Source organism: Manis javanica, chromosome 7, assembly GCF_040802235.1.
Source record: "Manis javanica isolate MJ-LG chromosome 7, MJ_LKY, whole genome shotgun sequence".
In the NCBI taxonomy this organism is placed as follows: domain Eukaryota; kingdom Metazoa; phylum Chordata; class Mammalia; order Pholidota; family Manidae; genus Manis; species Manis javanica.
In genome coordinates, this window is record NC_133162.1 from 46093402 (window position 1) to 46164851 (window position 71450).

At 48.2% G+C, this 71450-nt stretch overlaps 1 protein-coding gene across 3 annotated transcripts; it reads right to left on the reverse strand.

Annotated features, from left to right (window-relative positions):
• Window positions 1-2645: 2645 nt before the first annotated feature.
• On the reverse strand, window positions 2646-54467 carry TSPAN15 (tetraspanin 15). 3 transcript variants are annotated; one of them, XM_017672959.3, is made up of 8 exons: window positions 54251-54465; window positions 25726-25911; window positions 24418-24492; window positions 13774-13869; window positions 11207-11323; window positions 5491-5538; window positions 3916-4032; window positions 2646-3424 (listed from the first exon to the last, which is right to left on the reverse strand). In XM_017672959.3, the coding sequence occupies exons 1-8, from the start codon at window positions 54344-54346 to the stop codon at window positions 3275-3277; spliced, it is 885 nt and encodes a 294-aa protein (XP_017528448.1). In that variant the 5' UTR covers window positions 54347-54465; the 3' UTR covers window positions 2646-3274. The 3 variants fall into 3 exon arrangements, with proteins under 3 accessions (XP_017528448.1, XP_073097023.1, XP_036854771.1); XM_073240922.1 differs by lacking the exon at window positions 24418-24492 and having other exon boundaries at window positions 54251-54466; XM_036998876.2 differs by lacking the exons at window positions 24418-24492; window positions 25726-25911 and having other exon boundaries at window positions 54251-54467.
• Window positions 54468-71450: the final 16983 nt, after the last annotated feature.

A 71450-nucleotide genomic window follows, 5' to 3' on the forward strand; every position in this document is an offset into this window, starting at 1 on the left:
GAACAGTCACACCAAAAAATGTATGTGAATAAGGCCATGGAAAAAAGCTCAACATGATTAATTATTTAAAGAATGCAAAATAAAACCACAATGACATATTACCACACACCCATACCAAATCCTGGCCAGGATGGTAAGAAACAGGTACTCTACTCTGCTGGTGGGGATTAAAAGTCATGTAACCACTTTAGAAAATACTTTGGAAGTTCCTCATAAAGCTAAACATACACTTACCTTTTGTTCTGGCTATTCCACTCCTAGAGATTTACCCAAGATAAATGAAAATATATGTCTAAGACATGCACATGAATGTTCATAACAGGTTTATTTGTAATAACAACAAAAACCTGAAACAACACAAATATCCATCAGTAGGTGAACGGATAATTTGTCCATACAAATATCCATATAATGGACTGCTATTTAGCAATAAAAAGGCATGAGCTATTGATGAATGCTACAAAATGGATGAACCTCAAAATAAGTATATTGCATGAAAGAAGCCAGACAAGAAGAGTACATACTGCATAAATCCACTTATATAAAATTTTAGAAAACACAAAATAATGTATAGAGCAAGAAAACAGATCCTTGGTTCCCTGGACATAGTGCAGGCGACTGGTGAGGAGGGCTGTAAAGAAGGGATTGCCAAGGGGCAAGAGGAAATGTTTTAGTGTGATGGATATGTTCATTATCTTGATTGTGGTGATGGTTTATTAATAATATATTTGTCACTTTAAATACATGAGGTTTACTTTATGTCAAGTACACTTCAATAAACTGTTAAAAAAAAGTTTCGGGAATGTTGTATTTGAAATTTTTATACAAAGCTAGTCTTATTAATGCATTTTATTTTGCTTGCTTTATAAGTATACAACATGTCCAAAATCAAAGCCTGTAAATCTCCTTTAGTTTCCCAAATTTTGTGGGCTGCACTAATGTCATTATTTTCTGTGTGTGCCATGGTGAGGAAAAAGGACTTGTTTTAAGGGTCATTCTTCCATCCTTGTGAGATGTGGGGTCAAGATGGTGCCATTGGCTTTGAAGCACAAATGGGTGCACTAGCAGGGGCTTCCCAACCACAGGACCAAAAAAGTCTCTCCAGTGTTCTGTTTTGCTTTCTGGAGAGGGGAGTGGCTGAGGTTTGAGAGAAAAAGAGCTAAGTGTCTGCTGGTGCTCAGCATCTGTGGGCACCAACCCATGATCCTTCGTCCATATAAGCAGCAATGGGAGGGAGAGTGTCTGTGCTGGGTGGTGCAACGGGGGAGGACAGGGTGGCCACAGGTTTCCAGGTTCCGGGGTAATGTGACTTTAGATAAGCAGACTCTGTGCAGTCCAAACCCCCTCAGTGTCTCTGCTATCTTGCTGCCCTAAAAGCAGCTGCCTCCCCCTCTGAACACAGAGTTCTCAGGGAACAGCCAGAGCTGAGAGCCACAAGGTCCCAGCCAGACAGAGTTTGCCCTGGCCTTGTATGCACAGGTCAGACTGGGGACAAGGCAGAGGCTCCGCAAGTGGCTGCAGTGGTCTCCTCGAGGAGTCAGCTGTAGTAGCAGCCTGGCGCCATGTGTCCACATGAGGGGAAAGAGAACGGAGCAGAGGGCTGAGTACAGGGAGATGCCACCTGGGTTCATGTCACGCACGGCTTTTTCCCTTGCCAGCCATGCGCCTTGGACAAGTTCCTTAACCACTCCATGCCTCAGTTTCTCCACCAATAAAATGGAGATAACAAGAATAGCCACATACAGTTGTGAGGACTAAAGGAGTTAATACCTAGAAGATGTTTAGACAAGCTGACAAAGCATGCTCGCAGATGAGTTTACTATTGTTACATTATTCTATGCTTTTAAAAACCCTTCTCCCTTTCCCACACATCAGACAACTCAGGCCTATTCACAAAGCAGACAGAGCATCCCACTACTTAACTTCTGGGCTAATAGCAGTTAAACTGAGGTCTTCAGGCTCGGGGCACTTGCTGTTTTATCTATGGTCCTGGCTGCTAAGAACCTCCCAGCATATCTAGAACCCAAATCGTGGTGGACAGATCCAAGCAGGTCCTACTGTATCCAGCAGGGGGCAGTCGGCACCAAGGTTTGCCTGGCATTTCACAGCGTTCCGCCGCCGACCACCAGGCCCTAGGAACGCACACTATTTATCGTTGCAGGGAGAGTCGCTCAGGTTCTAAAGCCAAAGGTAGATTTGTGGTCACTGGTCCTTTCTGGAGCCCTCTTTTTCCTGTTTCCTACCTGCCTACTTCCTGGAGGAGAAGCTTCATGACACAGGTGGCTGGGCCTGTTTTCCAGTCTGTAAGATTGATGTCATTGCTGTCTCCTCCCCTGAGGTTTCCCACAGATGAATTTCTAGCAAGAAGAGCAGGACAGGAAGGCTCCAGGCCCAGCCCACAGCACAGCCGGGAAAAGCCGTCTCTTTTAAGTCAATGCAAAGAAAGGGAGAGGCCTTTCTGAACCGGGAGCAGGCAGCCTTGGGCCAGCTGCTGATCCTTTCCAGCCACAGCGTGCCAAATCTTGGCTCCAGGGTAGCCCCCATTCAATCTTTGCATCAACCAAGGGCTTCCAAGTCCATGTTGAGATATTAGTCACCCCTTTCCAACCCAAACAGCACAAATGAAAAACCAAAACAAGACCAAATGAAAAATCATATCTTTATTGTTTAATAAACTTGCTTGGAGGGGCAACAGTGGGCCATGGGGAAACACCCAGCTTTGATTAGTCAGAAACTCCTGATAACTGCATACAAAATGACTATAAAAATCATGTAAAAAACAAGAGTCAGCAAAGCAGCAGCCCTTGGGGAGTTCTCAAGGCAGCTGGGAAGTTGATAAATGGCCTTTGGGGCATGGCTGAGGAACTGGGGGGGGGGGCCCAGGGCTGCACCTCTCCCTGCCTCCATCATAAGGCACACAAACTTTCTTCCCTCCCTGCTTACAAATCACTTCAAAACTGCCCTTAAAGGAGCATGACCACCACAGGTCAAGGCACAGCCAGAAGTGAAATGGGCCCGAGAGGGGCACTGAGCTCCCCACTCCCGGCGGCCCCGCCCTGGAGAAGGGACCCTTGCTCCCGCGCCGGCAGCGTGGGCAGGCACAGGATCCCAGAGCCTCTGGAGCAGCCTGGGCCACGGAGGCCGGTGCAGGTCGCCACAGCTTTGCTAAGTGCGGCGTGGGGAGCGGCGCACAGTCCCGCCCAGGCCCGTGATGCGGCCTGACGGCCTGACGGTCTGTGCGGGCATGACCCCGCGGGAGAGGCCCCAGGTGGCCCTAACTGGGGTAACACATGCAGCACCCTGTGCCCGCTGCCTCCACACTGGGCTTGGCGCCGGGACCCAGGAGCCCGTCAGTCACAGAGTGCTCCGTGATGATGTCCTCCACCCTGGTGATGTACAGGAATGTCAGCAGCACCCCCAGGAACTGAAGAGAAGAGGCAGGGCGGGTGAGCCCCTACCAGGGGCCTGGAGGGCAGGCCCCAGGCCCTCTCCCAAGCAGCCTGAGCCTGGGGCCCCATCCGCCCCTCCCCAGAAACCCCAAAAGCCCTCCATTCTAGGGCTCCCGTCTACCCCCGTTATGCCACTCACTACTGGGGGGCCTTTGGCAAGCCCCTTATGCTTACTGAGTCTTTTCTCCTCTGTAAAATGGGCATAGTAGGGCCTACCTCACAGAACTGAAGGAGGCAGTGCCTGTGAAGCGCTTGGAAGAGCTTTATAAGCAATGCTACTAACATTCCACCTCCTTCCAGCCTCCAGCCCTCATAGGGCCACTCCGGATTGCTGGTACAAGAGTCTTTCCAACCCACTCCTGTACCTTCTATACTCTGTAGTAACAAGCCACACTTTATCTGAACTCACAGCCTGCCCACCACCCCCACCTCTAGCTCCCTTCCCAGGGTGGGGAGACCAGCCCACCTGGGGGAGCAGGATGCCCAGCAGGAGGCCCGCCATGATGGTGTAGTTGTCCGTGAACCAGATGAGCACGGCGTTGGTGCAGCCGCGCACGTAGATGACGTCCTGCACACTGAGACGCTGCCCAGGGAGGAGCCCGCTGAGTCCCCACCTGGCAGAACCCCAGTCCCAACCCTGCCTGCCACTCACTCAAGGTCTGGGCAAGTCCCTCAACTGCTCAGTTTCTCACATGCAATGTGAGAAGGTGGCTCTGACCACGGGTCTCAACAAGCAGCACTGTCCGTAGAGCCCTGAGGTTGTCACAGTGATTGAGGTGGGGGCTAAGGGATTGCGGAGCTCAAGGCCTCCCACTGCACAGCCTACCTGCCTCTCAGATGTCCCCCAGGCACCTGGATGGGGGAAAACCCATCCACAAATTATCTGAACCCAAAGCCTCACTCCAGAGACATAAAAAGCAGTTTTCTATGTGGCTTTACTGTATGCTGAATTTTGCAGAAATACTACTATGTAAATTAAGGAATGATTAGACTTTATTTTGTTTGGAACTTTATCGAGAATTGTTCACCATGTTTAAAAACCCTGTCAGCAGATAGAATAATGCCACATATATGAGATGCTAACATCACACCTCCCTCCCAGGTCTCGGCTGCCTCTGCGGGTGCAAATACCCAACTGCTTCCCCGTGTCTTCCACTGTATCTATCTAATGCCTGAGCATTTACATGTTGAAATACGATGTATAGTTGTAAATTGTTTTATTTTGTTTTGCCTTTTATCTCAGATAATTTGGTTAATTGTTTTGAAATTATGTAGGTATGTTATATTATCTGTGAATTTCATTTGGGGATGATAAATGACATTACCAAGTGTTTATTATAAAAATTGGCCATGGGCCTAAATGGCTTGAGAACCACTGCTGGTCAGTCTATGGGTCTCCAACTTCACTGTGTGTCAGAATCACCTGCTGCCTTCCCCCTCCCCCAAGAATGTGCTGTTTCTAACAAATTCCCAGGGGCTGCTGTTGCCTCAGGTCTGGGGACTTCACTTCGAGAACCACTGTCCCCACACATCTCAAGTCATTATTTTTAGCTTCCTTCTCAGCACCACCCCAGCTTCCCTTCTAGTCCAGGGGAGGTGGTGTTCTGGAAACTGGCCCAGGAGGGGTCCTCCAGCGGGCTCTCTGTCCTGCGGGACTCCTGGGTCCCAGGCTGAGGGAGAAGGCATGAGACGTCTGCAAATTGGCAGCTCCAAGAGCAGAGGGAGAATGGTACTGGGCAAGGTGGGCACACAGGAATGCTGGGGTCCTGGGCAAGTGCATGGTGTCTCATATAGACAAGCCCATGGTAGGTGCTTGGCAAGCCCTGGCAAGCAGCCTCTCCCGGCCTGGGAGGATTCTTGGCTCCCTGAGTTCTTCTGTGTTTGGGTAGTGGGGGAAACTCTGGCAGTCCCCAGATCCTGTGCACAGCCAGGAATGTTGGGAAATCTCAGGGGCCAGCAGCCCCACCCCTAGGAGCCCCACCAACCACCCTGGGGACAGGACAGGAAGAGTAACCTTTCTAAAGGAGATTTCAGACATTACCTCTTTGTCAATAGTTCTGTAGCCACACATGGTGTTGACGACTTCTGTCTGAAAGAGAAATGTATATTAGCAAACACTTATGTAGTGCTTACTGTAGAAGACACTACTATTCTTCCCTATTTTGAGGATGAAAGAACTGAGGCACAGAGTCACACTGTCCCATATGGCTGGACCTAGGCAACTGGCTCAAGTCTGTGTCTTAACCTCCCCCTCCAAGAAATGCCATGGAAGGCTAGTTCCATGGCAGTTGGGTGGGAGGACCTCTTATCCACCAGTGGCATCCTAGGAATGCAGAGAAAAGTACATGCAGCCCTGTGGTCCCAACTCCAGCCATCCCAGAGCCACGGCTTCACGGTTATGCACTGTCTCTGAGATCAGGGCTGGGCTGTTCCTGCTCTGCTGGCTCCTATGAAGGAAAACCTAAGACCTCAGCCAGCTGCAGTTCACCTAAAGGCAAGGCTGTTCACCTCCCTCCCTGCCCCTGCAGACCACCAACCCCACCAGCAGAAGGGCCACCCAACCTCCTTCCTAGGAAGAGAGCTGTTCTCAGGAACTCCCAGCTGTGGATTAACCTAGGTGCAGGGAAAGCTGTGTTCAGCCTGGACCCCATCAAATCCCTTCCCAGCAGATCATCACAAGGCTGGCAGGGGCACATCCCATCACTGCCTGTGCCCCTGAGTAGTCTCCTCCTTCTATAAGGTGAGAGAAAACCAGGGTGGCCTCTGGCCTCACATTGCCTGGTCTAGATCCTGCTCTGCCATCATGAGCTCTGTGGCCAACCTCAGGTGTACTATGAGGGACCAGCACATGGAGGCACTCAATAAATATTTGTTGAATGAATGAATGAGTAGATTCCTTGGTCTCTTCCATATAGCAGTGGTGATCAATGAACCCACCTCATGGACTGTTTTGAACATAAATTGAGATATATGTGTAAAGTGCTTATCCCAAGGCTGGGCACATGGAATAACACAGAAACTCTGGTTAAAGTCACTGTGGACATGATCCCAACCTCTGGAAGGCAAAGAAGGCTGCCTACTCTCCTTCCAGAAGAGTAGGTTGGACTTCAATTGTTTTCCAGATTGGTCTAAATGTCAGGGTCCAGCGTGTGGGAAAAATAACTTCTCTCAGGCTAGGCTGGCCCCAGGTGCCTTCAGACCCAAAACACCCAGCATCCAGTTAGCATTGGCTGGTGTCTGTGGCCCCTCCAGGCCATGAACATGAGCCTCATAGAGAGGGTCACACCTGAGGAGCAGGTGCATGAGGGCATAATGGGAGTGGGCACTTTCTACCTCATTTGTTCATTTGTTCTGTCCTTCACTGAATAAATATTAATTGAGCATTCATTATGTGCCAATCACTGATCTATGGGTTGGAATATAGAACAAAACAAAGTCCTTGCCTTCATGGAACTTGTATTCTAGAAAAGGAGACACATGAACAGCTCAATAAGTGAACTATATGGTATGTAAGAAAGTGACAAAAGTAACTTCATTTTCCCCTGTTCCCAGCCCTAGAGCCCTCGGGGGCAGACATGCAGCTGTCAGGGGCCTCCCTAACACAGAGAGCTGAGAACCCTTTTCTAGGCCCTGGAGACAGACGGGCACTCACCTCTCCTGCCAGGAGAGACCCCTCCATGGAAGGGGAGAAGATGCATTCACGGCCTGTCCAAAGATAAAGCCTGCCTGGGTTTGACCACAGAATCGATATTCTGCACAGAATCAGTTCTGCTGAAGGTCATGGGCCCTGAGACCAGCTGTGTGGCACCTTCTCCTGGCTGGCCCAGGGCCTCCAGACAGGAGGTCAGAAAGAAGACTCCTGAGCAGCCAAAGTAGGAATACAGTGAAGCTCACAGGGGTTATTAATGTGCCACCTCCTCCCCAGCACAGGACTGAGGAGCTGGGTTACTGGGTCAGAGCAGCTAATGGGAAAGGGAAGAGAGCCTTTTAGGGACAGATGCCCCCAAAGGATTGCCAACAATAAGGGAATAGATAGTGATAAAAACTGGACACAAGGGCTCAACAGGAACAGCAGTCTGAGGTCACATAGTGTAGAGGCAAGCAGCCCTCTTCAACAGTAGGTCTCGGGGCATCACTCTTTATTACCAAATTTTACAAGCCTTAGTGAACTCTGGTACTTCAAATCCTCCATAGGAAGCCTGACATAAGACATTTAAAGCTGAGACTAGGGAAAAAAAGGGACTTTCCCTGAAGAACTGGTGTGTTTTCTTCTGTTCAACAGCCACAGCCTAACAGAGTTTATCTCCCCTTTTCCTCTGGCTGCCAGGGAGCTCTAAGCCACCAAACATGAGGCTCATTTCCAGTGAGTCAACAGGCCCTTTAGTCCTATGTATCAGTATTTTATATTTCTCTCCATCATTGGGACCTCCCATTTTAGAAAATATTTTCTATGGTCCTGGTTTTTTTTACTTTAGTTTTTTTAGTCTATGTTTTTCCTGTGTGCTCATTCAGCAAGTTGATTGAATGAAATATTTAATAGATTCTTGCACAAATGACACATTCTACAGAGGAAGGAAACACCTATTTTATATGTAGAGAATTTTAGAGAAAACTGTCCAGATGTGAGAGGCCCAGGGAGAACCCACAGGGGTTTTGTAATCCAGAACCAGAGTGAACCCAGCCAGGGGAAGATCACATCCTCACCTTAGTGTTCCCATCCAAGTACTGGCTTTACATTCCATTTCTCTGCAGATGGCCTCTGTCTTTATAATCCCAGCCTGGACCTCTCCCCAACACTCCCAACTCCTGCATCTCACTGTCTCTTTGACATTCTTCTGGAACATCACACAGGCCCGTGAGCTCCACACGTCCACGCTGAGCTCTTCGTCCCTCCCAAACTGCCTGCCTAGAGTCCTCTTTTCTCAAGCAATGGCCCCATCCTTCTTGTATCTCAGGCCAAAATCTAGGAGTACTCCTTGATTTCTCTTTCATCTACCTCCCACAACTGACCCATCAGCAAATCCTATGGCTAACTCGTGAAATACAGCCAGAATCTGACCATGTCTTCCTACTTCTACCACCACCACCCACTCTCAGGCTCTGTCTTCTCCCACCTAGTGTGACAGATGCTATAAGGAGCTGTCTAAACCCCTGCTGCTGATGGAAGTGCTGCTAGCAGGAGCCCTTAGCTGTCAGCCCTCTGTGGTAACTGTCACATGTGGTTAATTTTATGTGTCTACTTGACTGGGTGTTGGGGTGCCCATATAGTTAGTAAAACGTTATTCTAGGTGCTTCTGTGAGGTATTTTCATTGAGTTTAACTTCTAAATCAGTAGATGTAGTAACACAGATCAGCCTCCCAAACACAGGTGGGCCTCATCCAATCAGTTGAAGAACTGATTAGAACAAAAAGTCTGCCACTCCCTGAGCATGAGAGAGTTCTTCCTGCCTGCCTGACTCCAGATCTCAACTGAAACACTGGCTCTTCCTGGGCCTTCAGACAGGAACTGTATCATCCATTCTCCTGGTTCCCAGGCTTCAGACTGGGACTAGAACAAAACCAATGGTTCTCCTAGAACAAAACCAATGGTTCTCCTAGGCCTTCAGTTGCTGACTCATTCTGCAGATCTTGGGACTTGCCTGCCTCCATAATTCCATGAGTCAACTTCTCATAATGAATCTCTTCTCTTCTCTCTCTCTCTCTCTCCACACACACTCTCTCTCTCTCTCTCTCTCTCTCTCTCTCTCTCTCTCTCTCTCTCTCTCTCTCTCTCTCTCTCTCTCTACTGGTTCTATTTCTCTGCTGAACAAAACCAGGAAGTCCCTTCCAGGGTGGGACACTGTACTCATGCAATGCCTGGTCATTGTGGGGATAGGAATGCCTGCTCCTTTGCCCCAATATGAGACGACTCTGAAGAATCACCCAGATCATCTCCACAGATTCAACTGAGGCCCCCATTGAGACTGTATGGTTACTCAACTTCTCCCTCTGCCCAATTCTGCTTTCTTACAGGTATTGATCCTGAGAGCACTTCCCACTAAGCCTCCTGCCCACCAAACAGCATCAGAGCCCACATCCAGGCGAACCTAACCTGTGACGCCTGGACCACCACACTAGCCCCTAACCAGACTCCCTGTGTCTACCTCTGACCCTACAGCAGCCAGGTGATCCTGGTAAGCCTAAGTCAGCTCTTCCACTCGTCCACTAAAGCCCTGTCACTAGCTCCTTACCACTCAAGGGAACACCAAAGTCTTGACCATGGCCTTCAGGGCACCCATGACACCCCTGACTTCATATGCTACTATCCTCCCCCATGCTCACTCTGTGCCAGCCCCACTGGTCTCTGTGCTGTTTCTCAAACACACCAGGGCAATTCCCACCTCAGGACCTTTGCACTTGCTGTTCTTTCTGCCAGAATGTTCATCCACCAAATATGCATCATTTACTCCCTCACTTCCTTCAGGGTTTTACTGAGAACCTACCTTTTCAACATCTAAAATTGCAACCCTCCATCCCCTGCTGTATTTTACCCCTTAGCACTTTTCACCTTCCAGTATACTGTCTTTTATTTATTTATTTTGTCAGTTTTCCCAACTAGAATGTCAGCTCCATGTGGGCAGAGAGTTCTTTGTGTGTTTTCTGTACTGCTAGAACCTAGAATCACATCTGGCACATAGTAGGTCTTCAATAAACATGCTGAATGAATGAATGCAAGTTGGAATCCCACATCTCAACTTGGACATTCAAGCACCAGCACTCTGGGTGACGAAGTTCAGGATCGCCCCTCACAGGCCTCTCTGAAAACCCTGGGTTCCTCCCTAGCATGCCCCCTGCCTATGGCAACTAAATTTTCCAAACAGACCCCACTCCTGGCCCAGACTTTTTTAGGGCTAGTGTACTTGGCTCAGGAGTGAGGGCCCCACCCTATCTCACTTGGTTTACAGAATCCAGCAGTGGGCACAGATGGTGACATCAGAAAAGAAATTTTCCATGACTATTCAGGGCATGAGTAATTGCAAAGCTCTCTGCCTTGTTCCAATCCAGAAACCAGGCATCTTTTGGACACATTAGTCAAACACAGAGGATTGATGAAGCCTCTCATTCATAAGCAGTGATGGCTCAGGACATCCTCCCAAGTGGCCAAGTCGGTGACTGGGCTGAGAGGGTGCTGCTGGGGAGAGGCAGAGGCTGGCATATACAGCACCAGACCCCCTTCCAAGTGCCGTGTTGCTGATGATCACCAGGACATCAAGTCCAAAGTCTACCGGACATGCCTAGGCTCTACTCTGGCCCTCCAGCTAAGGCTGCAGAGCCAGCCGCCCCTGCTAAGCCCTCTGGCATGGAATCTCTTCTGCTCCCCACCTGGCTTGTAAGTAGTCCAGAGCACAGCTCTGACCATGGCTGCCTGCATTTCATCCCTTGGGCAAGGCAGCTAACCTTTGGTGCCTCAATTTCCTCATCTGTCCAATGGGAAAAGTAACAGTACCTACCTTACAGGGTTGTTGAAAGAACTAAATGAGTTGATACAACCAATGAACCTAGAAGAGGCCTTCACATGGTGGGCACTCAATGGATGTTAATCACCACTACTAACAAAGACAAGCTTCCCTCCCCCCACCCCCAGACTTACCCCTTGAGGCTCAGGGAAGCTTAGCAAGGACCTCCACTCCTGCCTACCCCACCCACCCACCTGCACCACCCTGTCTTGGAAGATGAGAAAAGTGACCAGCTGGGGCAGCCCCAGGAGCAATGGGTACCGTGTTCCGGAAGCAGCAGGTGTAGGGCACCCCGCAGGCCAGCGGGCCAGGGGCGTTGCAGTCATGGTACTGGTTTTTGCTCCAGTCTCGGTAGTCTTCCCCGCCACAGCACTTAAACTGGAAGAGGAAACAGGCAGGCAGGGGGAGCTGCTGTCACCGCTGAGGTACCCGCTGAGGAGGCCCCAGCAGAGAGCAGGAAAGGGCCCACCCGGAGGCCACATGATCTATGCTGTGGGGAGCACCCAGGAGGTAGTGAGCACCCACCACTGGAGAGGCATGCAAGCCAACACTGGACAGCCTTTGGGTGGGATATCAGGGTAATGCCAAACACTGAAGGGAAAGTCCTTCCTTGACAAGTGGACTCCCTTCATGTCCCCAGTACACATTCTTGACCTGAGAAGCTGGCCTTTAAGTTCCCAGAGACTAGAATTCTAGGGAAGGCCCCACAGCCCTGTGGCCCCTGTACCACACTGACCTTTCCTCCTTGCCCGCCAGCTCTGCCTGTCCTGCCCTGGGCTCAGGACAGAAGCGAGGGTGAGGCTGGCATCATTTCCCTTAGCTTAGCTCCTCCCTGCTACACTCGTGCCAGCGCCTGGGGGAGGTAGTTACTTGACTGAGGTGCAGGCACGTGCCAGGCATTGATCTGGGCTTTGGAGAGACAGGTGAGCAAAAGCGACAGGGCCACATAGGACATATTCTGGGAGAGGGAGACAGAAAGCAGCCACTGCCTGCAAAGGTCAGCAACGTGGTGCTGTGTACCAGGGATTTGGGGAAATGGATTGGGGGAGGGGCAGAAGCAGGTTGGGAGGTCAGGAGAGGCCACTCTGATATGACATTTAATGTGAAACACGAACAATAGGAAAAAGCTAGTCAACATGTGCAAAGGCCCCATGTGGAAACGAGCTCACGTGTTACAGCAGCAGGCGTGGAGGCCAGTGTGTCTGGAGCAGAGCGAGCAAGAGTGGAGGGGATGAGGTCAAGAGGGCAGCGTAGGCAGGACTGTGCAAAGCCTGTCAGCCAGAATAAGTAGGGACTGGGGGTTGTATTCTGAGTGATGGGAAGTCACTGAAGCGCTCAACCAGGGGAGTGATGTGGTTGGAGGTTCTTGTAGAAACACAAAACAGACATCCTCCCAGAGTCCCCAAAGAGCCTTTTGGGTTATTACTTCTTGGGACCTGGGATGAGGTGCAAAGAATTTGATTTGCAACCAGATTACAGTTCAAATCCCCATACTACCACTCCTAGCTGTGTGACTTCAGGCAAGTCAACAAGCCTTTCTGGGCCTCAGATCCCTGTGTGTAAAGCAGAAAGAGCAATGCAAGCTTTGCACAGCTGAGTGAGGATTACTAACAGTCGCCATGCACTCAGCACAGGGCCTGGCACCATGCCACTGCCCAGTGAACATGAGACCACCCCATCCCACCCAAGGAGAAACATAGTCCCCAAGCCAGCTGAAGGCTGATTCCAATAAAAACATCTTATGCTGCCCAACAGCCATAGCTGGCAGGCACATCCCTGGCAGAGAAAGGCCTCCCAGAGGCTGCACCTGCTGTGACTACAGTGAAGGCCTGAGCCAAAGGAGTGGCTGCTATGGGTAGCTCTGGGTGTGGTGAGATGCCAGTTCCACTGAGGGCTAGCACAGCGGACCAGGCCAGAGGAAGCCCCCAAGGTCACATCCCAGGAAGCGCGCCAGGGCTGAGTGGGCCCACGGCCCTTGCGTTCTGCTGGTCCCCACCTGGGAGGACATGACAACAATGACCACTGCAGCTGACGCTTTCTGAGGTCTTACCACGTGCCTGGCACTGCTCTAAGTACGTCTCAGTTAAGTCAAGGCAATCTCACCATGACGCCAAGAGGAAGAGGCCATTAATATCCCCCAGTGCAGGTAGGCACCTGAGGCTCGGGACTAAATGAGATTGATGCATAGAAGCCACTGAGGGCCGGCCCTGAAACTGCTGCTATTATTGCTCCAACGGAGTCGGCTGGGCCTAGGGGAGAGGGACAGCATCCCCAAACGACTATCATCACAGTCAAAGAAATGTCATGAAGAAAAGGAGAAGTCAGGTTCTGTTCCCCCCTGCAGAGGGAAATGGACCCAGGGAACAGCTCTCTCCACACTGGGCCTGTCCCTGACTCGGTAGGAACTGTGCTCCCCATCACTGAAAGGACTTGGCAGAAGGGACTTTGAACTTGGTGGCTTGGCAGTCACTCCCACCTCAGGGAAGGAGGATCTTCATCCTTTGGAGAGGGGCAGCCTGGAATCTTGCCAGGTGGCTTGTTCTTTGTTTCAGTGAGGGGTGGAGGGGGCTTGGGGTGGCCCATGTAACTGGAGAGGGGCAGGGAAGGCAAGGACTTTCTGGGCCAGGCACATGGGCAGAGGACTGGTCGAGAAGGTCAGGCCCCATCTTGGTGGCCCATCCACGACCCACCCTTCCCTCCTAACTTGGCCAGCTACCTTCTGTGTGAATGGATAAGTCACCTGACCCCTCACCTTTACACTCTTGCGCAGAGTCCTGAGTGGGGAGCAAAGGGCATGGGAGGCACATCTCTGACCGTGCCAGGCTCACCTCCTTCTGAACAAAGTCCATGATGTTTTTGAAGTCCAGATCATCATAGTAGTTCTTGATTCCTCTTCGAATGTTGTCATTTAGAAAGTCGATGGTCTATTTAGACAGAGAAATCACAAAAGAAGGGGAACACACATCCCCAGAGTCCAACCCAAGATTCCTCAGAAATCCAGACTGGCACAGAGTATCCACACGCCCAGAGATCCCACCCCACCTCCCCCACTCCCCACCCTGAACACCCACAAACTCTCCATACCCCCAGTGACCATCTGATGCCTGAGTCCCTGTGTCATGTCTGAACAGGAGTGATTTACCCCATTTCCTTTAAGGGTCAGGCAAGTCTGGCCCCAAACGGTGGGGCCTGCCTGGGGGCAGCTCTGACGCTGCAGTGCTGGGCTGGTGCTCTTTCTGCTACCACAGACAGGCCTGAGCTGGATCTTCCCTTGGCCCTCCAGTCTTCCTCTCCACTCTTCTCTACTGCCCAACCTCTTGCGTTACGGATAAGGAAACAGGCCCAGAACGGGGGCCTGATTCTCGCAGGGCACAGAGCAGGCTGGCTTGGGGCTCAGTCAGGACTGGAAATCAGGTCCCCCTCTCTTCATCACAGCAGCGCTCTGGCCTGGACGAGAGGCCCCACCAGGAACTGGCACGCCACCCTCTCCCAGTCATGCTGGGCCTTCTGGATCAACAGCCCAGCTGTTGTGCTGAAATCCAGGAGCACAAAAGGCCCCCTAGTGGGAAGGGGTGGGGGTGGGAATGTGGGCAGCCCAGCTCCATGCTCACAGTGACAATTGGGGCTTTCAGAGCAGGGAGGCCACTGTATCATCAGAGATTGTGCAGGCACAAAGGGGGCATTCTCGGCTCTGGAGCCAGACGATCCACGGGGGAGGCACCCTTGGGTACACTGGGAAAACAGGGCACTGGGATGCCCCTACAGACCCATCACAACTACTTCTGCCTTTTGGGCCTCAGTGTCCCACTTGTGAACCAATTTTGCAGCCCTATCTTTAAGATACCTTCCAGTTCTCAAGATCAAACACTAGACTGACAGGGACTGTCAAGCCTCATGAACAAGAACAGTCCCTGCAGCCACCCAGGCCTCCGGCACTTCATTTAACATTGGATCCTCCATTTCTTCACCTGCAAAATGGAAGGACAATCCTCTGCCTCAGAGGGATTTGAGATTTAGATAAACTAATGCTACAGAAGTGCTTAGCAGGACATTGGGCACACTGTAGCTCCTGGTATTATTATTATAGATATTTCTCTATCTTTCCAGAAGACAGATACCCTAACGGTACCACTCCATACCCATCATGTCATCAGTGGAAAATGGCTAATCCCAAGAGAAACTGAGGCCCCAGGTCTCGTCCGAAAGACCTCCTGCAATAGAGACAGACTCCGGGGCAAGAGCCAGACCTGGGAGCCCTCACAGACACCCTGCAACTCAGAGAGGCGGTGGGATTTGTCCCCAAACACCCTGCTGGTCACTGGCAAAGAGATGCTCGAACCCAGGTATCAAACTCCCAGCCTGAGATACTTGAAGAAGCCAAGATAAGAATCCTAGGTGCAGCATGGGGGCCATTTCTCCAAACCATCTCCAGTACTGGCCATCTCCTCATCACCTGCTGCTCAAAGCCATGGTAACAAAGGAGACTGACTCACAGAAATCTGTCTCTGTGGCCAAAAGGCAAGGCCACTCTGGAACTGACCTGGGAGCTGGGGAAGATGGACAGCAGCCTCAGAGGCAGTGGGCCAGGCCCTTGCCCCTGAGAAATACTCTGCATCAACAGTGCCCAGTCCCGCATGGCAGGGACTGGCTGCAACAGCTGCTTTCTGGCCACACAGTCTGGGCAGGGCAGGGGCCCACCTGGCCTCAGCCCACCCTTCCCAGAAGCCCCCGGGTCATGAAGCCTTTCCAACCTTGGGTACCTACTCCTGTGGAGGTGAAGGGACAGGCCAGCCCCGAACCCCCCCCACAACAGATGGGGGATGCCTGGGCATGTCTAAGAAGCAGGATACCACGGTGGGGGCAGTTTGCCACCCAGGGTTGGATTGGGCAAGGGAATGAGCTCATGACACTGACACTGAATGGCATGCTGGAGGGGGCCCTTGGCTGAGCTGAGGTACAAGAGCGAGATGCCAGGATAAGGACATGTCCAAAGCCATGTGTGTAGGGGTGTGGCAATTCATTTCCTTCTACTCTTAAGGCACTTAAGACACAGTCCTGGTCCACCATATCCTTCTGCTCCTACCCCAGCCTACTGGCCACCTCCCAGCCCTCCCACTGGGTCACCTGTTGTCTGGACTCTCCCAGAACTGAAGATGTGGGGTAAGGGAAGAGGGCAGGAGGCCCAGGGCAGGGTTAGCACAGGGGATTCCCAGTGGCCCAAAGTGGGAAGATTTTCCCTCCCTCTTTGGTGAGCAGCTCTGACCTCTCTCCCCAAACCATCTCAGTCTCTGAGCACTTTCCAAGGTGCTGACTCCAAAAAGAGGCCTCTGTGAAAATCAGGCTTCCATCAGGTAAGCTGAGTTGAGTCCCTGCAGGGAAGGGAGGCCCTGCTGAAGGCCTCTCAAAATGGACAAGGACAACAGATGGTCCCGGGCTCCATGGGCAGCATCTGTTCCAGTTCCCATTGGGACCTCTTTGGGTCATGCTGGCTATTGTGTGTGCCCTGCCTTTGGCACCACATGTGCATGTGTGTGTGTGTGTGTGTGTGTGTGTGTGTGTGCGTGTGCCTCACATACACCAGAGAAAGGAGTAGGCCATTTAGGTGGCTCCCATTTAGGTGGGGGATGGGTGAGGAGCTCCAGTGGAGCAAGTGAGTTGTGCAGCTCATTAATTCACTGTAAAGTGTTATACTATGTCCAGCTATGTCGTGGGGGGCTGGGGAGGCCACTCAGAGGATGTGCCTTGTGGAGTGTGGCAGAGAAAAGAGAATTCTGGCTTCCTCTGCTGCTCCCAAAGGCCAAACACATCCAGTATCAACCCTATCCCACTCTAAACCAGGTCACACCAGCAGGGGCAGCAGCAATGAGGACTAGAAACCACCTTTCATGAATGGCTGACATGACCTTGGAGGCCACCTGGCCCAGGCTAAATTAAGCAGAGTAAGCAAACATCAAAGGCCACAGGATTTTCAGAGCACATTGTTTAAGCCTCCAGAATCAAGCTACAAAGAACTGTCATTCCTATTCTTTTCTTTTAAATCAAATTTTAAAGATACCCAAACCTTCTGCAGTAGCCTCTCACAGAGGCACTTAGAGTGGTTTTAAGTGAATGAGAATTTAAGCAGGTGGGGGGGAGCATGGGGAGCAGCTCCCTGAGCAGGAGGAGGAGGGAGGAGTGGTGGAGCTAGCAGCTGGAGCCCCCTCAGGCCTCCAGGGATGGAGCTGTCCTGGTTTCCTAGCTCCCTGCAGGCTGCCACCTTCCATCACTTCCATATCAGTTTCTGAGACCAAGGCTGGGGAGGCCCAGCTGTGTGGCCCAGTTGACACCAATGCTCACCTAGTTCTCACAAGGTGAAGGGGGAGCTCAGCCTAGGACTTCCTCCCCAACCCTCCTCCTTCCTGGGCTGAGCTAGCATAGCTGGACTTTCCCCAGTTCCCCCAGAAGGTGGGAACTCCTCTCCTTGCCTCCCTCCAGACCCCAGCCTCTGGTCCAGCCCTGAGATGTCTTCTACAGATCTTTTGTTTCTGACAAAACCAGGCACCAAAGAGAATCAAGGGAGTAAGAAAAAAGGAGAAAAAGCTGTAAGGTTCTTTAGAATATTTGCCAGACCCTTCCTCAGACCTGGCCATAAGTCACAGTTTCAATCCCCATGGTGGGAGAGATTACACTTCAGCTTCCCAGGCTCCAGCTCTCACTCCCAAATGGCTGTCCACAGTGGGTTTACCGGCTGTGGGAGTCTGGACAGATCAGTGCAGAACTCTACTTTGCTCTGGGTGGAAAGGATATATTTGTTTAGGTGCTCAGCCACGTAGGTCTCGGTGCCATCTCCTTTCTCCCTGCACCTGACCTCAAGGTCATGTCCAGAGACAGTACCATGTGCCAGTGTCCTGATAACATAAACAAGTTGTCTGCCACCCACCATTCCCTGCCTGGTGTCAGGTGTGACCACAGCACACTTTGATCAAGGCCAGTAAAAGGGCTGCTCCTTCCCATGCCCTGGTGGTAGAGGGAAGGAGGCCTGGGTTGGGGGTACAGCTATACCAGCTATAGCTCTGCACCCTCTGGGTGTCCCTGCCAGGCTTTGCCTGACAGGAGCTGCCCTCTTCCAACACCAGCAAGAGAGGCCCCACGAACAGCTGGGGTCACAGAAGGTCAAGAGGAGTGAGACCCAGACAGTGGTGGAGGTCATTCAGGTTCTCCTCCAACTGGCTGAGGTCAGGATGCTGCATTTCTGCTTTGAATGCCAGGGCCCTCAGAGCCACCAGCTCTGTCCCAGCCCGCTAGTGCATGGCCACTAGATCCTGCAGAGAAGCTACTTCAGTATGACTGTTAGGTCATGTCTGACAGAAGAAACCTCATCTAGGGTCAGAGGTTGACAGAGAGTATCTTCCTTAAAGCTGAGAGTGTTTATCTTTCACTGCTTAGCTGTGGCCATGGTCTGTACATCTTCCTGAGAACCCAGCATGAAGCATTAGCCTGATGATTAATCCTCATTTTTCACCACAGTGGATTTTTAGAGTCAACAGGTAGCCTGTGTGGATTGACTGGTCAGTTTGGCTCACAGAAATCTGTCCTCTTCTCTTGATGAGGAAAAAATGGAATTGGGAACTCACCTCCAAGAAGCTGACCTGATTGCTTCTCACCTTTTTCACCACCTCACAGTGTCCCTTCCTGCCTCCATCAATAGCTGAGCTGCTCCTTCCTTATCCTCACTATTGGCCAGTCTCTTATTTTACAAAATCACATTGCATTAGAGTTTGAAGGGAAATTATTTTTCTTTATACGGTATTTTTTCCCTTGATTATAAAAAAGAAAAGAAAATAATATGGGAGCTTCGAAAAAATAAAAAGGAGAAAATAAAAATCACCCTAGTCCCATGTCGTAGATGGAATAGGAGTCAAAATGTTAATATTTCTATTTCCTTTCAGACTTTTCCAGTCCTATTTTTTTTCATTGTGGACATCTTACTGCATCTGTAGTTTTGTATATCATCTTTTAAATTATTGCAAATTATTTATCACAGGCAAATGATAGCATGGTCCACTAAAGAGCTCTGATGATGAAGGTCCTTCCTGACCTGCACACTGAGATCCCCCTCCCCAATAGTCTCCATGAGGGGATACCCCCTCCAAGGACACACTTCACCCCATGTTGCCTTCAGGGTTTGGGGATAACTGGAAACTCTCACCCCTGACCTCAGACCTATGGCATCCTGAGCCATAAAGACTAAAGGGCCCCTGGAGGTTTTGTCTTGGCTCAGCTTACTCACTGGAAAGAAGGACTGGTGTCACAGTCCCTGTTGACCTACAGGGCACTGGAAAATGGCAAATCAGCCTGCCTTTGTGAAAGCACCCTGGAAACTAGACCTGCTATTCATTTTGGGGACTGTTTATTAAAGCCATTCATGCTGCTGACCACAACCTGGACCTGGTCTCCAGCTAGGAAAGCATGAATCTATAACTTCTGGAAAGCCATGGACCAACTGGGAGCCCAACTGGGTACACAGGAAAGTATTCCCGTAGACAAATGGTATAAACATCTTTCATCCCTCAAGACTGCTGAAAAATAAACCAATACTCTGGATCTATCAGTTCAGAGAAGGCCTGAAAAGTAGAAAAGAGGAAAAGGGAGGAGTATGTAGCAAGACTAAATAGGGGCACCTAAGATAATCAATGGGGCAAAAAAGAAAGCAAAAGGGACATAAAAAAAATCTTGAGATAAATGATAATGGAAATGTAACATGCCAAAATCTATGGGATGCAGAAAAAGCAGTTCTATGAGGAAAGTTCATAGTGATAAACATATACATTAAGAAAAAAAAAGATCTCAAATAATCTAACTTTACACCTCAAGAACTATAGAAAGAAGAAAAACTAAGTCCAAAATTAGGAGAAGGAAGGAAATAACAAATATCAGAGCAGAAATAAATGAAATAGAGACTAGAAAGACAATAGAAAAGATCAACAAAACAAAGAGTTGCTTTTTTTGGAAAAGATAAAATTAAAAAAATTTTAGATAGACTAACCAAGATAAAAAAGAGAAGTCAAACGAATAAAATCAGAAATGAAATAGGAGACATTACAACTGATATCACAGAAGTACAAAGGATGATAAGAGACTGCTACGAACAATTTATACACCAAACTGGATAACCTAGAACAAACTGGATAGACTAGAAGAAATGGGTAAATTTCTGGAAACATATAACCTACCATTCCTGAATCATGAAGAAAGAGAAAATCTGAACAGACCAATAACAAATAAGGAAGGAGAGTGAATCAGTAATCAAAAGTCTCCTGATAAGAAAATTCAAGAGCTAGATGGCTTCACTGATGAATTCTACCAACTAACTGGAACTAATACCAATTCTTCTCAAATTCTTCCAAGAAATCAAAGAGGAGGAAACACCCCCTAAAGTCATCTATGAGGGCAGAATTACTCTGATACCAAAGCCAAACAAGGACACTACAAGGAAAGAAAATTACAGGCTAATATCACTAATGAACATAAATGCAAAAATCCTCAACAAAATATTAGCAAACTATATCTAACAGTACATTAAAAGGATCATAAACTATGATCAAGTGGGATTTATCCCTAGTATGAAAGGATGGTTCAATATCCTTTGACATAATACATTTACTAAATGAGGGATAAGAATCATAGGATTATCTCAATAGATGCAGAAAAAGCATTTGACAAAATTGACCACCCTTTCCTTATAAGAACTCAACAAATCAGGTGTAGAATGAATGTACCTCAACATAATAAAGGCCATACCTAACAAGTCCACAGTTAATATACTCAACAGTGAAAAGCTGAAAGTTTTTCCTCTAAGATCAGAAAGAGAAAGTTCTCACTCTCATTACTTCAGTTCAAGATAGTACTGGAAGTCCTAGCCAAAGCAGGAAAATTAGGCAAGAAAAAGAGAAAAAGAAATATAAGTCATCCAAATCAAAAAGGAAGAAGTAAAATTGTCTGTTTGCAGATGATATGATCTTATATATAGAAAATCCTAAAGACTCTGGCAAAAAACTGTTGAAAATTAGTAAATGAATTTAGTAAAGTTGCAATATTCAAAAGTCAACATACAAAAATCAGTTGCACTTTTATACTCTAACAATGAACTGTCCAAAAATGAAATTAAGAAAGTAATCCCATTTAGAATAGCATCAAAAAGAATAAATTACTTAGGGATAAATTTAGCCAAGAAAGTAAAAGATCTATACACTGAAAACCATAAAACATTATTTTTTTAAATGAGGAAGACACAAATAAATGGAAAGACATCCCCTTTTTAAGGATTGAAAGAATTATTATTATTAAAATGTCCATACTACCCAAAGCCATCTATAAATTCAATACAATCCCTATCAAAATTCCAAAGGTATTAAAATAAAATCCTAAAATTTTTTTAGGAACTACAACAGAACCCAAATAACTAAAGCAATTGTGAGCAAAAGGGGAAAGCTGGAGGCATCATACTTCCTGGTTTGAAACTATATTACAAAGCTATAGTTAATAAAACAGTATGGTATTGGCATAAAAACAGACACATAGATCAATGGAGCAAGATACAGAAATAAATCCATGCATATAGGGTCAACTAATTTTTGACAAAGGCACCAAGAATCCATAACTGGGAAAGGATATCCTCTTCAATAAATGGTGCTGGAAAAATTGGATATTCACATGCAGAATAATGAAATTGGACCCTTAGCTTACACCATATAAAAATCAACTCAAAATGAATAAAAGGCTTAAAACACAAGACCTGAAGTCATAAAACTCCTAGGAAAAGACATAGGGGAAAAATTCCTTGACACTGATTGTGGCAATGATTTTTTGGATCTGACACCAAATGCAAAGTCAACAAGAGCAAAAATAAACAAATGGGGCAACATCAAACTAAAAAGCTTTTGCACAGCAAAGGAAATAACCAACAAAGGGCAGCCTGTAGAATGGGAGAGAATATTTGTAAATCATATACCTGATAAAGGGTTAATATCCAAAACCCATAAAGAACTCTTACATCTCAATAGCAAAAAACAAAAAACAAATAATCTGACTAAAACATGGGCAGAAGACCTAAACAGATATTTTTCCAAAGAGGACAGTCAAATGGCCAACAGGTACATATGAAAAGATGTTCAACATTTCTAATCATCAGAGAAATGTGAGTCAAAATCAAAATAAGATATCACCTCACACCTGTTAAAATGGTTAGTATTAAAAAGAAAGACAAGAGATAACAAATATTGGTTAAGAGAAAAGGGAATCTTTGTGCACCGTCAGTGGAAATGTAAATTGGTACAGCTATTATGGAAAACAGTACGAAGTTCTCTCAAAAATTCAAAAGTATAACCACCATATGATCCAGCAATCCCACTTCTGGGGATATAGCCACAGGCAATGAAATCACTATATAAAAGAACTATGTCATGGAAAGAAGTCCCATGTTCACTGCAGCATTATTCACAATAGCTAAGATATGGAAACAACCTTAATGTCCATCAACAGATGAAGGTGTAAAGAAAATGTGATTGATCTACATAATTTTTTCATATTGATATATTTATATTGTACATATATAGCCATTGCACATATACACACATAAAATAATATATAGATATATATATCATATATTGGATATATATATGTGTGTGTATATATATATAGGATAAACATTCTTATCCTAAAAACCAAAAAGAAAGTTAACTATGTGAGGTGAGGATATGTTAATTAACTTGATAGTGGTAATCATTTCACAATGTATACATATATCAAATCATCAAATTGTACAGTTTAAATATATTACAATTTTATTTGCCAGTCATACTTCAATAAAGCTGGAAAAAAAAAAAAAAAAGAACTGAAAGAAAAGACTGAGCTGCCTTTGTCTTGCTGTGTGCTCGTAAGAGGGCTTCCTAACCTCTCTGTGCCTCAATGACTTCATCGATATGATGGGAACCTCCCCTCCCCTCTCCTGGGGCTCATAAAACAGTAGGAAGATTCCTCGATTCCATGGGTATAAACAGGCCTGTGGCCTGCTCCCACCTGGGCTAGAATACCAGCTGTACCCACAAAGAGTTTGGACGGAGTCAGACACTGACTGGGTCATTTGAGGGCTTGGCACAACCCAGTCTCTGGGATAGTGACTGCTGCCTTGGGCTGAACTTTTGACACAAAAGACAACTGGCTGCAGCCCTGTTGTACCCCCACCCAGCAGCAATGACCAGGAGCAACAGGAACCAAGCTGTCTGGGTGGGGAGGGGTGGAGGCAGGGGAGTGGACAGAGAAAACTGAGCTTCTGCAAAAATGTCCTGCTCCCTAAGGCCCACCTCCTGCACCAAAGGAATAAGACTATGGGAGAAATGATGGAGCCCTGGGTTGGAAGTCAGCCCTCCTCAGCCACGAGCTTTCTGCAGGACCTTGGGCAAGGCCTTTCTCTTCTCCAGGCTCTGGGCAGAGGAGCTGCTGTGCGATGAACGTCTGCTATGGGCCAGACCAGGCCAGGTTCCTGCCATGCCTTCTCTCAGCAAATCCTCACCCAAAACTCCATGAGCGAGGGACTGGGATCTCCTAAGGAACCTGTGGGTCCAAGAGGCTAGGGGACTTGCCAAGGTTGCACAGCTAGCATGAGGCACATGTAGCCTACAATGGAAAGTGGGAGACCAAGACAGCCTTTCCCGTTCAAAGGGTCCCTGGTTCCTGCACATGCTTCCAGGGCCAAAATGCCAGGTACCACCCTCTCAGCCTTCTCTCAGCCCACCCCTATATCCAGCACAATGGAGTCCTGTTGGTACCACATCCAAAATGTACACCAAAGCCTGCCATTTCTGCCCAGGCTCATCAACTCATCGGGGGTCAAACCCATTATCCCCTCTTTCCTGAACGACCACTACAGCCTCCTGGCTGGTCTCCCACACTCTCTCTTGCCTCCCTACTGTCTGTTCTCTACCCAGCAGCAAGCAGAATGTAAATCAGATCATATCACTTCCCCAGTCAAAACTCTCCAAAGGCTTCCTACTGCTTTTAGAAAACATTCTGAGCTCCTAAACCTTGGACCTACATGATCTGGCCTGGCCCATCCATCTAACTTGGCCTTCCATCTCCTCCCCATCACTCACCTGCTTCAGCCAAGCAGCTGGCATACTGGTCCACAAATCTGCCTAGCTCTTTTCTGCCTCAGGGGGTTCCCCTGCCTGGACCTCTGTGGCCTCTGGGCCTTTCCTGGTCAGCAACTTCTCATGATTTAATGATTGCCCTCCTTTGCCCCAGGCATCCTCCTATCACCCTGTTTTGTTTCTTATTCTCTGGGTTACTTGTTCAGTGCCTGTCACCCCAGCAGAATGGATGCTCCAGGAAGAATGATCTACTCTGCCATCTGCACAGTCCCAGTTTACGGCCCAGGGCACCCACACAGTGGGTGCTCAGCATACATGTGACTGATAAATGCACCACAGGCCCACCTGGTTCCGGAAGATCAAGGCCAACACTCCACCAATGAGCTCGATTATGAGGCAAAGCCCAAGGATGTACATAAACTGAAAAACAAAATTCCGAGATTTACCTAGAGGTAAATGGTGAGGATGTGCCATTTGCTCCAAGGTCAAGCCCAATAATGAGAAGCATCTCTGTTGGAGTTCTAATTGGCTCCTGGGCCTCTTGGCCTTTCCTCCCATGAGAACACAGGATGTGGACAGACATTCCTGGGAAAGTCCACCTCTGGAGTCAGAGGTCAGGGAGAGGGAGTCAGCTGTTCCTGCCAAATGGTCATCGAGGTTTGTTCCAGGGGTCCTCACAGGACTCTAGGTGGAAAAACACAGCCTCTCCCCATTCCCCCCACCACAGGGAGAGCCAGTCCTCTCTCCCACTGACCCAGAGGGACAGGCCTGGCTTCATGGCCAGGCTGGGACAGAATTTCCAGCTCTGCCTGCAGAGCTCCTCAGAAGTGGCTTCCCAGACCCCAAAGGGGTGTCTAGAGCTTAGAGGACATGTACCGCACCTCTGCCCTTTATTGCAAAACAGGCATTGTCCAAATTGATGCTAGAAACTTCCAGCCTCAGGCACCACCAATATCCTGCTTTTAGGGGCTTTTAGGTGCTTCCCATGTGAGGGGAAACAATGAGGTCAGACATACACGTGGGTGCAGAGTGGGTGGATCTGCCTACCCAGCACCCCCAGCTTTGGGGAGCCATCCCTCAACTCATGGTAAGGGGGGCAGGAGGGCTGGCCCCACCCCCTAGGGCAGGGACTTGGCCCAAGCAGGCCCATCAGAGTCCTGGAACTTCAGCCAAAGTTACCAGGAAAGATTCATTGGAATCAAGAGCTGTGAAAACTCGACTGTCCTGGGAGCCCAAGGACAACACCAGGCATCCAGATGGCAAAGGAGAGCCCAAGGGCACTGTCGAAACCCTAGGCCCAGTGTGCGTCTGCTGGTTACATAAGCTTACCAACAACAACTTTTTGGTTTTACAAGCTCTCATTTGAGTGTGATTTCTCCCACTTCCAGCTGACAGTCTAGACCACACATGTTTTAAGTAAGAAGAATAGTATTAAAATCAGCCTTTTTACACAGAAGTGGAGGTGGTCTGGGTTCTCCTGGGCCAATATGGACAGGTAGGCTGATCCAGGAAACACTCTAGAAGAGCTGCTTTGAGGCATGGACTGAAAAAACTGGGCCACCTGAGGACATAGGGGCAGTGTCCCCAGCTCTCCTAGGGATTTCAAAGTCAGCCCCCAACCCACCAGCTGAGGGGCAAGTGGGACCGACTCACCGCTTGGAGAAGGCTCAGGTTGTCTCGGAGGGAAGCCAGCACTCCAATGAAGGAGACGATGAACATGATTACCCCCAAAAGGATTAGGATGATGGCTGGGGCCAGGAAGGCACTTTCGAGGGTTTTGTATTTCTGCCGCTCAACCTCTGCATAGATCCCCACGGACAGGACCACAGCCCCAATCAGCTGTAGCAAGAAAGGAGGGAGTGAGAAAAGAGGACTGGTTGTCACTTGATTGTCGTACAAGGGAAAATTGTCTGGGTACTATGGTGCCTGCCACTGAGGGATTGGGTTTGTGGGAGGGGCTCCCCCCAGATACCCGTACATGAAGGAACTAGTTATGGGCTGAATTGCATCCCCCTCAAATTCATACACTGAAGTCCTAACCCTTGGCATCCCAGAATGTGACTGAATTTGGAAATACAGCCTTCAAGGAGGTAGTTAAATTAAAATGAGTCATATGAATCGACCTTAATTCAATATGACCTTGTTCTTAAACAAGAGATTAGGTCACAGACATACACAGAGGAAAGACCATGTGAGGACACAGGGAGAGGACAGTCATTTAGAAACCAAGGAGAGAGGCTTCAGAAGAAACCAATTCTGCCAACACCTTCCTCTTGGACTCCCAGCCTCCAGAATTGTGAGATAATACATTTCCGTTGTTAAAGCCACCCAGTCTCTGCTACTGTGTTATGGCCACCCTAGCAGACTGATACAGGCCCTATTTGGAAATACCACTGTGGGTAAAATTGCAATATTTCCAGAATCTTTCACCTGGCTTTGGCATCTTAATATCAATAGATGTTTCCAAGGGGTGGAGAGAAGTAGTCCATCTCCATATCAATAGGTGATTACAAGGGTTGGGGGAGTGAGGATATATCTGAATTGGAGAGGTCTGTTCTTGCAGCTGGGTAGTGAGAGACACAAGCAAGCAGAAGTGGACAACTGTGTGTAAGCAATAAACAGGTTTCTCCCACTTTATTTCTCACTTTGACTGGTTTTGGTTTCAAAGGTAATTTGCCCCAGGCTGGGAAAATATTTTCCCCCAAGAGTTACAGCCACTTTGGAAGAAAGTACTATTGAGTCCAGGGAAATGGCACTGGTTAGGGGGTCAGAGAACCCAGTTCTGCCACTTGTTAACCTGGGGCTTTGGACATGCAATCTGACCCCACGAGTCTGTGTTCTCTTCTGAAAAATGGGTATAAGATACTTGTTTGTGCCTGCTCACCCACAGGTCTTTGTAAAGCTTTAGTGAGATGAGGCAAGCGGCAGCACTATCAACCTGTGCACGTGGGGCCACCATGTTGTGTGTTACGCAGGCAGGTCACCCAAAGGAAGTTTCAGAACTGTTCAGGGCGACAACAATTTCCAGATTAACATGGAGGTGCTGATTTTCAGGATGAACATTGGAAAGGCCAAAGGTCAGAACAGGAGGAATTTTGAGGGGATTTTCACATCGAGTTCCTCATTATCAACTTTCCTAACAGTGGGAAGATGACCACCGCAACACCTCACCAGGGAAAAAACGGGCGACATAGCCCTGGGAGAACCCCTTTTTCTCTTAGCCTGAAAAGCTGCTCATAATAAATTTTTTGGGATATTTATCAGCTGACACCACCTCTACCCCTCAGACAAATCTGGGGCTACACTGACACATTACCCTGGGATCCTGCAGTACTGTCCTACCTGGGCCCCTTCAGCCTATTCTCCACACTAGGGTGACCGAGGAAAACCTAGCCAGAGTGGAGACTGGTTCTCTCTGCATGCAGAGTAAAAACCACAACCCTAACCACAGCCTACAGGCCTACATGACCTGTCTGACCTCATCTCTTACTCACTCCCCTCATCTCTTACTCTGCTTTAGCTGCTCTGGGCTGCTCACTGCTGGTTGAATGCATTAAGTGTGCCCCCAGGGCCTTTGCACAGGCTGTTCTTACTGCCTGGAATGCTCTTTCCTGAATTCACATGGTTCACTCCCTCACCTCCTTCCTTGCTGCTCAGTTGACACCTGCTTGGTGAGGCCTTTCTTATTTATTTATTTATTTATTTATTTATTTATTTAATTTATTTATTTATTTATTTATTTATTGAGAGGGCATCTCTCATATTTATTGATCAAATGGTTGTTAACAACAATAAAATTCTGTATAGGGGACTCAATGCACAATCATTAATCAACCCCAAGCCTAATTCTCAACAGTCTCCAATCTTCTGAAGCACAATGAACAAGTTCTTACATGGTGAACAAGTTCTTACATAGTGAATAAGTTCTTACATGGTGAACAGTGTAAGGGCAGTCATCACAGAAACTTTCGGTTTTGATCACGCATCATGAACTATAAACAATCAGGTCAAATATGATTATTCGTTTGATTTTTATACTTGATTTATATGTGAATCCCACATTTCTCCCTTATTATTATTATTATTTAAAATAAAATGCTGAAGTGGTAGATAGATGCAAGATAAAGGTAGAAAACATAGTTTAGTGCTGTAAGAGGGCAAATGTAGATAATCAGGTGTGTGCCTATGGACTAAGTATTAATCCAAGCTACACAACGGCAACAAAACATCCACGGATGCAGAAGTGAGGCCTTTCTTATTTAAAAGTAGAAAGTCCCTCCCTGTGAAACTCCCAATTCCATTTCCCCATTTTATTTTTCTCCTTTGCACTTACCAGTATTTAATAGAGTATGTTTTTTCTTTTATTTCTTAATTGTTTATCTTCCCCACAAGAATATGAACTCCATTCCAGGAGAGAATTTTCAGCTGTTGCAAGCAACCCCAGCACCCAGAATAGTACTGACATTCAGGAATAACATCCTGTGTTTTACCACCAGTGTCTGTTGATGGATGGAACAGGGCATCCCAAGAGACCCCCCGTGGGTTTGAGCCTGATGCTCCACCCAGTCTCCTGCCTGTCCAAGGATTCTGACTTTTCAGGCCATACATTCCCGAGGGCAGGGACAAATCAGTAGTTACACTGGACACTGCTGAGCAGAAGGTAGTGTGGGAGAATAAACAGAAGCTGTGGCGCTATAAGCTAAGGTCCACGTTAAGGAAGTGAGGGATAATACAGACAAGATGTTGGCAAGATATGCCATGAACATAGCTACCCTGGAGTCAACATCCGGAACACGGAGAAGGTGGCCGTCCCTCCAGTTACTCATTGGTCTATCCCAGCCTTAAATTGGCTATAATGTGCCTCAGAGGAGATCCCCTTGGCTGTCCCGAAGAAAGGCAAGCACCTGCCCCCTCCAAGCTTTGACAGGTAGCAGGGGTGCCAGAGGTCCAGCAGACAAAGCTTACTTAGAAACAACAGACAACAGAGGGTTGCCAGGAAGCCACTTCCTTCAGGTCAAGTACTCTGCTGTATTTCACAGCTAAATGCCATTCCCCTTGGTTTGAAAAAATAATCTAGGATTACTGAGACCCACTCCCCCTGGTCTAAAAGGCATGCCTTTCCAATACAGGCAGACGGGGGTGCTAAAGGCATTGACAAACTTGGAGGTGAGCTACTTACTAACAAGTTGGTCATATCAGGAAAACTGAGTGAAGTGATGTCATCAAAATTACCCACTCCGGTAAAATTTTACATTTATAAGGCAGGACATCCACCCACACAGCCCTCCATAGGAAGGTGGTGATCACAGGAAATAAAATCCACCTTTGGTAGAGAAAGATTAAGCAGAAGCCGACTGATCAGTCACACTCCAAACCCCAGACCATGGTAAAACCCGGAACACTATTCTAGACTGGCCTAAACCCCGGGGATCCTCTGAGAACAAGGGCAAGCAGCTTTAAAAAAACCAAATGCCCTCCCTATTTCTGGAACACTAAACTTATAAGGAAATTGCACTCAACCCCAGCCCTGAGCCAGACAGAGCCCAGAGATTCCTCCACCCTGAAGCTGAGAATTAGAGTTAAAGATGAACCCCACAGAGAAGTGAAGTCTTGAGGGCCCAGGCTAAATATGCAAGGACAAGATGTACTTGAGGGTGACAGAGGTGAGAGCTTATCTCCTCTCACGATGAAAAGTATGATTCTTATACTGTCACAGAACTAACAAGATAACATCTTAATATTTTCAGAATTGATTCTATATGCTTTCGAGAGTTCTGTTTGCTGTTACTAAAAAAGAAGTTTAGGCAGGATGGACACGGACTCTGATAACTTCCCACCACCCAGGTCTGTCCCCCTCCCTCATTCCCACCTGACTATACTTCTGGGTTAAAGTACCCTGCTTTGAAAACCATCTCCAAACACCAGAGCTGTCCTTGGCCCCAATTCCAAGCAAAACTGACCCCAGCCCTCTCCACAAAGGTGGTTAGAGGCTTCTTCTATTTTTACAAGCTCCCCAGAGCCCTGGGACCCTCTCCAGAACAGTTTTGCCGGCAGGAAACATAACTTCCGTTGGTCTGATCTCCCTCCTGTTGCAAAGCATTGCATTTTCCTTGCTAGTTGGCCTTGCGACATTCCCAGATCACTAAAGCCATAGGAAAAGCTTCTGCAGCAAATGTAAATCCTAGCCTCCCAACCCCCTACCACTGTGGACAGAGCTGTGGGACTGGTCCTCCTAGTCCACCCTCTGGGCTGCCTGGTCGATAACCCCCGAGAGGGTTCCCCACACAGCTCGGGCTGATCTGGGCTCCTCATTCAAGACTTAAAGGGGCAGTGGGCATGGAGAGAGGCAGGCACATCCCTTCCCGGGAACTTCAAGGTTTCCGAGTAATATTTACATCTCCGATGACATCAGTTTATGTTTCCATCTGAGTATAAAATGAACTGTCAGTGCCAGCGGGCAATCCTATCCACTCTTCTCTGCTAATTATAGCCTTTCACCAGGCAGCCAGCCACTCTAGCTCCAGTGCAGGAAGCAAACGACCCATTTTTCAAGCAGAACAGTTTCAGCTAAACAGGGCTGGGGGCGGGGGGCACACGACCATGCCCATTTGGGGCCAAAGAGGGAAAGTGCATGTGGCAGGCAGCCCACAGGCCCAAAGACCCAGGCTTTGCAAGCCACATGGCATCTTCAACAGGGTGCACAGGAGCCCTGGCGCCAAGTGTAAACTGGACCCGAAGGTCCCCTCTGAGCCCAACAGCTGGGAACCAGCTTCGTCCTCCACAGGGAGAGGCCCAGGGAGTGGCCCAGCTTCACCCAGCTGCTAGGAAGCGGGGGCTGTGTGATGCATTCCAGCACCTGTGTCTCCTCCTGCAGGAAGCATCTAGTCACCATCCGGGCTGGCTCACCCCCAGCTGGAGCAAGTCTGCATTTGAGGGGGCCAGAAAAGCCCATTTTTACCTCAAAAGTCACATACCAGACAGCTATTGTGTTCTAGGCCCTGGGGTCACAAGAGTAGACATGGACTGGGACAGTCTGGGAGAGGGGTTAAGAGAGGCTGGGAATGATCTCTAGGGTCCGACGGATAGGCTTCAGGGGGTCTTTCACTCGGAATGGAGGAAAAAGTCACACTTTTACTTTCATTAACCTCTAACTGAAATGTTCCTGGCACAGAAAATGTGAAGTAGCCCTGGTCTGTGGAAAGCAAACTACAATTCCTACCATGGAGAGGTGCAGAGAGCTCTGGGGATTTGAATAAACGTGGGGAAGCGGGAGGGAATGTCAGGAAATCAGGATGGCTTCCTGGAGAAGCCAGTGCTTCCAGGGAGGTCCCAAGAACTGATTCATTCTGGAATTACCTTGGGGCACTGGAGGATGCAGGGCTCTCTGCTGGGCCCAAAAAAAGCACTTTTCTAAGTTTCTACTTTGAGAGGATATGGGGAATAGGTGAACTCCAAGGCCTGAGAGAGATTTTAAATAAAATGGGGTTAGCAGGACCCCTGAATGCAGCCAAGAAACCCTGGGCTTTGCGTCCACCAGCCCTCTGCCCCAGGTCAATCCTGCCTGGTCCTGGGCTGAGCCCACCCTGCGAAGAGCCACCTTCTACTCTGCATGCCCTGAACCAGCTTCTCTCCTGTACAGATTAGGGTGCTGGAAGGAGCAGTAGAAGCAAGACAAGAAGTGCGGTGGCATTCTGGGCCTTCATTTATTAGGTCAGTGCCCTTGGCCATGTCACCTCTCCTCTTCACAACTCATTTTTCACCTGTAAAATAGTGAAGCCCACTGCCACTTAGAGAGGAATTTTGCCACACCAGCACTATTCCCACAGTATGCCCGCCCACTGCATGCCCCCACACAGCCAAAAACAGCTGGCCTCGGCCTCGGCTTACACACCAGGCTCAGCGAAGCCAAGTGACACAGAGCACATGAGAGACAGGTCATGGTTCACAACCAAAACCTGCCTGTCTGACCTGCCCTGAGGCCTCCAGATGGGCCTTTTGCAAAGACCTGGGAGAGAACTGATCTGAAATGTCTTTGCAAACTGCAAAGGTGCCAATGGCAGAGCATTGCTGTGAAGAGAATATTCTGTGGTGATGCACATGTCTACATAGTAGCCACTAGCCATATGTGGCTAGCAAGTCCTTGAAACGTGGCTTGTAAGCCTGAGGAACTGAATTTTTTGTTTTCTTTCATTTTCATTAATTTAAATTTGAACACATGTAGCTAGTGGCCATTGCCTTGGACAGCACAGCCCTAAAGCATCTCTCATTGGGTGCTGTCCCTTCCTACTCTCATTGCTCCTTTCTGAAGGTAGAGACTGTCCTTATTTTAAAAATCACGTGCCCTAATCGTCCTGCCCCTGGCTAGAGAAGGTTCAGTTAATATCCACTGACTTCATTCATCAGGAAACAATCTCTTCTCCCACTTGGCCTGGGAAAACTCAGCTCATGTTGTCTCACTCCTCTTGCCCCTAAGGAAAGCAGGACAGGCCAGATCCTGAAGGCCTTGGCAGCACCCCCAACCTGAACTGCCTCCCCCAGAGAGCACCAGCCCTGCCTCCAGGGCCATGTGGCAGTAGTTACTCTAAGCTCTGGGGCTCTGGACCCGAGTGCCACTGAGCTGGCCCCAGCCCTGCTCCCAGGCAGCCTGTGCTTGAGTAATGGGATTCCTTCCCACCCCAAATCAAAGCCAGCCCTTGGGCAGCAGAAGCTCCCTCTTACTGCTAGCAAAGGAGTCAGTCCCTGGGCTTTGTCACTGCAACTTTGCTACCAACTCTGCCTTGACCCTGGACACAATTTCTTTCTTTCTAAATAACTGGGTATCAAGTGCAGAGAACTAAGTTAATTGCAATCCTTGGTCCATGACATTCTCTGACATAGCCTACTTTGGTTTATAACATAATAAGCACTATTTATTAACCAGTTGTCCTGCACGTACTGGTCTGCTATGATCCCACTGTCATACACTAAGGTTCCACATATGCCTACATCTGTTTCTGGCTCCCTGTCGCTTCCACTGGACAATCTGTCTATTCCTAAAGAAACCTCCAGATCACAGTGACCGTAGCTTTATAACATTTTGGCATGTGGTGAGCCAAGTCCCTCTTTCCTGTCTTCTTCAGAAGTGTCCTGGATATTCTTGGACCTTGAGTCTTCCATACACATTTTAGAATCATCTTATCAAGTTCCATGAAAAAACCTGCTGAGTGAGGTGTGACTGGAACTGCAGTGAATCTATAGGTCCCTTTGAGGGAAACGGACTCTATCTTTACTCTACCAGGCCTACTGCCCATGAGCATGGTCTCTCCCTTCTTTACATCACCTTTATTATGCCTTCTCTAATAACAGTGCTCCCCACCTCCCTCGAGCTTTTCCAGGGCTTTCTGGGCAGAGTTGAAGAAAGGCTTCCAGAAGTACTTCCCAGCCCTGCCCGGGAAAGTGCCCCACTAGGTCCAAGGGTGGAAAACACAGCCTCCAGGGAGCAAAGTGGGCATGCTGGTCGATTTTGCTGCCCCTTGTGTCACCAACAGGGTCAGAAATCTTACTTAAAAGACTCCCACATGCACACAGCACATTCCAAGCTATAAAAGAGCTAAGCTGGGAGGTTCGCAAGTGCCAGCTATTCATCCCAGCCAGGGCAGACAGTAGAATTTTGAATCAAGAACCACCACAACCGTGCAAAGCACTGGTGATAAGAGACGACCCAGCCAGGACCTCCTTAGGAAGGAGTTAGGGGCAGGCAGGGGCAAAGTGGTAAGAAATAATTGTTAAGGACATTCTGAGACAAGAGGCAGAACAGTTACGTCCTCCTGGGAAACCAGAGAAGGCCCCCTGGAGCTGAACCTTGAAGGATACACAGGAATCTGACTTCATACCACTAGATCCTCTGTGAGCACAGGGACTACTGGCCCAATACCTCTATCAGAAGAATGAATCTGAGAAATGATACAGCTTCAGATGCCTATAAACCCAAAGAAAAACTGGCGATCTCATTCCTGAACAGAGCCTTACAAGGCTTAAGGATAAGACTGAGCTGCGCTAACCTGAAAATCAGGGAAACAGCTATGGGACAAATGAAAAGCAGATCACCTCCATCCAACACACTCCTCTCTCTGGTTTTCTTTTCTCCTCCCTTTCCAGACCTCTGGCTTTCTCTCATCACCTTCAGTGTCTGAACCAAGAGAGTGGGAACCTGCCTCTCAGGGCTATGTTCCCATGCTCTGAGTGATTATCTTCCCCAAACTCAGCCTGAGGTAGGCCCCAAGCCAGCCCCCAGGCCAAGCTGGCTCATTAGCCAGTGGCTAATCAGAACAGAAACCAGTGCTCCCAGAAAGACACACGGGCCCCGCACTGGGGACAGGCAGTCCCTCAGCTCAGGCTACTGCAGACAGCACCCTAGGCCCAGGGTTGGAACTCTAGCTGAGAGGCTAGGGGTGGGGGATGGAGGCTGGGATTCTGGGATATGGGCTTGGGGATCCTAGAGATGAAGAGCTATGCAGGGTGCAGGTGGGGAGCATTTCCTGTTGGGGTAATTGCTCAGGTACATCCTGGGACAAACTACCACTTGTTCCCCTCCTCCCTTCTTCCTCCGGCCCAGAAGTGCCTTCCCCTACAGCGTACAGCAAAGGCTCCACAGCTCAGGCCCCACCACTCATGGCTGTCAGCTGCTATCAGGAGCAGGTAAAATGACCCCGGGCTTCTTTCAAATGCTTTTAAAAGGGGACATGGGCTCACAGAGGTGACAAGGGGGCTTTGTTCTAGGCAGCGGCCTCCAGTTCAGGCCTCAGAGCACCCACGTGTCCACAGGTGAGAAGTGGTAAAAGAAAGAACTAATAAGGATATTCTGAGAACAGAGGCAGAGCAGTTACTTCCTCCTGGGAAATCAGAGAAGATGGACGGGGCATCCAGCCACCTTCCCCTGGCCTGGGGCCTCTCCCAGAGACAGCCTGGGGGTCTTCCCTGCAGGGCCCAAGGGAAGGCAAGCAGGGGCTTCCCTGTGATCTCACCTCTCTCTGACCCTCTAGGCTGCCAGAGGAGAAGCCACAACAAAGGAGGGAGCCCCCCAAAAGGGAGCTGGTAGTGGAAGGAGGGAAGGATAAGATGAAGAAAATTCTAGCAGCAGGCGGAGGGCAGTGAGGCTGCACAGCCAGGACTACTGCTTCCCAGGGGACACCTGGCTGAGTCGGGCATTCATAAATCAAGGGCTGTCCCTACACCATTCTGGCAGTAACAGGGCTTACTAAGTGTTTCATGACGTTTCTTGTTTTTAATGTTAGATTAGTTTTATACCTAAGAAAAAATGAAACCAATTCTTATATATGTGTCACTCGGCCTTGAACAAGGCTGGGGTGGGCAGGGCATCTCTGTCTCCTGTAGGGACTTTCTCATGCAAAAGTGTGGGATCTCCTTTGATCATATATTTAACCTTTGGTTCATTCTACCCCCCTTTGCACAAAATCCCACATTGGAACTGACCCTGTGCCCCTGAACTAGAGTTGGAAGGCAAAGGAGGCAATCAGACCACAAGTGTCAGTGCCTGGCATGTGTAGGGCCTTAAAGAAATATAAACTACCCCCACTCCAAGGGCTCATGACTCCAAAGAGGTCAAAGGGCAAAGTGAAAAAGGAGGCATCACACATTGGAAGGAGCATTGTGGGTTGGGGGAACCCTGGACTTTAATCCCAGCCCTGTCACTAACTCCCATGTGACTTTGGGCATGTCTCTTCCCCCCTTTGGGCCTCAGTTTCCCTGCTCTAAAAGGAGTTTGGGAGTTGCTTCCCAACCCCCAAAATCCCTTTATTGCTCCAGGAGTCCATGGAAACTTATGCCCAGAGAGTCCCTCCTAGAACTTTGGCCATCAGCAGACTGAGGGTGACCCAAAGTCTCCTCTCCTGAGTCCTCCACCATGGGTCTGCACCTGCTTTCCCACCTGGTCCACATGTGCATGAGAAAGGCCTTATAGGGGACAGAGATGCCCTGCCCACCCAGCCTCGATGAAGGCACAGGCCTCCATCACTGCCTCCCACAGCAGCCATGGAGAGAAGACCAAATGTTTTTGGAAATAATAAAACTAAAAAGGGCTAATACCCATCCTTCCAAGCTCAGTTCAAATCCCTCCTCCCTTGGGAAGACTTCTTGGTTCACCCCAGCTACAGGGATCGCTCTCTACTTCTGATCACCTGTGCAACAACTGGGAAGCCCTCAGTTGTACTGATATTCATAGTACTAACTATGCCTATTGAACAGATAGTTTCAGACATTTATTACCTACTGCATGCAGAGCACAGTGGCAGGACCCAGCAGCATGCATGCCATGTTTGACCTTGACGACTTCACAGTCTGCACGTTCCAGCAAATGCGTTAGTCCCAGACATTCACAGGAAGTTTAGTGGCTTAGTTCCCAGAACACACTTCCCCACAGAAGCCATATAGAAAATGGTTAGGGCCCAAGCCAGTTCACAGCAGACTATGAACCACAGTGCCCTTGAAGCAAGACACCATGCAAAAGTTCCTGCCCCCCAGCAGGTATTCAGTAAGTGCTGCTCTCCTTCCCCAGTAAAGCTGCGATACTGTTATAACATTGACATTTTAGGTTTCAAATCAGATGCCAGAAATCATTTCCCCATTAGAGGCACTTTGGTCCAAGGATAATTCAGGGGAAAGGGAGTCCCTATTCTGATTTCCAAGGCAACACTCATTGGTTCAATATACATTTATTAAATGCCTCTTACGTACCAGGCATTGGGAATAAAAAGATGAGACCTAGTTCCTGCCTTCAAGGAGCTCAGTCTGGTAAGACATACCTGCCCACCAGCGAACGCAGCGGACCTGGGTAAACACAGGGTTAGAGGTAATTTAGTGGGCAGAGAGGCAAGAGAAGAGGAGATGCTAACTCATGGGCAAGACCAGTGAGATCAAGGAAGGCTTCCTGGAGAAGGTGATATTTGAACTGAGTCCACTTAATGCATGTAATGGACAAGAAAGAATTTCTGAAGTGGACAAGGGGTTTCAAAACACCCTTGAAGGTGCCACAGGTTCAGCAGGTCAGCATAGCTGGAGCCAAGGACTAGAAGACAGGGAAGGGGAGGTGGGCAAGGAAGCTCACAGAAATCAGACTACCAAGGCCAGGTCTGTCAAGTTAAACCAAAAAGTTCATTCATTCATTCATCATTCAGTATCTCTTTACTGAGGGTTGTTTAAGCCAGTGGTTCTCAGAGGTTTTGGTCTTAAGACTCATTTTCATTCTTAAAACATTTTGAGGACCCCAGAGCTTTTGTTTTTATTGGTTATATCTACCAATTGTTTAAAGGAAATTAAAGTAGACATAGTTTAAGTAATTATATAATGTTCAGAAATAACAAGATTTACACATTAACATAAATAGCATGTATTTTATAAAATATTTTTTAAAAACTGAGAAGAGTGGCATGGGCTTACATTTTTGCAAATGCTTGCTAATAAGAAGACAGCTGGATTCTTATAGCTGCTCCTCATCCAGTCCTTGGCCCATCACCAGCATAGGCCCCTGAAATTCTCTACTGTACCCTCCTGAGGGAATGAGAATGGAAGAGGCAAACAGCATCTTCTGTATTATTACGGAAGTGAGTTTGACTTCCCAGACCCCTTGAAAGTTCCCCCACGGATCCATGGAGCACACTTTGAGAGCAGTGGATTCAGGAAAGAGGTGGGGAGAGCAGCTATAATAGCGGAACGTCTTAGCTTTGCGGGAGCTCACATTTTGGTTGGGGAGAGACAAACAAGAAAAACACAGTGCATGTCATGCTTATAAGTGTTATGGAGAAAAAAAAACAGGAAAGGAGGTCAGAGGATGGGGGAAGGGCTGTCATCTTAAATAGCCCACCCAGGGAAAGCTGAGCAGACTTGAAACAGGGGAGGGCTCTCTACCATCAATAAATGTCCAAGCAGCTATCAAGACCTGGGAATGTGCCCCTGTGTTCAAGAAATAGCTGCTACAGCAGGACAGAGGGGAAAGTGTAGATGAAGCCAGAGGGTAGGGGTGGGGTGAGGCAGATCAGGGGGAGACTTTAAAGCCACTGAGAGGACTCTGACTTTTGCTCTGAGTGGGAGGCATTACAAGTTTGCAGAGGAGTGATCTGACCTGACTCTGATTTTTAAATGAGTTACTCCAACTGCTGTGCCTAGAACAGCTTGGGGATGGAGGCACGAAGGGACAGCAGTCAGGGATCCACTGCAGTAGCCCAGATGCAGGCAGCAGTGGCCTGGACCAGCAGGGGCACATAAGGTGGCAAGAAGTAGGAAGACTCAATATATTTTGAAGTTGGAATAGGGAAACCACTGAAATAATTTAAACAGGGAAGTAGCACACTCAGATTTGCTTTCAAAAGTTCTTTCTCCAAACAGAATATGCACACAGCCCCAAGTGTTGCCCCCCCAACTTATGCATCTGTCATCATGGGAAATGCACATGTACCACAGAGTGGGCTGGTGGTCAGCTTGCATGGTGAGCAGTGGGGTGGCTGGACATCAGGCACCTCCTAACGTGGTATCCCGCACCTCCCACTGAATCGCCAGGGCAGCGCTCCTGCAGGAAATGGGTGGCCCGAAACTAAATTACCAGGAAACCATAGCAAACCCAGAAGGCTGGTGTTCTGCAGATCAACTGGCCTGGAGGCTTCAAAGGACCCAAAAGCAGGGAGGATAGTCTTTATTAGGGAGATTAAAAAGATGTGGCCGTTCACATCTTTTTAATCTCCCTAATATAGACTGTCCTCTGAGTGCATCCTGGATTAAGTGAAAGAGCCCCCACAGAGGCCGTTTGGGGAACAGCTGGGTACATTTGGATATGGACTGCATTTCAGATGTTTTATTTAATGGTGATTTTTTTTTTTCAGATAGACAGTGACAGCGTGTGCGAGAATGCCCTTTTTGAAAAGCTGAATGCTGGAGTATCTAAGGGTGAGGTCACAAAGGCTGCAGCTTCCTTTCAGCTGGGTTGGCGAACAAGTTGTATTGAGAGAGAGTGAGAGAGGCAGAAAGATGAGTGAGAGAGTTAAGACAAGATGGTAACCACTGGTCAGTCAAAAAGACACGCAGGTGTTCTTCAACTCTTCCCTCAATTTGTCTGTGGGTTTAAACTTTTTTTGGAAGTTCATTTCCCCTGTCACAGCTTGATTTGGGAACTGCTGACTGGGGGCTTCTCCGGCAGCTAGTGCTCTCCACCTTGCAAGACAGAGGCTCCTCTCCTGGCCCCACCCCAGCCAGACCCCAAGCCTTAACACCAAGAAACCCAGAGACTCTGTGCCACGTATCCGGGACACACTGACTTCCCCAAAACCTGCTCGTGCACACTGGTTGTTTGCAGAATGTCTATGATCTGGGCTTGTTGGGTCTGTCCCCCCCAGCACACTGGGGGCAGCAAGCTCTGGATCGTGCAGCTCTTTAGAACATCTCCCCCAAGTGCCTGGCACAGGGCCAGTGTGTCCAGCTGCTGATCAAAGTTGGGCACCCAGGGAGTCTCGGGTCTGGCCTCCAGCCACTGAGCAGCTCCCCTTCCAATAGGAAGAGGGCTCGTGAGGAGGCCCCCGCAGCTCCACATCCATATCAAGGCCCAGCAAGCCTTTCCCTGTCCACTTTTTGAATTTCCCTTAACAGAGACAGCAAGGTCCCAGTAGGTCTTGGTGGATCAGGCAAATGCATGCAAGTAACACATGATCGATTGTCTTCCATGGACTCCAGGACATAAAACATTGAGGGCCTCAGAGGTAACCCCTCATGTTTCAGATGCAATGGACCATTTTTTGTCAAAATGAGATCCAGTGCAATGTATAAACTGGGATGCTGGATCTTGACTTTATTTTAATACACCATAAGAAACATTTTAAGGACAGTCCGAGGAGTTTTAATATGGACTTCGTAATTTCTTAGGCATGATAATGGTGCTATGGTTATATGCAAGAATGTTCTTTTTTTTTTTTTTAAGGAAATGCATCCTGGGATATTTGGAGTGAACTGTCATGATGTCTGCAACTGACTCTGACATTGCCAAATGTTAAAATTATTGATTCCGGTTGGTAGTATATGAGTGTTCTTTGTGTCATTCTTTCACCTTCTCTGTTTTAATTTTTTACACTAAAAAGCTGAGAAAGCAAGCAAGATCCAAGTTCCATTTTTTCCAAGAGGAGGTCTGTTTACAGATCTTCATCTCTCTTTGGCCTGGGAAATCTCAATGGCCACAGCCAGGGGACAGCTCACCAGAGGCCTGGCACAGGCAGCCTCCTCTAGCCTGGAATTAACGCCCTAACCAGATGGTTCACTAACTGCTAACTGGGGCTAACTTCAGGGCTTCCAGGAAACCTACCTATTACACATCCAAGAGAGTCTTGGAGAAAACAGGACCTGAGGACTTTGGGACACGCCCCTCACTGCACCTGCAGAGAGGCCTGGAGGAAGGGAGAGAGGGTGTCAATCCCCTCCTCCTCCGTTTTCAGAAAATTAGGACAAGAGGAGATACACACAGCAAACAAACATCATGATGAAACCCCAGGCGCACGGAGGTAAGGGCCACGTGACTGCCTGCTCCCCAAGGTGGGGCTGGTGTGACTCAGAGAAGAGCCAACCCCGGCTGGAGATGAGAAGCTGTGTGACCGCGGAGGCACCACATCCCTCTCTGAGCATCAGTCACCTCTGCCATTAAATAGGAATGATAATACATGCCCAGTGGTCAGAGGAGCCTGTGAGATGGAGAAACTCCTTTGTAAACTGACACATAGAGAGAATCCCCGTTCTTTCCTCAAAAGTCCACAGATACAAATACTGTTAAGTGCCTACTCTGTGCAGGAGGTGCTATTTTTCTTTAAATAGATAGGCTTTTCTTACTAAAATAAATATGTTCCTGACCTGTCAGCATCTATGAAATCACAGATATGAGGAACTTTAATACACATTATGCTTATGCACACATATTAAATTTTATAGTGTTCCCCTAGGAACCACCTACACCTGTCCTGTGGAATGAGCGGAGAGACACTGTTCTGGCCTTATTTTGCAGATGGAAATTTGAGGCCCAGAGAGAGGCTGTCACTCCCACAAAGCCACACAGAATATTAGCTGTCAGGCAGCAGCTGTGACCCAGGTCTCCAGACTCCTGGGCCAGTGTTCCACCGCAAGCTGCTCTCCCACATGGGGACCAAGAGCCCTCATGCCCCAGCAGGTCCTCTCCTAAAGTAAAAATAAAACGGACAGTGATAGACACAGAAGGACAGTGATGCCAGCTCTGTGTCGGTGCTCCTGCTGCTCCAGAGAGCCTGACGGGGACCTGGGCACAGGTGCCTTGTGCCATTCGAGGGTGCTCCCTCTGTTCCCAATAGGGTGGCAGTCAATGCACTTCCTGCCCAGGACGCTGGTCCCCACTCCACGGCTCTTGCTCATCTTGCAGTGCCTTAGAGAGAATCATCTAGGGAACATTAGATAAGTGACTAAATGACCAAACCAATGAGGAAACAACCCCTCCTCAAACAACCCAGCTCCCTGAGAGAGACTTCTCCTGAGGAAGACCCCCTGGCGCAGGAAGGAACTGACAGTGAGGCTTTGCATTCACTTGTGAGTCCCCAACCTGAGTCCCTCTTTACCTCCATGTAGTGGGGCAGTAACAGCGCTGCCTCTCAGGGTTGCTGGATGATTAAATGAGAGAATGTCTAGAAAAGAACTCAGTCCAATGCCAGCAAGGACGGAGGGCTCAGTGTTAGCTTTACAAAGGTAAAAGAGGAGGAAGCGGAAGGTACAACCAGACTAGATGGAGGGGCAGCAGGCGGGGATTTCCCGACTGCAAAGGGCAAAGCTTGATTCTAAGAGAGGCCATACCTCTCCCAGTGGGGAAGGAAGATAGATAGAAACAGTCACCACTCCTGTCTTGGGAACTGTGGGCCCCTGAACAACTCCTGTCCTCATCTTATTTCTGCTCTGATTATGAGTCCAGCCCCCTTGGGGATAGAAAGGGTCAAACTGCCACCCCTACGGGAGCCCAGAGCCCAGCCATCCACTGCTGACTAAATGTCCCCACCAGAGAGCCTCTGGGAGCTGTGGTCTGGCCCTGAGCATGAAGCTACCTTGAGCACACTGCTAGGACTCAGTGAGTGCCAGCTTTGCAAGGGACAGGGACTGGGCTGGCTCATCCATCCCCCAAGCCCAGCCAGGGCCAGGCAAACAGCAGTAGTGGGTCAGACGCTGAGCAGAACCAAACCAGAAGCCTGAGTTCCAAGGCACTGCCTGAGCTCTCGCTGGCCCTGCAGGGAACACCCTTCCCCTCCTGCACAGAAGGCCAGTCTGCGGGAAGTCACAAATCAGGCCTCTGCCTGGAACAGAGCAGCAACCCCCTTTACAATGTAGTCCCCAAACCCCAGCTGGAGAGGATGATCCTAAGGCAGTCACTGAGGAGGGCCCACCATCCCCTCTGAATGATGTGGGTTGTCCCACTGGGCACAGTTTTAGAACAAGAGGCCTGTGCTATACGGTCTGATCTGTTTCCTCCTCTCTGAAAGGAAAAGGTTACACCAGTGCCCTCCTCGGCCCTTCAAGGTTCAGCCTAACTGGGAGCCCAAGTCACAGCCTAACTGCCCCATGTGTCAGCTGACACTCTTGTTCTGAAAAACTCTAAGGGAATCCCAGATGTTTTGCAGCCCCACTTGGCAAGCAGTTTTAATTGAACTACATTCAGAACTAGAAGTCCTTCCCGAGAGCTAACTTACATTCCCCTCCCCTGTTTTAAACTGCATCAAGCTGTCCTTGTAGAGGGGAAGCCCCTAAGAAAGCAGGTGTGTGAGCACAGCCATTGACCTGTGTGGGTACACAGGCTGGGATGGGGCGGGGCCACCAGCCTCACCTCCCGCCCCCACCCCCACCCCTACCCCCGCCGCCCCTCCCAGTCTCCACCTCAACCTTCTGCGGGTCCTCAGGAAGGGAAAGAGATTTGCAGAGCCCTGCTCAGCTGGGTCCCTCCCTAGTCAGGCAACCTGGTGAAGCAGAAAGGGCTTGCATAGTTTCCCGGGCTGCTGTAACAAATTACAAGTTTCCTGGGTGGCTGTAACGAACGGGGTGGCTTAAAACCACAAAGGTAGTCTCACAATTCGGGAGCCCATAGGTCCACAGCCAAGGTGTCACAATGCCCCACTCCATCCAGAGGCTCTAGGAGGAAATATTTCCTTGCCACTGGTGGCTCCAGGTGATCTGTGGCTTGCCAGCCTCTGCTATCAATGGTCTGTCCCCTGTGTCTGTGTCTTTTTTCTTCTGTCCGTCTCAAAGCTCCCTCAGCGTTTCTAAGGATACTTGTCATTCAGTTTAGGCACACCCAGGTGATTCAGGATGATTTCACCTCAGGATTCTGAACCTAATTTTATCTGCAAAGAGCACTTTTCCAAATAAGGGTCACATTCACAGACATGAACATATCTCTTTTGCGGGGGAGACGGGGAGGCACCATTCAACCCATGACCAAGCTCAGTGGTCAGGCAAAAATCAAGCCCTCATCCTTCCACTAACTGACCACTATCCCATCACCATGACCTCAAGCAAGTTCACCTGCCCTATCTGGACCTGTTTCGGCATCTATAAAAGGGGGGATAGACCACCACCTGCCATGCATCTCCCATGGGGGACAGAACTGCATGTCGGCAACATCACAACCAACTTTCCAACACGAGGCCCATGCATCAGTAGTTCTCAAACTAGAGACATAATTTAAGGGGGTAAATTATCACAGCTCAACCCAAGTGTGTGTGTGACTCCCTGATCCAAAAAACTCAAATCTGGCTCTGTAGGAACTTCTTCAAGTTACAAAGTTAACTACAGAGAAGTGTTGCCTTTTAGAGCAGACAAAGGAATGTTGTAAAGATAATCAAAAGGAAAACAAAATTCTAGAACTCAAGGACCCTTCACTCCACACTGCCCCCTCCATTCATCCCAGTCCCCTGCAGGAGAAGCCCAGAATCCCAAACCATCTCCCATATCTGCAGGGTGGGGTCTCCACACACCTCCACCATCCCTTCCTGACCCTAACTGGGCCTGCCAATGCCCCACACCTCCTCCTCCACCCCCAGCTAGCACCTTCGCTTCCTTTCTGGGACCACTCCTTCAATGGTGGGTCTCTCCCAAAGGTGTCCACTGGCTTCCCCAGCCCACAGAGACTATCCAGATTGTCCCCGAGGCTGGGAACTGGTTCAGCAGATCACTCAGTATTCGCTGGAGACAAAGGCAGCTTGGAAACCAGGCCAGTCCTGTCAGAATTCCCTCACAGACACTGCCATGAGCTGGGGTTTCCATTCCAACCTGCGTGTTGGAATCACCTGGGGAAGTTTAAAAATTATAGGTGCCTGGGCTCCCACCACCACAGACTCACTAAAGCAGCTCTGAAGATGGGGACTGGACTTGCGTGCTTGTAAAATACTCCACAGCTGGGAGCCTCAAGCCATAGTCAAGGCCCATTGATCTAGAAGTCCCATCTTTTGACCTCAGGAAGTGACCCAGACTCAGGATTCTGCGCCAGCCTCAGAAGCCAACACCCCATCCACTCCAGCTGGGGGACTTGGCCCCAGTGTGCAATGAGGTCACCCAGGGTCCCGCCTCCGCCCATCTCTGGGCCCTCAGCACCCAGCAAGTAATGTGTGCACAGGAACTGACTCCCTGACCCCAAGTGCTTCTGTGGTTCTCCCACACTGCACCCAACACAGCCAGTCCTCTGGTAAAGGAAGGAAACAGCACAGAGAGCCTGTGCAACTTGTCCAAGGCCATATTCTGCATCCTGGGAGGGGCTTCCAGCAGCCCTGGTTGCTACTGGTTCCCACTCTCCCAGCAGGAAAGGGGAGGCTCTGAGCCCTGACCAGGCCAAGGCTGTTTTCCTTCCACCCTCCTGGCAAATATTTATTCTCCACAGGTCAGGGTGCAAATGCCTCCCTTGGTGAGGAAGTTCTCTTTGGAAGACATTAAATAAAACACAGCAGGCACCCTTCCCACTGTGAAACAGCTCTTGTCCCAGGGATGGATGCAAATGGTTCTGTGGCAGTTACTTCCCCTTCTTGAGTCCTCAGTCTCTTCAGCTGTAAAATGGGACAAGTGTCCTGTCTGCCCAGATCACAGGATCGTTCTGAGGATCCAAAGGAGTGAGGTGAGGCAAGCGCAAGACAGCATCTCTCCTGTGCCCTCCAGACCTCTCTCTCACCAACACTCAGCAAGCGCAGGGCCCTTGCCCAGTGGTGCCATTCCTGGGCAGCTGCATTAACATTAATGCCTGTAGAGTAAGACACTCCACTAAGAGCCCTGGAGGCACTGCCCCATCCAAGCCTGGCACTTGTGGGGGGGCCCCTTACAACAGTTATCCCCTTTCCACAGACAAGGAAACTGAGGCACAGACAGCCAATCAGACCTGCTCCTTACCCATCAACCCAGAAATGCTCACTCTCCTAACCTGCTGCCGGCCAGACCTGGCCTCAGCCACCAGGCCCCCGCCTTCCCAGAGAGCATTGCTGGCCTTACCATCCAGCTCCAAACTTCCCTTTCCACAGTGTCTCTGTTTCTTTGTCTCTCTTTTGCACATGCATCCTCTCCACTCCTCTCGAGTCCCCTACCCCTCCTCAAAGTCCTCCCAGAGGGCTCCTCTGCAGTCATGGCCACGCAGTCCAGCAGGAAACCCCACCCCACCTCTGCTGCCCAAGCCCAGCTTCCATCTCCCTGAGGGACAGAGGACCCTCTAATGGGAAAGATGACACCTCAGTCTTCTCAGACCCTCCTCCTGGCCCAGGGCCTAACCTGGAGCTGAATAGATACGCCCTTCTGCTGCCACCTGTCTGCCATTCCCCAGGAGGCAGACCCTGCTCCTGGGCCCACTTCCCCAGGTGGCAGGACCAGCTCTCAAGACTTTGCAGGTCACATCTAGAACTGCCTGCCTTGGCCCATGCGCCTGTCGTGTGATGCACAGCCTCTGTTGGGGCGCCACTAAAGCCCAGGAACTAAGGAGTGGGAGAAACCCAGTCCCCAAGAAAGCATGCATGCACCCCCTAGGGGTCAGATTTATCAGCCCAAGGGCATGGCCATAGCAATCTACTCTAGGCAACCTGAGCATTTCCAGCAGAAAGTACCCTCCTCAGACAAAACAGACTGCAGAAGTTTGCATCACATCTTCAGTCCCAGCTCCCCCTGAGCTCTGTCAGGCTCTGTGGACATAAGGCCCTATAGTGTGGTTGGTGTTTTTGCATCTTATCCTGCAGGAGCCTCCACACAGGCCATAGGGTAATAGGTGGTGAGTCTAGGAGGCACAGAGAATTGGTCCTTCACCCAGTCACACAGCAGAACCAACACTTGGTATGTCTCCAGATGGCAACTGCCATCCAGTCCTGATAATCAAACCTCCCCTCAGTTACTCAGAGCCTAAACTCCTCATATGACCAGGCCCCTGGCACTCTCTCCACCCACAGCTTGGTACTTTCTAGGATTCCTCATCTGCTCCAGCCTTACTTGCCCACCTCAGAGCCTTTGCACTTATTGCCCTGAGATGCTCTCTGCAGGCCTTTTTTTTTAACAACTGGCTCCTTCTCACTCTCTGAGCCTCACCTGTAATGTCAGCTCCTCAGAAAGGCTCTCCTTGACCACACCGTCTAAAGTAGGAACTCCAATCTCTTCCAGTTCCCTAAGTCCCTCTTTAGCACCTATCACAAACTATGTCTATTACCTGTTTGTCTTCCAAGGCCTGGACTAAGCTTGTCTTGTTCATAGTCATTTCCCTGTAAATATCACAGTGCCTAGGATACACAGTAGGCATCAAATAATTCCCTGTTGAGTGAATAAACAAACAGTCCCCACCCTGGAGAGAAGGGCATATCAAGACTTGACTCTCTAGCCTTCCACTAAAATGTTTATTCAAACCCACTCACATCCAAAGGTGCTCTCTGGAAAAGGTTAATCTTTTCAGTCTCCTGTGTCCTGGGCTTACCCAGAAGACATCCTCCCCTGTTTGTGGAGCCAACTGGTACAGAAATTTCATTATCAGTCCCTTATCTGGTTTACTCCAAGCCCCACCCTAGGTTGACACTGTGAGTGGCCCAGAGAGAAGAGGCTCAGTGCAGGGGAAGGCAAGAGGGCAGGCTGTCACTCCTGGTCTCAGGAACAGACAAAGACAGCAAGGCCCCCCACAGCTTGGACTAGTCCCTCTCCTACAGGCAAGGTTTGCTCATCTGTCAAATGAATGCATGGGAAGGTTCTCCAAACCCCTTCCTGGGATGGCTTTCCTAATACTTGGGCTGGGGGAGGGGAGGGCCTCTCTGGCCTGAGGCCCCAGCCAAGTCCCACTGCTTCCAGACCTTCTCTGACAGCTCATGAGGCTCTGCAACCACTTCTCCGATATGAAGGCTGCCTTGCTTTCTGCTTGATTTTCACTATTTTCTCTTTGAAATGCTTGCCTAGAACAAAAAGAAATGGACCTGCCTGCCTGATGATTCAAGCACTTTTTTTTAATTTTGGAAATAAAATGCATATGTATATATACAAGGAGATGTCCAGAGGGTGTCCCCTAACGTGTTACAGGCGTTCCCTCCCAGTGACTTTTATCAAAGGTGACTTATATTGTCTCCAGTGTACTTACCTAAATTGCTTGAAGTTTTTTAAAAACTATGTGCACATATTATTTTCAAAAAAACAATAAAGCTCTTTTCAAAAGTTGGAAATTCCTGGTGAAACTGAACCTACTTTCTTTCCTGTCTAGTTTCACCTGGTGCTTAACTAGGAGGCCAAGTATCTGGATCCTGGCAGAAATGCTGGTTCCCTTCTACAGACACTGGGCAGAGACCATGGGGGATGGGGACAAGAGGGAAGGTTGGTAAGGGTCCTGGTGACCCAGTGAAGAAACTAGGATCAGGCAATCCGGGGCCTGGTGGTGGTCCGTCACTGATTTGCTGTGGGGTCTCAAGCAATTTACTTCCTCTCTCCAGGCCTGTTTTCTCCTTGGTAAAAGCAAAAGGTCACACTAGATGACCCTTTAAGGGCCCTTCTAATTTTCAGTGTATGGCTCTTGAGCACCTAGAAAAAGAGAGAGGAAGGTAGGGAAAGAATGGCTTAAATAAAGATCCTTAAAGTTAAGAAAAATCCTTAAGTAGCCAATGTATTGTTTATCATGTGCCAGGCATTGCCCTAAACCCTTCCTACATATTAATCCATTTAGCGGTCTTAGCAACTCTCAGATAGGTTCTAATATATCATCCATCTTACAGATAAGGCAACCAAGTCACATGGAGATTAGGACCTAAATTACTCAACTTAAGAGTGCCAGAGTCAGGATTTGAAGCCAGATAGCCTGGTACGGAGTCCACACTCTTAACCATTAAACTACAGGGAAACAGAAAGAATCACGCGCCAAGCTATAGTAAGAGAGTCCATGCTTGGAGAAAGCAGGAAGAGTTAATACTGCCTCTAGCACTGACTACCTCCACCACCTACCCATGCCCACTTCCTTCCCACTCACCACCCTAAGTCCTTTTTCTTCTGATTAGTCAACTCCACTCAACCCTGACACCCTTACCCAACTGGCACTAGGCTGGTGCTTTCCAGAGAGCCAGCATCTCCATGTTCGGCCCAGCTCACTTTGCAAATTCAAGGCCTCAGCAAACCTGACCACCAAGCTCAGCCTCTAATCCTGAAGCTCCCATATCAGATCCCTGCTTACAAGACTCAGGCTGGGACTTGACCATCCCATGGCAACAAGCCTTCCCTGAGCAACTACTGTGTTCCCAGCCCAAGACCAGCATTTAGAAGAGGATATGAATGAGCTACAGCCCTGACCTCCAGGAGCCCACAGTCCAGCTGGGAAAAACAGTCATGTAAACGGATCTCTAGGACACCCTGTAGTCAGTGCTAAAATTAGAGGTGTGTCCCCAAAGGGCTGAGGACACATGTGTTCAAATGATTCACTCTGTGCAGTGGGAAGAGGAATCACCAAGTGCCTCTGGGTGAGCTCATTTCTCATGGAGACACCCCAGTGGCCTCCTGGAAGAAGCACTGAATTGGGGAGACATGGGGGCTCATGCCAGCTCTGCCAAGTGACCCTGAAACACATCCCCTCTTATCCCCGAGGTCCCCCTCTGAGAATGAGAGGGCACCCAAGTTGAGACAGGAGAGTGTTGTAAGTGGTTCGAAATCATATTCATGTTGACTTGAAGACCGCAAAAAGTTTTCAGTGCTCAAATTTCCTTCTGAGCCTTCTGATCACATCAAGTTTTGGTGCCAGTTTGTCTTTAAGCCTCTCAAGCACTTACTGACCTGCCTTTTGAACACAGAGGGCAGGCCTCAGGTCTCAGGTTCACAGCCCACCGCACCCATAATATCTAGCCAGGATTTAATAACAGCACTTTGTTTCTCCCATACTATATTTACCATAACTATTAGCTGCTATTTTTGATGAGGAATACTGGTTTCCCATTGGCAGTAGTGATTAAAAAGCCTCCTCTAAAAAAAAAATGTTAAGTTTAAAAAGTGAGTCAGTTTAAAGTAATATAGTAAATACTATTATAATTGGTATAAACTCTATGTATGGCAATTCAAGAACATCAAAAGTTTAAATACAGGTACAAAAGCAGGCAGAGCTACTCTCTGCCATTAGACATTCCAGGAGTGACTGCCACTGGAGGAAGGTGGGAGTGACTGGAAGAGGGCACGAAGGGGGCTTCTGGCTTCTGCTGTCCATTCTGTTGGTTGACTTGGGGACTGACTACACAGGTGTGTTCACCAGGTAAAAATTCATCAGGCTATGTACACTTATTAATGGTGCCTATTCTGTATGTGTATTATACATTCACATGCCCTTTAACCCAGGAATTCCACTTCTAGAAATTACACAACAGACAAACACACACATATGCAAAATTCCACATTCAAAGATGCTCACTGCACTGCTGCTTTCAGTAACCAAAGATTGGAAACAACCTGAGTTCCCCAGTTGGGGACTCATTTAAATAAGTGTTGGCATTGCCTCCACAGTGAATTCCACTCAGCCATCACACAGAATGAGGCAGTCCCTAGCAGAACTCCGAAATGTATGTGGATTGAAACTGAAGTGAAAATTAAGGGCAGAACGGTGTATGGTGTGCTATGTTATGTGGGGGAAAAAAATAATACATGGTACACACACATTTGTGCTTAGGGCATCCTATGACTAGGATATTATCTCAGAAAAGAATCACAAGACACTGATCAGAGATGACTCCCTTCTGGACAGGGCAGGGGGGAGAAGAGAGGTGGAAGGGAGGCCTTTCAACTGATGAAATGTTAAAATTTTAAATTTACTTTTAACTTTCATACACTGTCCTCACATTTCCTATTTGATAATAAATTGTAAAGCAGTAAATCTTAAGGAAGGTATATGGCAGTGGTAAAACTTACAACCCCTTCCAGATGAAAACTTCAAAGGTGAAGTGTTAGCACTTGGAGCTTATAAAGCAAATAACCCTTGGCCCACACCTCTGCCCGAGAGATGGTACCAGAGATAGTGAGCTTTCCTGCATGATTTCCAGTGAACAGCAAACCTGGTCTAGGACAAACCACTTCCTCACACTGGGCCTCTGCCCTGCAGACAAACTCTGGCACCTGGAGCTACGGTGGCAGAGTTGACAGGTGGCTGAGTTCTTGGCATGAGTGAGGAGCCTTTCAAACAGAAGTAATTCCAGGAATGGTAAGTCAAGGATTTGGTAAGGCATCTCAGCTGGCTGGAGAGGAAGGATTCCAAGTTCCGAGTCCCAATCGGCCCCAAGAGAAGCAAAACGTGGGCCACAGGGTAGGTAGTCTTCTCTCAGCGCTGCAGGTGACAGCAATGGGACAAGGCCTTGAAGATTTGAGTTCAGTTTTAAGTGTATGACTTTCTTTTTTTTTTTGCTTTTTCTAAGGAAAAGTTTATTGAGAAAAATACTTCTTTCTTTTCCTCACCCACAATTGTTTTTGGTTTTTTTAGTTTATTTTTTATTTTTCAAGATAAAGTTCTATTCATCCCCTTATTTTTTATTTACTTCAAAATACTAGCTTATGTTTTTTTTTTTTTGAGAGGGCATCTCTCATATTTATTGATCAAATGGTTGTTAACAACAATAAAATTCTGTATAGGGGACTCAATGCACAATCATTAATCAACCCCAATCCTAATTCTCAACAGTCTCCAATCTTCTGAAGCATAACGAACAAGTTCTTACATGGTGAACAAGTTCTTACATAGTGAATAAGTTCTTACATGGTGAACAGTGCAAGGACAGTCATATCACAGAAACTTTCGGTTTTGATCATGCATCATGAACTATAAACAATCAAGTCAGATATGATTATTCGTTTGATTTTTATACTTGGTTTATATGTGAGTCCCACAATTCTCCCTTATTTATTTATTTTTTAATAAAATGCTGAAGTGGTAGGTAGATGCAAGATAAAGGTAGAAACATAATTTAGTGCTGTAAGAGGGCAAATGCAGATGATCAGGTCCGTGCCTATATACTAAGTATTAATCCAAGCTAGACAAGGGCAACAAAACATCCATGGATGCAAAAGATTTCTCTCAAAACATGGGGGGTGAGGTTCTAAGCCTCACCTCTGTTGATCCCCAATTTCTCACCTGATGGCCCCCCTGCGACTGTGCCTGTCTTTGGTTGTTCGTCCCTTGAGGAATCTTACCCGTCTCTGGCTAACCAGTCATCTTCCGGGGTCATACAGGGAGATGTAAAGTTGGTAAGTGAGAGAGAAGCAATATTCTTTGAAAAGGTTACCTTTTTACTTCTTTGCGGATTTATGCCTTATGGCTTCTATGCCCAGCATTTGTCTTGAGGTACCTTTACCACTTGGAAGAATTATGATACTCGGTAATTTTCAATATGAGGTATGAATTCTACTAAAGGGCTGTAATTAGGAAGGAAGAAGAAAAGCTATAGAAGTAGCGGACGGAAGAAAACATGGGAAGATTGATTATTTCTTTGACATAACTTCTTGTAGAGTAACATAAGCATGTATAGGTTTTAACAAACTACTAATTAAATTGTGTACACACATTAACAGAATAGGAATACAGATACATAACAAAAGCAGACCTACAATTACCAGCCATATCCAGTGAAACCAAGAAAACCAGTTAGGTACCCTAGGCATTTGTGAAAACTTATCAATAATATGATGGATATTGAAGTGTATGACTTTCTTTTGTACAGCACTTGGCTTGCCCACATGTCACTATCTCCCCATAGTCCTAAACCCCAAAACAATCCAATGAGGTGGGGCAGGGCATTAGTTATCCATTGCAGAGACAGGGAAATGGAGGTGCAAGGAGGTTAAGAAACTCGTCAGTATCTTTGGAGAGAAGGGGTGAAGTCAGAAACATAACCCCCATCCTGCTCCTGTTCTTCCCTTACTTTCCTACCCCTCTAGCCATTCAACTCTGACCTACAAAGAAAAAGGCCCTAGAGGCCAGACAAGCCAGGGGCAAGCAAAGAATCCCAGAATCAGAATTGAGGGAACTATGAGACCAACAAGCCCAGTATTTTTCAATCCTGACTATGTACTAGAATTACCTGGGAGCTTAAGTAAATTTAAATAAATACCTATGCCAGGGCCCAAGTATCTGCAGTGCTTTTACAGCTTACTCTAGTGGATTCTGATGCAACTTTGGGAGAGAACCACTGAATGACAGCTCAGAGCACCCCACCCTAATTCCACACACAACCTTCTGACTCCCTAGGGCTTCTACCAATGCATCCATGCTCCATCCTCTGACCCCCAAACATGCTGCTCATCTCTCTTCCACATTAAGAGTCAGAGAACTCGATTGCTGGGTTCAGCCTAGTTTTCTAGATAGGCAAGTCATTTAACAGTTCCAAGCCCCAAACAGGGAAGTGACTTGCCTGAGATCTCCCAGTGAGTCAATAACAGAACAAAACTAGAATCTGGATCTCCCAACCACCAGGCAAGGTCACATCCCCAGAGGGGTGAAACGGAAAATGGGGCCTGATGGCAGACCCTGCTAGCAGAACAGACCCACCGAGGGGCCGAGGGGACCACGGTGGGCATGTGTTTGGGTGGGGCAGGTGTCAGCGACCTCTCCTCGGGTCCCTGGGCTGGTCTGCCTTGTGGCATACTGGGGGTCAGCAGACTGTTAGAGAGTGGCAGAGCTGAAGATGGCCTGTAGAAAGAGGTCCTCACTTCTAGGTGGGGGCTCAGCCTAGGCTGGAATCTCAATAAAGAACTCAAACTTTTGGGACAGAGTACCAGGAGGGCTCAGCTTTCCTGCCCACAATAATAATGGCGGCTCACACTTCCTCAGCTCGTCACCGTCTCTGTACTGAGACTGTATGTGGCCTATTGCATTTCATCTCCACAACCATCCTAAAAGTTAAATGTAATTGCTGTCTCCATTTACAGAGGAGGAAACTAAGGAAACTATGGCCAAGAGCATTTCAGTAGTTTCCCTACACTCACTCAGCTAGAAAGTGGTAGTACAAGATTTGAAGCCTGGTTCGTGTCCAGCCACTACCATCCTACCTCCCAACAAGATGCAAGACCAGGTAGAGCCCAGTGGCACAGAGATAGTTACTAAGCACCCCGGAGGGGCCAAAAACCTCCCCAGATATCCTCCGGTGGAATCCCCCCAACCACCCGGCGGAAAGGCATGCACATCCTCCTTCCTCCAAAGAGGAAACCAAGGCACAGTGGGGAAACATCTTGTTCGGGGCCATCAGCGAGTTAGTAGTGGATATAGGAGCTGGAACCAAGGTCTCCCGACAGGGACTACAAAGCTTTACCACTTCTCAGGCTGATGGGGAGGCAAACTCAGAAATACCCGGCAGGCGGGGAGGGTGCAGCCAACGCGGTAACAAACGCCCACAATGCCCGCAGCACCAAGGGATGCGCAGCCCCCGCGGCACCAAACCGCTGGTCAGGTGCCTACAGGTGAGCCAGATCGCTATCCTTCCTCTTAGCCAACCAGCTCTAACACTCCCGACCTGGCAGCTGGCATTCAGGCTGAGCTCGCGCCGCTGGAATTTCCCGGTTCCCAGGGAGAGTGGGACCGGGAGTCAGGCGTGTGCTCCCAGCGCTCTCCTCGGAGCAGCCAAGTCTGGACCCAGCCCCAGGCTTGGGGTGAGGGCGATCAAGGGAGTGTATGCACCCCCGCCCATCCCGGGGCCCTAATGGGGTCACTCACCCAGAACACCGTGGAGTAGAAAACCAGCAAGAACTTGAGCCAGAGGTAGGAGAGGCGCGCGCAGTAGCGCACCTGCTCCGAGTCCCCACGGGGCATCCTGGGCGCTCCCCTCGGGGCTCCAGGGCTTCTGGGTTAGGTCCCTCGCTGTGAGCGGCCCCACCTGCGGCTGCCAGCCTCGCCACCGCTCTCGCACTGGGACTGACACCCACTAGCGGCAATCACAGCCCCGGCCCGGGACCAGCCAGCCCCAGCGGCCAATGGGCGCGAGGCAGCGGCCCAGCCTCTGGGAGGGGACGGGCAAGGGGCGGGGCAGCGGCCCAGAACCCTGAGGAGGCAAAGGGGAGGGGGCGAGGGTTTTGCAAACAAAGTCGCGCGCGTGCAACTCTGGAAATGTCTGCGCTAATGGCGCAGAGGGATGGCCTGGGAGCGTGTACAGAGGAGCCGTAGGGGGAGAGTCAGCATGCCTAATCCAGGGTACATAGAAACGACGCTTTAAACTGATGTCAAGAGGGAAGACTATGGGAAAGGGGTAGGAATTAACCACTAACATGTAAGTGTGCATGTGCAAGACATGAATGGAATAAGGAAGTGGAGTGGCTGAGCTTGAGGGTGGCTGGAGGCTGCATCTAGGAAGGTGCAGCAGACCAGGCTGGGGGACCCACAGTTTCTTTTGGTAACAGATCCTCAGTTGGAGGCCTTTCCCCAACAAGTCTCCTGAAATCCGCTTCTCTGTAGCCAGGCCAAAGTCCAACCCTGCGTCCTGCCCCACACCTAACCTCAGGCCAGGTTAGTGGCCCCTCTGTAAACACACTCAGCCCAGGTCTGACCTGGTCTCTTCCTGCCTGGCCTTTCCTTTGCCTGGGGTCAGACACTGTCTTCCTGACTGTAAGTCTGTCTCCCGCTATCCCAGCCTGACTCACCACCATTTCCTTGCCAGCCAGGCCCAGCTCAGTTTGGGGCTTGGGAGCTCAGCAGTCCTGTTTGTGACTTTTGGTAATTAAATATGTGGCCCAGAGGTCAAGAGCTCAAGGCAGTGCTGGGGTCCCTGGTGGTGACTGCAGGAATGGCACCCTTGTCCAAGTCCTCTACTCTGGGCTCCCGAACTTCCTGTACACACATACTCCTCCAGAGAGACAGACACACAGAGAGAGAGACCAGGCCAGCCTCAGCCCCCAGGGCGCTGGCCTAGAGGAAAGAAAGTAAATCTGGGGGTGGGGAGGGAGGCGATGCCCAGAGGGGTAAAGGGAAGCCATTGTCCTGGTACAAAAGGAACAAGCCCTACAAGGGTGTTTGTGTTGGGTCCAGACATGGTGCCAGGGACTGCTGCGGGGTACCTTCAAATAAATAACCAAGGGCTAAGATGACATCTTCCCACAGTTAAAAGTTATCTTTTCTGTCCTTTGAGGAGGAGGAAACTAACTCTTTACCCCTCTTTGGAGGACTAGCTTCCCTCACCCAGCCCTACAGAGCTAGCATTACACCTACTCTTTGAGGTGCTGGGGAGGGGTGAGGAATGGACCCTGTTACCAATTTCCATAGCATAAATATTTCCAACATGTCCGGTTTCAAGTTACAAACTTGAACTCAATGAACCTGGGAGCTAAGAAACAACATACACAATCACACATAGTTTAGCCTGCCCCTGTAGCTCTGCTATCTCAATCCACCCCTGCAACTTTACTGATCAGCATAGAGAATGAAGAAATGTATGCATCAGTGAAATTCATGGCTTGTCAATTAGCATAACAGGTATTAGAAATGAGCTCTCCTTGGGGGTCGTAGTATTCAAGATATATGGGTTGGCTTAAATAGTTTAGGGACACCACCCATTCCATGTCCAGAGTAAAAGCATCTCACCTGGGATGAAGCACTAGGCTAAATCTTTGAGGGTCCCACATCCCAAGGTGTTCTGGTTGCCTGATGTGACCAGTCTAACTGAATCCTGCCTGTAGAATACTCTATCTTCCTTAGACTCTTCATGCAAGGTGATAAACCACCTAAAATGACAGACAACTGAGGCTTCACTGACTTTACAGAACACATTGTATGAACTGGTTTTGTGGCTCCTTGCTAGTAAATGTTTGTTTTAGTAGGTATTTGTATGGGCAGCAGGATTTGTCCTGAGATCTGCTTTTATGATAACCTGGCAGGGGGACTGGGGGGAGGGGCGTAACTAACCCTTACCTGTAGTGGCTACTACCATTTACGAAAAAGCATGTAAGGCTTGTGCATGACCAACTTGGCTTGCATAAGTGTGCATCTGTGCCACTGGGCAAGTGACTCTGAATGTGTTTCTGATTCCCAATCTGTGAAACCATGAGGCTAGTCTGTTTCTCTTCTAGCTCTAACAATTTTAGCTATAGTCCTCACAGTCAAATCAGTCAGCAAATGTATGAGCTTCTCCTATGAGTCAGGTCCTGTCCTGGGCTCTGGGGATACAGCTGCAAATAAAATAGACAAAAGATTCCATTCTTTTCTATGGGGGAGTGGGGGTTTGTGGGGAGATGCAACATGCATGAAAACACATACACAAAAATGGTAATTTCACATGCTGATATTTGCTGAAGATCTGGGAGAAGAGCTTCTGAGTAGAGGAAACAGCAAGTGCAAAGGCCATGAAAAGGAGAAAATGTTGGAGAGGTCCATGGGGCTCATGCAAGGGACTGTGGGAGAGTAGCAGGGGGCCAGGTCAGAGACATAGGAGGAAGCCCCATAGCTTGGGTAAACTGGTAGGATTTAAGCAGGGATGTGATACAGAATCTACTTTATGCTTTTTAAAAGGCTGCTGCATGGAGGATGGACAGGAAGGGCTGGGGCTAGGGAAGGAAGGCTGGCTGGGAAGCATTGTCAGCCTCTGAGCTAGAAGGATGTGGCTTGGACTAGGGTACATCCCTGGAAATGGTGGTTGCATATAGTGGTGGAGGATATATCTTGGAGATAGAGACATAGAGCTTACCGACAAATCAGGTGTGGAATGTGAGGAAAAGAGAAATCCAGGATGATCCCATGTGTTTTTGCCTAGAATGTTGCTGTCATTTACAAAGGTGAGAAGATTAGAAGGAGTGGGAGTGGGGAGAGTTGGGTTGAAATCAATTACTTTGTTTGGCCATTTATTTTTGAAATATCTTTTCAAAATCCAGGTGGAGTTGTCCAGGAAACCCCAAAGTGAGGTTTGGGTTAGATGACATAAATTGGAGAGTCACCAGATCACTTTGAACCATGGGCCTATGTGAGATCATCTAGGAAGAAAATATAGCAAGAGAAGAAAAGATGAAAAAAGACCATGGGGCCCTCCAACACTGATCGGAAGGGGGCTGGCCAAGAACACAGAGAAAGTACAGCAGGCGAAGTAGAAAGGATGAGGCCAGTAAGGTGACAGGGATGCCTGGAGGAGAAAAGGGATTCAAGAAATTAAAAAGAGACGTACAACATTTAGTGTCCAGGAAACTCCCCCAAATACTGGGAGGCTTTAGCTATGTTCTGTGAGGTCAAGTGGGGACAGAACAGAGATCTGACCATCAGCTTTGGAAGATGTGGGTCACTGGTGGCTTTCATAAGAGCTCTTTTCATGCAACAATGGGGACCAGCCTGACTGGAGTGGATGGAGGAGAGAGGGGAAGGGGAAGAAATGAAGGAGGCAAGTTGAGACTACATGGGGAAGGGTCCATTCCCAGGCAGGTGGATGAAATCATTCGCATGGGAGGGCACACGTGGAATTCTTCCCGGCCTGCCAAACAGCCTCCCTGGCCAAATATACAAGAGCTAGCCTCTATGGGGCAGAGTTTAAATGGCCATGAAGTTTTTGCATCTTCTCCATCAGGAGGTAGAATCTATTTCCCCGCCTCCTGAATCTATGTGGGCCTTCTGATTTGTCTTCACCAATAGACTGTGACAGAAGTGAGGTTGTGAATTGTAACCTAGGAATTGAGAAGCCCTGCAGCTCCTGCTTTCGCCCCTCCTGGGACTCTGCAGCCATGAAAACAAGTCTGAGCCACCCCACGAGATTGGAGAGACCCACAAGGTAGAACTGAGGTTCCTGGCTCGTAGCAGCCAGTCACCAGCCCTGTGAAGGAAGCCATCTTATGCCATCGCCCCCACAGCTCACTATGTCTACGTCCAGGCACAACTAGCTGAGCCCAGCCCAAACATCCCAACCTAGAGAATCATAAACTAATACATGGTTGTCATTTTAAGGTACTAAATTCTGGGTGGTTTTCTATACAGCAAAAGCTGACTGTTATGTTCTTAGGACCGAAAATTTTTAAAAACACTAATTCCAATACCCATCCCTTTCTTTGTCCCTCTTCCTCCCCCTCTTACCCCAACGTACTTCACTTCTGAGTGTATATGCTTATTCTCGAGAAGAGACCCAGCTGTCCTCCAGGGTCTCCTTGGCTGCTTTCAGGGCTGCCCCCAACTCAGATGTTATTTAGCCCATTTCTCCTGCCCGTCCCATTTTAACTGAGGGAGTCAAAATCCCATTTATTCTCTACCAGTTGTTTCTTCAGCAGCAGGCACTGAGCTGTGGGCTTTCACATAACTACCTCTTAATTCCTCACAACCCACTGAATTTGATGTGATGAATCCCACTTTCCAAAGGGAGAAACTCAAGTTCAGAGATGTAAACTGACTTTTCCCCATTAGGAAGTTCAAGCACTCTGTGACCCAGCAACGCACCTTCTGCTCTAATGCAGTTGTGGTCCCAGCTACACTAGGGTGAAAGGAGTGAACTGTGTGGCTTAAAAAGCAACTAGGAGAAATACACTGAGCTCAAATATTAAGATTTCAATACTGGTTAGAGCTGAAACTTTACACAGTTATTGTAGGTTGCTGCAATGTGGTAGTTCCATGAGATTTTAAGTGTTCTGTAACAAGGGATCTATCAAATAAGTCTGGAAATGCTGCAGAATTTTATAGCCTTTAACATGAGAACAGAAATGATATGTTTCTAGGAGGAAAGATGGGTATGCAGCCCTTCTCAGCTATATTTGACTGTACAACTTTCCCCAGACACCAGCTATTATCATCTCAGAGAACTGGTATCCCTCAGGATGTATTTTGGGAAATGGTGCTCTGTGGGACTGGTTCCTAATTCTTTTAAAGCTGACAGTGACCTCCTCAAAGTTATTTGCTCTATAATAAAAGGAAAATAAAAAACAACGGAGATTATTTCTGTTTTGTACTTGACTTTGCAAAATCATACAACTTCCTCTTACATGATCACCAGACAACCAGATCCATCTATGATCACACCTCTTCATGCCCTGCATAGAGTGAGGGACACACATTCAGGCCCTGCATGGGGTGGGGACCAAGAGGATTCTTGACATGAGCCCCCAAGGAAAGCCAAATGCTCGTTGCTCAGAGGCAGTTGGGTCACTCCAGTAGTTTCTCATGTTTTGCAAATCCCCTGAAGAGCTGCCTTGAAAAGACTTGCTCCTTCTGGGTCCCCCTCCCCACCCCTCATTGCTGTCCCCATGGAAGGCTGGCTGCCCCAGACTGCCCCATCCTTGCAGCGCAGGGCCTCTCTCCTACCCTTGGCTGCTGGGACACCCCTCCTTGCAGCCCCTAGCCCTGGGACTGTTTCTGGGGCCCTCAAAGCCTCTGGGGACTTCCTGCCTTCCTCTAGGCAAATAGGACCAAATCACCTGTCCCAGAGGCCCACTCTGGTCCTAGACAGCCAGTGTGCTCTGTCCCCCTAAGCCCTCCTTCTTGAGACATGATCCTGCAGCAGTGCACAAACATTCCCTCCCACAGAGGTTGGCCCAGGCCCTCCTTCCTACTGTCCCCTGCTGTCCCTGTGGCAGGGCTGCTCCTGACCAGCCAGAGCAGACGTCCTCAGGAGCAGCTGGGGGTGGGGGTGGGGGTGGAGATAGGTTCAGGGGACCATTATTGAATGATGGCACAGCCATGCCACGGAACCCTGTGCCATTGTTGAAAGTGATGCAGGAAAGTGCGGGGGTCACAGGAACTGCTCTTCATACACATCATACACGTGGGGCTCAAGTGAAATTGTTCTAGATCTGAGATTCCAGCACGGCTTTCTGGGCCTCTGACCCGAGTGACATGGTAAGGCACCCAGAGAAACTGTGTCAGCCTCCAGAAGGGCACGCCAGCTGACTCCTAGAGAGTGTGGCCTCAGCCAGAGCCCAGAGAACCAAGCTGGAGGGTCCTGGATCTGCCAAGTGGGTGGGTCCTGCAGGGCATGGTCAGTCCAGGCTAGAGTCCCGGACTGAGAGTGAGGTCGGGAGCTGGCAGAGCCCTCTGGCATCTGTCTACTCTGCCTTCTGGGAAGGGGACAGGCTGTGAATGGGCACTCTCTCTGGGTAATGGACAGATGCTTGAGGTAGGGGCAGCTCAGCGATCATTTAGAATTGGGGTGCAAGGCTCTGGTGAAGAGGGGCTATGTGAACCAGAAGGCCTATTTCATGATATGACTGGGGTGCTGTGGAATAGGATTTCCCAAACGTACTGCCCCTCAATGTGTAGGATGTGAGATCTCACCTCCATGAAAGGGGGGCTTTGTGCTGAGAAGGTGGTGGGAGGGGGTCCTTCTGAGATGGAAGTAGCAGATGTCCAGTCCTTCCCTTCACAACTTGGTTTCCCAGCCTGGGCTCCCAGCATGTCTGTGCCTTTGGGACTTTTTCACTCCTCAGCAAGTGACAGGGTCCCGAGGCTATATGTTCCTGTAGATGGCATGAGGCTTGGCCCATTTAACACGTCACCTGCAGCTCCCTAGAAGCCCTGACTGACCGCAGATGTGAGCCTCTGCTCCAGACACACAGATACCAGCTGGTCCCCTGCTGCACACTTGGCTTCCTGGGCAACTGGGAGAGAATCCTCACACCAGTCCTGCCCTGGGGCACTGATGGTGCATGGGCTTTCTGCCTTCCTCTTCTCACCCTCTGGATCCTTTAGGGGAAAATTGGATGCCCTGATAAGATGTTTCCTTTCTCTTGTCCCTTCCTAGGATGACCAACCATTCTGGACTGCCCACTACCGAGGATAGTTCGTGGTGTGTAATACATGCAGTTCTAAAACTAAGACAGTCCCTCTGAGGGGTTTCTGGGATGCAGGACTTTTGGTGCTAAAACCAGCCAAATCGGTCACTCTATTTCCCAGCCTGCCCACCATCTCATACATGTTCAGAGGGGAGTGGCCAGGGGTGAGAGGGACTCAGATCCATGCCCTCTGAGGAAGAGTTGGCAGAATGGGAAGGGAAGACAATGGGACGTGTTGAGGGTGAGTGGAACTCTGGGAAGCAGCACAGGGTTGTGAAAAACATTTGATTCGGAGTCAGAATATGGGGGTGGGTCACATGCCGGCCCTACCATGTGCAGGCCGATTTTGAACAATGCCACTGGGAATGGTCGTTACCTTCTCAGGACCCTTCAAGGTAATCAAGTAACGTTAGCAAGCACTGAACCTGGAACAAAGCAGGTACTAAGTAACTGGGATTCAGACCTGCCCACAGCCAACATGCCTCTGTCCAGTCCCATGGAAACAAGAACCACTGGACATGGAGATGGGGGCCAAGACCTCAGAGACCACCAGACCACTGCTCTCCTCACAGCCCAGGTGCTGGCCTGTGCTTGGCATCCAGCCTCCTCTGGCTGGTTTTCTCCTTCAAAACTCTTTTGAGCTGCCCATCAGTGCTGCAAGGCAGGTGGGGTAGGTGGGTATAAGCCCAATAATGAATGAGGAGAGAGGTTAGGATATTTTCCCCAGGCCACCACAGGAATTAGCAGTAAACCAAGACAGATAGTGGTCATTCAAGAATACCACAGATGGAGGGTCATTATGTTCAACCCCTCATGAATGGACAGAGAAACTCCAGCTACAAGAGGGCTTCTTGCCTCCAGTTGTAGATTTCTGTGTTGTGCCCCTTTTTATACATTATATATTGTACAAGTTTTTAAAAGAAAAATGTTCTTATTTTAATTTGCATCTCCCTGATGATTCATGAGGTTGAGTGTATTTTTGCATGTTGATTAGTTATTTGCAGTTCTACAGATTTCCTGGTTTTATTCTTTTGCATTTTCCAATTAGGTAATTGATTCTTTAAACTGGGCAATGCCCAGGGCTGACAGGCCGAGAAAATGCCTTTCCCACCTCTTTTCTGGGAGAAGGGAGGGGCCCTTCTAGTTAAGCAGATGCCAGGCTGGCCTCAAAGAGCTTTGCCAGAGGAAGGGTCTTGGAGCTGGCTGCCAGCCAGGGTTGGCCTTGGTGGGGCTCAGCTAGGCAGTCTGGGAAAGTAGCCTGGGAACAGCAGCTGGTGGGGTATTGGGCCAGGCCTGTGTGACTCAGCGGGAGTGGCAGGGCGCCCAGGCGTCACGGCTATGGCAGTAGCTCCACCTGTTGCTCAGAAGGGCAGGGCAGCTGCTTCCGGAAGGCTGGGTGCTGCTGGGAGAGGGGTGCCTCAGAAGAGCAGGCAAGGCCCCCAGGGCAATCTGAGGGTGCCAAAATGGGGTCTAGGGGACAGAAGTAGGGTCTGGACAGGATCTTATAGCTATTAAAGAAGGGATAGAAGGCTTGTATACTCAGAAAACATTCATGGGTCTGCTGATGTACACCCAGGAAAGTTAAAAAGCCAGCATCCTACTATGTGCTGGTTGCTATGGGACCCCCAGCAGCCCTTAAGGGTGGGCTTTAATGTTTACAAGGAACTTTCATACACTTATTAGGGCACTCACCACTCCAAGATTTACGTGGATATTGTTCCCTCCCCTATGGATCGTGGGCACCATAAGGCAAGAACCGTCTTCCCCCCAGGGTGTATCGTGGTATCTGAGGGGGGGTGCTGGGCACTATCATATTGCTGCTCATTAAACATGGAAGTCCAAGTCAGCTGTCCCCTTGGGCACGTGGGCTGACTGCTTGCAGCTCCATTTCAGAATGCAGGGTTCTGTTCTTCACAGGCTTCCACCAGAAATGCAGTCACCCAGGTATTTGATGAAAACCTTGGGTCACTGGGAGGGGTCACTTCTGCCAGACTTTGACTCCTTTCCCCTACTTTCGATATTTTCCCTCAGGCCATTTCAACTTCCTCTTTCCTGTTTGCTGAGCAATTCAGCTCAGCTGCAGCACCTACATGTCTCATACCCAAAAACCTCATACCCAAACCTTCCATTTTCAAAATACCCTTTTCCTGTTACAAACGTGTGTTGACTGAATTGTTTTCTTCTCTTCCAAGGGTCCCAGGAAAGCTTTGTGTGGGAAACAAGACAGGAAGGGTTCTTCTGGGTGGACTCATGAGGTGGCTTAGTCTCAGGGGGAGCCCAGGTCACACCGCCAGTGAACGTCCGCAGATGAGAACCTGGGGCTAGTTTCCACCTCCTCCTCTGGCCCTGCCACCACAAGCTTCCCCTCAAACACTGGAGCAATGTCTTCTTGCTCTCTGTGCAAACTGCCCTGAGCATTTCACAGTGACTGCAGAGAAAGCAGGCTGGTCTGGACCCCAGAAGGGTTGAGGAGGCGGCTGGGGAAAGCCCACGGTGAATTAAGGCTACTGTTCAGTAGTTAACTGTAGTCCATCATAAATGTTGTGGAGGTGCAGAACCTAATCCACCTCTAATTTTATTCTCTCATGAAGTCTAATCAGCTGCCAAATAAAGTCCTCTAATTCAGCACTGCTCATACATATTCTAATATTACCCAGCAATGTATTTTGCATTACAGCCCAATGCATATAAAACACATGAATGAGCAAAAGTTGCATGAAACAGGGGTGCGGGGATGGGTGAAATAGGTGAAGTGGACAAAGAGGCACAGACTTTCAATTATAACCTAAATAAGTCACACGGATGAAAAGTACAGCATAGAAGAACATAGCCAATAATGTCATATCTTTGGATGGTAATGGATGGTGACTACACTTACCATGGTGAGCATTTCATAATGTATATAATTGCAAACCACTAAGCTGCACACCTAAAAGTAATATTGTATGTCAACTATTATTCAATAAAAAAGTTGCATGAAACAAACTCACCCTTGCCACACAATGCATTCTTATATTTTCTGTACTATCCCTTTTGCTTTAAGACTAGTCTTAACCCAGTTTGAAATCACTAATTCAAACTACTGACAGAATTCTTCCAGAGAAGCCCTGCTAGACCTGTTTTAGCAAACAGGTCTAGTCACACCTGGATTTCCAACATTTGTTATTCAGAAAATAGGCAGGTATTAAGCAAAAGCAAAACCTTCATAAACTTGGCTCAAGTGACTCCTGAAACTCCCTCGACTGAGCATTGATTGCATATCCCTTACCTCCTCCCTCACTCCCTCTCTTATTTATCATATCCAGGAGGCCTGGAGGGGGCACTTGAGGGAGCCCCTGAGGCCACAGAGAGCCCCTTCATGTCCAGGGACAAGGACAGGTTTGAGGCTCTGCTCTCCCGAGCTACAGCTGAAGAGCTAATGGTGGGAAGAAGCTACATCTTCCTCTGGGATTATGCAGCGGAAATTGCTGGTTCACAGCAGTAACCCACCAGAATACCCCTAACTCTGCTTAAGGAGGGCCTGCTTCTTCCAGCAGGCTGTGTTCTGTCCTTGGGGAGCCTGCCATACCCAGCTGACCAATGTGGACCTGAAGAGAAGTGCACTGGGGGACTGATGGATCCCAGCTGGCCAGTAAGCATCTATCCAGTGACACCTAGGCTAGGGAGAAGTGAAGGAGTGGCCATTTGCCAGAGCCTTCCCTCACCAAGCACCCAGGAAAGCAGAAACTGCTGTGTCTTTCATTCACTGGTTTGGCCTTGCTCTAGAAAGACTGACAGCCAAACCTTTATGGGGACCAAGGGGAAAAGCCATGAGCAAGAAAAGGAAAATCACACCTGTTGAAAAGGGCTCAGTAACATGAGGGAGGAAGCCCTAGGTGAGCACACAAAGTAGAATTAGTAGGAAAGACAACAGAAAACTTTAACAAAAGAAAAGGTCACGGGAACTCTCAAAAAGATATAGTTGGAGCACATGCAAAAAGTTTCTTGCAAACTGAAAGGTATGACTTTCAAATATAGCAATTCAATAGAGGACAGTCAGTGCTGAGAACTGAATCAATGGTCTAGAAGATAAAGTGAGAGAAACATCTCACAATACAGAACAAACACACAAAAAGGTGAAAATCAAGAAAGATAAGAGATAGGGAGGCCAGATCCAAGGTGAAGAAATACACAAATGCCATTGGCTGACTAACTCAACCCCATTCCCAGCCTCCTCTTTCCTTCTGACTCCACCAAGGAGACTCACACATAAAATAGACTTATTATTACCAGCTTCCCTTGCTATATGACACAGTCCTGGCTTCTGAAATGTAAGTGTCCAAAGATATTATTTTTTCTGATATAGAATGTCTATACAATTGGTGCAGTGCTTTTCTCCTTTCTTCCTACCTTGAATGCAAGCATGGTGCCTGGAGCTACAGCAGCCATCCTGTGACAATGAGGGAGAAGCCAATAAAATCGAAGAGATGCTAACCCAGACACTGGTGTTGTACTGAACCAAAGCCAGCAACTTCCTACCTGTGGCCTTCTTGATAAGTGAGAAAAATAAGCACCTAGTTATTCAAGTAATTCTTTGAATTTTCTACTATTCACACATAAAAACATTCCTAAGAAATATGAAAAGGAAAATATAAAATATAGAAGAAAATTTGCCTGTGGAGAAAAATTTTGAGTTTTAACATGGAAAAAACTCATCAAGTGCCATATGTAAAACTGATGCTTTTTTTTCACACATCGTATGAACTGGCAAATTCCTGAATTTCAAAGAGAAAAAGCTACAGTTTATTACATTCTTGTCTTTATTGCACTGGTCTAGAACCAAACCCACAATATCTCCAAGGTGTACCTGTAATAAATTTTGAAAAGCACAGATTTCACAAACCACATTTGCTGACCTTGGGCCAATAAAACTAGAAATCAACAAGAAAACTGGACCCCCAAATTTCCTCAACTATTTGAAAATTAGGAAACATTCTGCTAACTGTTAAAAAAGACACAAGCCCAGAATGGAGTCACTTGCCCCTCACAACAGCAAATCAAGATTTAACTACAGTTTCAACCTATCCTAGGAATGAGAACGTTTAACAGTCAATTTGAAATTTCCTGATCAGACCTAGTGAGGTAATCTATATAATACCCCTGCTCCTCCGCATAAGAAAAGGTGACCTTGCCTGAAACATTCCTTTTCTTTTTTGCTGATAATTTCTTGCCCCATTCCCCTTCCTATAAAAACCTTCCATTTTGTATAATTCCTCAGAGCATCTCTCTGCTTACCAGACAGGATGCTGCCTGATTCACGAATCACTTAATAAAGCCAATTAGATCTTCAGATTTACTCAGCTGAATCTTGCTTTTTGACAGAACTCCTAGACCAATGAGTAAACTGCAGTAAAAATAAGACTTTCTAGAAAGTAATGAAGAATACATCTAAAAACCCTTGAGTTAAAGCTGCATTCAAAGGAAATATTATGACCTTAAATTCTTTTTTACTTAAAATGGGAAGCTGAAAATGTCTGACTTCCTTCAATTTAGAAAATTAGAAAAAATAAGATCGACCAAATATATACTAACTCAAAAAAAAGAAGAGGATGATAAGTTAAACTTCTAAATCAAGAAATAGTAATGTTTTTATGCTTTTAAGATTTAGGTGCATAAATTCCAGAATAATATCAAAGAATTGAAATCAGTTGCCTCTGGGAGAAATTGGGTTGGTAAAGTATTACAGGGAACCACTTTTTATCATTATAAGTTTTATGGTGTTGACTTCTGTCTTGCCAGTGGGTTTCAACCCTGGGCAAGTTCACTATAGATTCAGTGAGAATGAGGAATGGCAATGGAACATTCTCAGGGTAAAAGGGTTTATTACCGGGCTTGTTCTCCCAGCAATAGGTCAATAGGTCGAACACTAGAATGACACCTGCATCCAACAGTCTGCAGGTCTGTAACCCTGTCTCTACCTCTGCCCAGTACACTGGGCAGAGCTCTTTATACAGTGACTCGGTCAATAATAGCTTATTGCCTAGGGTGTGGAAGCAGTAGCTTAGCAGTAGGCCAGTTACGTCATCAAGTAGTTTAGGTTCAGGTGAGGATCCTGGCCATAGAAACTTCAATTTTCCCTACAACTTCTTTAACAATATTGATGACTTTGATGAAAATTAAATTTAAAAAATTTTGAGCAAAGGCAAAGTAGATCTGGGAACTTTGATCCATCCTGATATAGTGGAAAGAATATGGATAGTCAAACAGGGCTGAGTTTGAATTTTGCCTCTCCTGCTTACTGCAATAGGATCTTGAGTGACACACTTGGCCTTTAAGTCTGGATTTCTCCCTTTGTAACACTGGGGTACTGACTTGTACACCACTATAGGAGAGGACAGAATGGGTTCCAGCCTCCTGGGACAGACCAGGTGTCCCCTCCCACCCTCTTCCCCAGCAGAGGCAGAAAGAACCCCCAGCCACAGACACTTGCAGATGCACTCGTGCATCAGCTCCCTGGTTTCACTTCTTGGCTAAAATTGTTGTTTTGGTTTAGTTTTTCCATAAACCACAAGCGTGTTAGGTATTTTAGTCTCAAGTTTCCTGGGCAGATATAAGCCACAGCTTGGAAATCTCAAACAGAAAACAGGTAAACATTGGTGTTAAGAGTACTGGGAGTAGACGTCTTTACATCTACATCCACATTTGAAGAGAAAATATCTTTCTTTATGCCTCAAATGCTGTAAACAGATAAACTCCAAAAACAAAATCCCAGAAAAATTCAAAATCATAAGAGTAGTAAAATTTACCTCTCATGCTGTTGTGAAGAGTAGTTCCACTCATGTTTCCACACATCCTGGAGCCCAGTCATGTCACTTGGTGAGGAAGGGGGTGAAGGTAAGGGACAAGACAGACATTTGGAAAAGCAATAACCATACAGGGCGGGAAGTATCCAGATTGCTTGGATCCGTGTTTCAGGAAGGCTTCAGGAGTCAGTAGCCTTAAAGAGAGGCCTTCCAGATTAAGTGGGAGTTGTCCAGGTGGAAGAGGGTTTCAGAACAAGGGAAGAGGAGTACCTACACTTGGTTGCAAACTGCAACCACGTGGAGATCTTTAAAAAAAACACTAATACCTGGCTCCCAGCCCCATACATCCTGACTTAATTGGCCTGAGGTGTGACGTGGCCTCGGGAGTTTTCAAAGCTCCCAGGTCATTCTAATGTGCAGCAAAGTTTGAAATCACTAGCCTACACCAGAGCAGGGCAAGAGCCTGTGGCTCTCTGTAAACTGAATGGGGAGCTGGGGTGAAGTGGGGGTGGAGAGAGGTGGGTGAGTGGATAGGATGGAGAACAGACAAGAGGAGGCAGCAGTGGAGAGAAAGGCCGGGTGAAGCTGAGGGTGAGGCCCAGGCGTCTGGTTTGGATAACTGGGTAAATGTGATCCGTTTTCTGAGATGCGGAATACAACGGGAGAAAGGGATGTGTGGCAGGGAAGACCTGCGTATTAGAGATGGTCAGTGCTTTTCACAAGGAGATTTGGCTCCATAAATAGCAACCACAGCCAGGGTCGTCATCATCTGAGAGGCTGTTCAATCCCGCGTCCTTACAAGGATTAGAGCAGTGCTTTCGCCCTCTAGCGTCATCATCTGTGTATTACAGGCACTCAGGCCGCAGGCAGCACAGCAGGGGACGCGTTGGGCGCAGGTAGAAGCAAGAGAGTGGAGGTCGGAGATGAGTAAGACACGGTTTCCCCTTAATACTCGGGCCAGGATCTCCCAGGTGAGCGCCACGCCTGGCCTAACTGTGAGTAAGGGTCTCCTTTGGATGATCCACTGTCTCTGCAAAGTGCTCACGTCATGGAGGAAGCCCAGAGCAGAAGAAAGGGCACTGGACGGGGAGTCTGGAAGCCCAAGCTTCAGCCATAGCTCTGTCAGCACTGGCTGTCTGACCTCGCGTGAGTGCCGTGCCTGGACATCAGTGTCTTTATGCAGAGTAGGCATCTATGAAGGGCTAAGATTATATCTGTGTCGATGACCAAATAGTGGGCAAGACTGACATTCTCTGTCCTCCAGAGAAGAGACAAGGAGCAGATCTCATGTTTCCCAGAGGGCCTGCCAAATGTCATGAGTAGGAGCAAGAGAAGATTCCAAGAAGAGGTTCAATCTGGGCCCAAAATAGATTAATAAATAGTGTCTATGACACTGTGTCTTATACTCCAACCATGGGAAATTCAGGAGAGACTTGTCGTCACAGAGAAGCCCTGTGGTAAGAGAAGAAGGGGTTGGGACAGATCAGGCTTTGAATGTTGGCTCCCTCAACTGCATGACCTTGAACAAGTTATTTATTTTCTGAGCATATATTCCCACCTGGGAAATGGGGATATAATATAATAACAACAGCAAACTCTTATTTACCCTGTGTGCCAGGCACTGTTCTAAGCATTTTACATGTGTTAACAAATTTAATCCTCACAACATTCCTTTGAGGTTGTACAATCAGCCCCATTTCACAGATAAGAAAGATGAGGCACAAAGAGGTTATGCAACTTGTTCCATCACAAGGCACATGGTGCACAGCAACTGCCAAATGCAGAGATGACACCAGATGGATTATACATTAGTGTGAACAACAGCATAGAACAGGTGAGCTCATTCGCTGAGTTCAGTCTTCTGGGTAGGTCAGTTAAGGAGAGAATCTCAAGAGATAGAAAGTGACATTCTCCAACAAGCATCAAGAACAAAGCATGATCATTTATGACCACATCGTGACACCCCATGGTCCCAGACATTTCAAATGGGACTATGTCAGGAAGAAAGGGCAAGGGCCCTTAGAACTGGCTTCTCCCCACTGCCCCAGTGAGTGCCATGGTGCCAAAGCCCACGAGGGTCCTAAAGAAGGAAGATATCTTCTCCCAGCTTCCCATGCAGCTAACGTTGGTCATGTGACCTCATTCTGGTCAATAAGATATAAGGGACATCTACTGGGAGAGTCCTGGGATTTTCCTCTCTGGCAAAAGAGAGAGGCCTAGAATGAGAATTCTTTTCCTTCCTGCTCCCTTCCGGGGACAGGAATGCTGTCATGTAAGGCTGTGACATTTGGAGCTATTGCAACCATCTTGTAGTCATGAGGTAAAAGTCACCAAAATTTGAAATCATTGAGGTGTTCAGCATGGAATCATCTACTTCTAATTCTAGTTTAAGTCACTGTTACTTATAGCAAAAAGCACTCCTAATATTATGTCTCAGTTGTTGTCAATGTGTTTATTCACTTGCTCAATCATTCATTTATTTAATCAGCAAGTACCTGTGCATATATGTGCTAATCACAAAGGAGATAAGGGAAGATATGGCCATAATCAAGAACAGACATAATACCTGCTCTCATGAATTCTTAGCTTGGTAAGGGAAACACACTTCGAACAGTACGATGGGTCAGGATGTTAACAAGAAGGAAAAAGCAGGAATGCTATTGGAGTACAGAAAAAGATAGTTAACCTGAGTAAGCATCAAGGAAGTCCTTGAAGGCTAGTGTATTATTTAGGGTTAAGTGCTATAATAGAGCCCAAAATACAGTGCCTCAAATAACAGAGAAGTGTTTTCTTTTTGCTTTCTTTTCTTTTTCTTTGTCATATAACAGCCCTGAGCTCTGCCATCCACACATGGCTTCCCTCTCTGGGTTCAGGATGGCAGCTCCTGTTCCCATTTCCCAGTGAGTAAGAACAGGGGAGCAGAAGTGGGGGCAATCAGCTCCCTCTTTAAAGATGAGAACTTGAAGTTGTAAGTATACACGTATATATTACTTCTGTCCACATTTCATTGGCCAGATCTTAATCATGTGACCACATCCAGCTTGGAAGGAAGGCTTGGAAATGTGGTGGGTGGCTGGGCAGCCAGGTGACAGGAAGCTTCTACTGCTAAAAAAGACAAAGAGGAAGTGGTCCTGAGGGACAGTCAGCAGTCACACAGAGTGAAGGAGTGGGATCTATTTGCCTCTTATCCCTCAGAGCTAAAGGAATTATTGTAGGATTTCAAGCCAGAAGTGCATGTCAGATTTATGTTTTTTAAAAGATCACTGTGGCAGAGGATAGAGTGAAGGGGAGCCAGATGATACAGGGGGTAGTGGGGAGGCTGTTGCAGGAAATCTAATGATAAAGGTGACCTGGACCTGGTGGGACTGGACATGAAGGGCACATGAATCCAGGCACCTATTTGGCCAAATGAAAAAC

What these genes read in the sequence shown, in the direction of transcription:
- TSPAN15 (XM_017672959.3), bottom strand. Translation starts at nt 54,346, where the DNA reads ATGCCCCGTGGGGACTCGGAGCAGGTGCGCTACTGCGCGCGCCTCTCC. An exon ending in CCTTGATCTTCCGGAACCAG is followed by an intron (nt 13,870 to 24,417) that starts GTGGGCCTGTGG and finishes CTGTCTAAATAG; the next exon opens with ACCATCGACTTTCTAAATGA. An exon ending in TGGACTTTGTTCAGAAGGAG is followed by an intron (nt 11,324 to 13,773) that starts GTGAGCCTGGCA and finishes TTCCTCTTCCAG; the next exon opens with TTTAAGTGCTGTGGCGGGGA.